Here is a 72,089-nt window from a genome sequence, read left to right as displayed (position 1 = left end):
GCCATCTTTAAATCTTTGTTTATAGTTAGCATATAGAATGATGGGTTTCCTTGTGACATGCTCATGCATATAGTGAAGTCATTATACTTTGTTGTTAACCACCCTAGCTGATGGTGGTTCCATCAGTCCCCAGTCCCCACCTCTTGCTGACTGATGACACTCTGCTCAAGTTTGATTTCTATCATGTACCCATCCTATAAAATGTATACCTCTTCATACTGGCAGATCTAGTAGAACAGAAAAGAGAAAAAGGGGATAGGCTAGTCCAAGAACTACCTCCCTCTTGTGGACCAGCTCAAAGCATCTGTATGGACACAACAGTGGTGTGGAGACCCCCACCCCCGGGAACAACCTTTAGCTGCCCAGAGCTCACTGGGCCCGGCTAAGGATGGCTTGTGCTCCACTTGTCACTGTTACACTTCAGAGCTGTTTGTTCCACCTGCAGCCCTGTCCTGTGAACTTTCATTTTTATCTTTGTCACCAGTCTGTTAGCGAGTTGGCTCCATGGCCTTCACTTAGTCCTCAGCCGAGCACATGGCAGATGATTGCCTGACTTTTACCAAATGGTTAAAGGACGAGAATCCAACTCTGTTCCTACCTTCCCAGCATGGCATTCAGATGAGAGAGTGGGCATTAGGATGCCCTATCTGGGCCTTGTAGGTCAGCTGAATTTCCAGTCCACTGCCAGGTCAGGCGGGCTCTGTGAGTCAGGCAGCAGGAAGACATCACAGATGCCTGCCGCCGACATCTCCATCCTCAGAACACCACTCTCAGCAGCTTCCTATATGCTGGATTCAGCACAAGAGCCACAGGGTGGAGAGCTAGGGAGGCAGATTCTGAGCTGGCACCTCTCGCCCGACAGATGCCTGATGTACTGTTTCTAGCACCAGGGCATTGGTTCTGCACCGTGCCCTGGGAGGGGCTTTTCACTCTGTTTAGAAGCAGAGCTCCCAGACAGATCTGACTGTTGGGAGGGGAAGGCATATTCCTTCCAAACAATGCAGTTTCTTCTCATTTCCAAAGTTGTCTATGCAGCAGTACTGGCCCTTTATAAATCTCATAAATAGCTCTTGCTTAAAAATCTGATACAATTCCAAAATGTCCATAACAATGATTAGAATACAGCACAAGAGTGCTTTGTCACAGAGAAACCCATTTAAAACCAGTCTAAGGCTGGTTTTGAAAAATTTTAGGAAGGGAGAAAATATGTAAAGTAGCAGAAAACATGCTGTGAGGAGAAAAAAAAACTGTGAGAGACAATCAATTCATCAGGGAGCTGCAATCAGATGCCCCAGCTCAGACGGAAGGATGATACTGTCACTTTAAAGTTCTTAAAAATGTCACTGAGCTATGAGCATTAAGGGCTGGGTACCAAATAGATGATAAATATTGTGGGACCAAAATTCTCAAGATCCCCAATATTAGGAACCGCTAAGGAAATTACAGTCCCTCCACAGTACAATAGTCATTAAAATGATATTAAGAGTCTTTAAGGGTGTGAGAAGTACTTATGGAATAATATTAAGCCAAAGAAAATAATGACTATTTCAAAACTGCGAATGGAGAAAGCTCTCAAATGCATAAAACACATAGGAGATAATGGACGCTACCTTGCCAACCACAACTGTTTTCTTTATAAGAAGGGGCCCCCTTCTGCTCCTGAGATCTATCAATCTAATACAATTAAACAAAAAAATCGCTTTTTTTTGAGTGAAACATCCTTTGAGTTGTATAGCATGAATCTTAACAGTTCTTATTAGTAAGATCAAACCCAGGGCCAGTTATTGGGGTGAACACTGGAAGATCAGGGAGACAGAACGAGCCACAGCTACCTCACCTGGCCAACTTCTCAGCTGATCTTGTTTCCTCAGACTGGAAGCCTCTGTGTTCTCATATCCGAATGGCTCTCAGCTGAGCTGTGCTGCTCAAAACCTAAAAGCTTAACCAGCCAAATGCTTAACCAAGCCAAATGCTTAACCAAGCCAAATGCTTAACCAGGCCAAATGCTGCTAGTTTCTGGTCCTCACACCTTATATACCTTTCTGCTTTCTACCATCACTCCCTGTGATTAAAGGCGTGAGTCACCATGCCTGTCTGTATCCTTGAACACATGGATTTCTGCCTTTGGAATGCTAAGATTAAAGGAATGTGCTATCACTGCCTATCCTCTATGTTTAATATTGTGGCTGCTCTGTCTCTGACCCCAGATAAGTTTATTAGCATGCACAATATTTGGGGGAATACAATACCACAGAGTTGTGTTTAGAACAGAAGAGTTGCGGGTATATTCTGATGGGATGGAAGAGGCCTGGGAAGCGGGCAGTCAGAACACAGTAGCATGTAGACCAGCACTGCAGAAGGAACACACTTCTACCACCCCAGATAAGTGTTTGCGGAAGCCAACGGGAAGACATGGAAAACTCCTGGTTTCCTAGTTTCCCACTGGGCATTGTACTGTTTATCTTTCTAGTGCTGTACAAGATACCGAACGAGAGCACTTTAAGGAAGGAAGGGTTTATTCTGGGTCCATTGTTTAAAGTCGTAGTCCATCATGGAGGCAGAGGTATGAGGTGACTGGTCACGAAGTAGTTCATGTGTGTGCCGTCATGAAGCAGAAAGAGATGGATGTGATGACTCTCCTTGCTTCCTCCTATTTAGTCAGCCTGGAACTTCAGCCCATAGAATATCCCAGCCCATAGAATATCCCAGTCTATAGAATACCCCAACCCATAGAGTACTCCAGCATATAGAATTGTACCAGAGAAGGTGTCAGTGGAGAAAACTGTCACACACTCGCCAGGAATCTAACTACATCATAGTCAGACCCTTGTCTTTGACTTGAAAGTTTTAGGTTGAAGCAGATTTTTATCCTAAAAAGTCATTGGCACATATGGTGGTTTGAATGGGAATGGCCCCCATAGGCTCATCGACTAAGAAGGAAGGATTAGAAGCCCATTGCCCCAGCTTATCTCGCAGGCAGGACAGCCTTGTAGATCAAAGAAACTGTGGCTTGGTTGGTGTTTACATCTTCCTTTGGTCACATGCGGAGTATCTTCCTCTACCAAAGACAATGGCATACAGCGGTGAAGGCTCTATCTAGGCACAAGCTCATCTTCTCCACGTTCAATGCATTCTGTAAGTGCTGCCTTCAGCAAAGGGGCCTTGCCATCATTTTGTAGAGAGCAGCCTATAGTCTTCACAACCATCTGGGGTGTTTGGGGATTCCCACAGGACCCCTTTGGCCAATCCTAGCACCAGAAGCTTCATTTGGTAACAAGAGAGATCTGGTAGGGGCTACCTACCCCATCATTTGGTGGTTTCATTTAGACCCCTCATAAGCTTTTGCTGTGTGAAGTTTTCATACTACCTCTCAAATGCCCTTAATTTGTCTCTCCCTGTCTTCTCTTCCTTGTCCCCATCTACCCTCCTCTTCCCTAGTTGACCCTCCTGTTCCAGCCCACCCCCCACTGTCCATCCATAACTATCTATCTGTTTCCCCTTCCTAGGGAGATCTATCTATACCCCCTAGTCCCTTACTCTGTATTTAACCTCTCTGGTTCTAAGGATTGTAGCTTGGTTACCACCTATTTAACAGCTAATATCCACATATAAATGAATACATACCACATCTATTTTTATGGGTCTGGCTTACCTCATTTGGGATGATCTTTTTCTAGTTCCATCAATTTGCCTATGAATTTCATGATTTCATTTAACAGCTGTGTACATAATACTCCATTGTGTAAACACATTTTCTCTATCCATTCTTCTGTTAAGGGACATAGAGGTTGTTTCAACTTTCTAACTATTACGAATAGAGAAGCAATGAACAGGCTTGAGCAAGTGTCTCTGTGGTAGGATGAAGCATCCTTTGTGAATATGCCCAGGAGTGAGAGAGCTGGAACTTGAGGTAGATCAATTCTCTTCTTTATAAGGAGCAGCTACACTGATTTCTATAATGTCTGTACAAGTTTGCCCTCTCAAAAGCAGTAGAGGAGTTTCCCTTACTCCACATGCTTCCCAGCATGAGCTGTCAGTTATTTTATTGATCTTAGCCATTCTGTTGGGTGTAAGATGAAATCTCAAAGTAGTTTTGATTTGCATCTTCCTGATGATGAAGGATATTGAACATTTCTTTGTTTATCAGCCGTTTGAGTTTCCTCTTTTGAGAATTCTGTTTAGATTTGTACCCCATTTTTAAATTGGGTAATTTATTTTCTTGATATCTAGCTTTTTGAGTTTTGTAGATATTTTAAATATTAGCCCTCTGTCAGATGTACAGTTGGTAAAAATCTTTTCCCATTCTGAAGACTGCCATTTTGTCCAAATGATACCATCCTTTGCCATGCAGAAGCTTTTCAATTTCATGAGGTCTTCTTTATTAATTGTTGATCCTAGTGTCTGTGCTATTGGTTTTCTGTTCAGAAAATCTTTTCCTGTGCCAATGAGTTCAAGGTTATTCCCTTCTTCCTCTTCTGTCAGCTTCAGTGTATCTGGTTTCATGTTGAGGTCTTTGATCCATTTGGAGTTGAGTTTTGTGAAGGGTGATAAGTATGGATCTATCTGGATTCTTCTACATGCGGTCCACTCTGACCACACCAAATGTTGAAGATGATGTCTTTTTCCCAGGGTGTATTTCTGCTTCTTTATAAAAAATCAGAGGTCCATAGGTGTGTGGATTTATGTCTGAGTCTCTAATTAAATGCTATTGATCAATGTGTCTGTTTTTATGACAATACCATGTTGTTTGTTGGTTTTTTTTTATTACTACAGCTCTGTAGTTCAAATTGAATTGGGAATGGTGAGATCTTCAGCAGTTCTTTTATTGTTCAGGATGGTTTTAGTCATCCTGGGTATTTTGTTTTTCCATATGAAGTTGAGAATTTTCCTTTCAAGGTCTGTGAAGAATTGTGTTGGAATTTTGGTGGGGCTTGCATTGAATCTGTAGATTGCTTTTGGTAGGATGGCCATTTTTACTATGTTAATTTTACTGATCCATGAGCATGGGAGATCTTTCCATCTTCTGATTTCTTCTTCAATTTCTTTCTCCAGTATCTTAATGTTTTATCATACAAGTCTTTTGATTAGAGTGACCCCCAAGGATTTGGTATTATTTGAGTTTATTGTAAAAGGCATTGTTTCCCTGATTTCTTTCTCAGCTTGTTTGTAGTTTGTATATAGGAGGGCTACTTATCTGTGTGAGTTAACTTTGTATCCAGCTACTTTTCTGAGAGTGTTTATCAGCTATAGGAGTTCCCTAGTCTGATTAATAGGATCACTTATATATACTATCATATCATCTGCAAATAAGAATACTTTTGACTTCTTCTTTTCCAGTATGTACCCGCCCCTTGATCTTCTTTAGTTGTCCTATTGCTCTAGATAAGACTTCAACTTCTCTAATAAATAGGTATGATGAGAGTAGAAAACCTTGTCTTGTTCCTGATTTTATGGAATTGCTTTGACTTTCTCTCCATTTAAATTGATGTGGGCTATAGGCTTGCTGTTAACTGCCTTTACTATATTCAAGTATGTCCCTTGTATCCCTAATCTTTCCAGAACTTTTATGATGAAGGGGTGTTAGATGTTTGTCAAAGGCTTTTTCTGCATCTAATGGAATGATCATGTGGTTTTTGTCTTTCACTTTGTTTATACGGAGGACTATATTGATTTACATATAATGAACCATCCCTGCATCTCTGGGATGAAGCCTACTTGATCATAGTATATGACCGTTTTGATGTGTTCTTTGATTCAGTTTACAAGTATTTTATTGAGAATTTTTGCATATATGTTCATAAGGGAAATTGGTGTTACTTTGTTGGGATTTTATGTGGTTTGAGTATGAGGGTAACTGTGTCCCTATAAAATGAATTGGGCAGTGTTCCTTCTGTTTCTATTTTGTGGCATAATTTGAAGAGTATTAGTATTAATTCTTCTTTGAAAGTCTGGTAGAATCCTGTATTAAAATCACCTGGCCCTGGGCTCTTTTTGGTTGAGAAACTTTCAATGACTACTTCTCTTTCCTAGGGGTTTGTCTTAGTTAGGGTTTTATTATTGTAAAGAGATACCATGACTATTACAACTCTTATAAAGGAAAACATTTAATTGGGACTGGCTTATAGTTCAGAATTTTAGTCCATTGTTGTCATGGCAGGAAGCATGGTGCCACACAGGCCGACACGGTGTTAGAGAGTTAGCTGACAGTTCCACATCAGGATCCTTGGGCAGCAGGAAGAGACACTGGGTCTGGATTGAGCATTTGAAACCTCACTGCCCACCTCCAGTGGCACACTTCCTCCAGCAAGGCCACAACTACTCCAACAAGGCCACACCCACTCCAGCAAAGTCACACCCACTCCAATAAGGCCACACCCACTCCAAAAAGGCCACACATCCCAATAGTGCCTCTCCCCATGAGACCATGGACTCCTTTTCCATTCAAACTATCACAGGGTTATAGGTCTGTTAAACTTACCTTATCTGATCTTGATTTAATTTTGGTAGGTGGCATGTATCGAGAAAATAATTCCTTTTAGATTTTCAAATTTGTTGGAGTACAGGTCTTTTGGTTTGGCTGCTTTTTGTTTGTTTGTTTCTTTTTCTTTTTTTGTTTTTTCAAGAGAGGGTTTCTCTGTGAAACAGCTTTAACTGTCCTAGAACTTGTTCTATAGACCAGGCTGGCCTCAAACTCACAGAGATCCACCTGCCTCTGCCTCCCGCGTGCTGAGATTGAAGGTGAGTGTCACCCCTGCCCGGCCTGGAGCACAGGTTTTTAAAGTATGTCCTATGATTCTCTGAATTTCCTGTGTCAGTTGTTCTGCTGTCCTTTTCATTCAGAATTTAATTTGGATGCCCTCTCTCTGGCTTTTGGTTAGTCTGGATAAGGTTTGTCAATCTCATTGATTTTCTCCGAGAACCAACGCTTTGTTTTATCGATTGTTTGTGCTTTGGTGTTGTTGTTGTTTCTATTTTGTTGGCTTCAGCCCCGTGTTTGGTTATGTCTTGCCATCCACTCCTTTTGGAGTGCATTTCAAGAGCAGACTCACCTGTGCCCGCCAGGCCACTCCTCCTGCTCCGTTTGCTGCTGCTGTGGACATGCTGCCTGCAGGACTTGCCTGCTCCGTTTGCTGCTGCTGTGGACATGCTGCCTGCAGGACTTGCCTGCTCCATTTGCTGCTGCTGTGGACATGCTGCCTGCAGGATCTGCCTACTCTTTGTTGGTGTTCTGTCTCTCAGATCTTCAACTTTTTTTTTTTCCTATCTTCCATTCTGCTGGAACACCAATCTTCGGCTAACCAGTGCCAGATTCTGACATTCATCCCTTCATTTCTCCTTCCCTATTCTGGGAGTGGCCAGACAAACATGAGGTTTCATTACCTCAGGGGCAAACTCCCCCTGTACATCTGTAGGAAGGTGATTGAACATGCAGGTGGTGCACCCTGGACTTTTGATGACCCTGTCATTGCAAAGTGGGAAGATCCATGGTTTTTAAAGTATGAACCATCTCAGGAATCTTTTCCTATTTTTTGGCTCAGTCTGTTTTCTGTATGTGTTACAGTTGGTTGTGAAATATCTCAAACACAGGTTCGTGTGTTTGAACACATGGACCCTGGCTGCAGTGCCCTCAGGAGACTGTGGGACCTTTAGGAAACAGGGCCTAGCTCGGGAAGAAGTAAGTCACTGAGAGGTGGACCTGCATCTGGTCCTGTCTCTCTTACTTACTCCACTTCCTGGTCCACTGAGATGAGAGTACACACCACTGACTCTGTGATTACACTGTGCCTTCCCCAACGTGATAGACCGGACCCTCCCAGACATGAGCCAGGATAATCCCCTTTTCCCTTAAGTGTCTTCTTCATCCATCTTACCCACAAGAATGAGAACTACAACTACCACAGAGTGGCAGCTGCCTTTTATTCCCCTCTCTTTGTGGTAGGCCCCCTTCTGGTCTTTCTGGATCTGATGAGGATAGTTCCCATTGGAGATGGACATGTGACCCAGAGCTGGCTATTCAGGGCCCCTTCATGGGCAAAAGATGGTCTCTTGCTATATCATTGCTAATCTGGGGCTCAAAGTATAGAAATGTTTATGGACGAGCCATGTACTTGATAGACCATAAGGAAGAGGGAAGAATTAGACAAGAGAGAGAAAGGGAGCGATGGAAGGAGGGAGAAGATGAGGGAGGAAGGGGACAGAAACTACTCGAGCAGTCCTGTAAGCTCTTCCATGTCCACGCTAAGTTCAGTCCAGTTCCCATCTTGAGGATGCCCAGGAAAGCAGTGACATCCTGGTACCTGCAGGAGCTGTAGAAGTAACACCAAGTAGTGATGCTTTGAAGCCCCTCAGATGGGAGGCTGGCTGCGGGGGCAGAAGGCCTCTGACAAGTGTTTCCAAATCAATTCAAAGCAACACGTGTGACACAGTCGCAGGCAGCCTCTGCCGGGAATGCCAGCCTCTGCCGGAACGCCAGCCTGTGGAAGGCAGCCTCTGCACACCGAGACAACACTGAGTCAAACTGGGCTGTAGCCTCCCTCTGAATTCTCCCGAGATAGTAAAACCAGTGTTCTTGCTGATCAGAGACAAGCCAACCATTTTCCTCCCTCATAGACAGCTGTGTTTGAGAAGAAAAAGCAGCCTAAGGCATCTCTGGGGTTTGCCGTCAGCTGAAGTGAATGGAGAGCTCCTCTTCCGGAGCTGCTGAGTGTTACCCAGCTGACGCACCGGTTGCCATGGTGCCAGAGTGCACTTTGCCATTGCCAAAATCTCTGCACCTGTACCTGCAAAATGTCACTGACAGGAAGCTTATTGTCATGATTAAAATAGCTAGTCATGCATAAGCTGCACCGGGGAACATTATGCTGGCCAGGAATGTGGTGTCTCTGTAGGTCAAGTAAGAACACTCCATGAGTGCTCTTCAGCTGTAGTTCAAAGTCATTTAGAAGCATTTACTGAGAGGCAGTGATGTGTAAATTTCAGAGAGAGGGCACATGGTGTGTGTGTGTGTGTGTGTGTGTGTGTGTGTGTGTGTGTGAATTGTGCTCTGGGAAGGTCGGACAGTGGGAACAGAAGGGTTGGTGTGTATGCAGTGAAAATCATGCACATGGCCCACCTCATGTTCCAAAGCCGCTGGTGGAAATGGTGAATTGCTCGGCTGTGGTGTCTCAGGCACAGTGGTGAAGGTGGTGACCACACAGAATCCACCGCTGTCTTTCCCTCCCACTTCCTGCCCTGGCCCAGGACCTTCCCCTGCACTCTGGAAGCTGGCTCCTAATTTCTGTTTCTGGAATTAATATTTTTAAAGATTTGTTTTCATTTTTATTTGTGTGTATGTATCTGTATGAATATATGCCACATGTGTGTCCACAGAGGCCAGAAGAGGGCGTCCAATTTCCTGGAGCTAGTTTTAGGTGGTTGTGAGCTGCCCAGTGTGGGTGCTGGAAACTGAATTCAGATCTTCTGTAAGAGCAGGAAGCACCCTTAACCCCTGGGCCTTTTAACTCAGTCCCATCTCCCTGGAGTCGAATGTGTTCTCCACCTAGCAGGGAGAAAATTCGTCTAAGATCTGTGACTCTCTCTGCTCAGGATCTTCAGCATCTCCCTCCTGCCTTCCCCATATTCATCCTGACTTTCAATTTTATCTTCAACTCCTCACCCCACACACTTACATTCTATCAACTAATTTCCCACAATCTCCCCCAGGGCCTTCAACTAGACTCTGCCAAGGCATAAATCATTGAAAATGTCCTTGATGAACCCTGTCTTCTGAGCAGGCACGGTGTCTCCCTTTTAAAATTCCCCCTTGGTGTATGATACATTGTTGCTTTTGTTTGTTTGAGACATGGTCTCACCATGTAGCCAAGGCTGGCTCAAACTCACGACCTTCTGGCTTTAATCTCCCTAGTGCTGGATTGCAGTTGTGTACTTGCAGGTCTGGATTTTTAGTGATCTGGAATTACAATTCTATCTTTTTTGTGAGCCCGTTGATGGCAAGAGCACACTTATTTCTCTTTGAACTGTGCCTACATCTCACAGGCTTCCTTATTTGGGACATCCAGTAGACTCTGATAAATGAAAGAGAAATGGATAGATGAATGTACAATCAGTGTTAAATTAGAGAACAATAATTAAAATAAGATATATATATATATATATACATATATATATGACTTTCATAAAAGGAAAACATGCTAATAATTTGATGTAATTTACTAATAGTGAGGAAATCAGAAAGCTGCTGGATACAACTGGCTCAAGAAGAATTCTGAGAATCACATGTCAATAACAGAAAATAGCATGAATTTATAAATGAGGTGAAAATTGATTTGGGGATGGGGCAGGAGGAAAGGAAGCCCATTGTAGTCCCACTGTTAACCCAATTCATTGCATGTGTCTATGGACAAGAAATACTTGTGGGACATCCTGCAACCCAGAAGGCGGAAAAGGAGCGCATGGGCCTTGAAAGGTGCAGAAGTGAAGTGGGGTCAGGTGACTCAGCTAAGGCCTTCTTTTCCACTTCCGCTTCCACGTCTTTCCTTTCTGTAGTATGTTTGGCCATGATGCCACCACAGAAGGTGGTGAAGGCAGTGGAGGTTGACAACACTGCCCTCGTCCCCAGTGCTCGGCTTTCTCCTTAGTGAATATCGTTCATTTCTTTGCCTAAGATCGCTGTTCATTAAAATAGAGGATAATCGGGTCCGGGAGGTGGCTCCGCTGGTAACGTGTTTGCTGTACAAGCAGAAGGGCCTGAGTCTGGTCCCCAAACCCAAGTAAAGATGTCAAGGATTGTGGTGATTCTGTGTAACCCCAGTGCTGGGGAGGCAAGGACACGCTGATCCTGCTGTCCAGGCAGCGTCGCCTACTCAGTGGGCTACAGGGCAGTGAGTCTGTCTGAAAGAGATGAGGACAGTGACTCCTGAGGAGTGACAGCTAATGATATATTGGTCTCCCATGTGCATGCACACATGTACACACCCATCCAACACGTGTTACCTGCATGTACAGACACAAAAGATAGAGGGTAATATAAGAACAGCAAACACTGCTGTATGCCAAGTACTGTTCTAAGTGCTTTGCTTATTTAACCATGGTGACCCTTTGAAGGGTTTATTAATGCTGCCTCTATTCTGAGATGAGGGTGCTGACACAAAGTTGTGAAGCAGCAGTGGATGGACCTGGGATTTAACTCTAGGTGGTCATACAAAGCACTGTGCTAGAAGGTCATTTAGTGATTTAAAGTGTGGTATGGTAGCTCAAACCAACTGCAGGAGTCAAATTTTAACTATTTCTTGGGTAACCCTCCTATGCAGAGGGTGTAATACAGAGATTTGAATGCATCATCTTTAAGAAGTATTAGATAAACAGGCTTACTTTTAGCCTCCTTCAGAGCACAGTTTTTCCAAATCAAATATGATTTAATATAAACCTTCAATTTGTAGAATTTCTATACACTGCTGTAAGGTACATACTGGATTCTTCGAGACTTTTCTCACCCCCTACAATATAGGGTCACATGGTGTGGTTAACACAAAATAGGGTGCAATTAAGTTTTCATACATAATTGAATGAGTGTACTTTTAAACTTACCTATCCATTTTCTCATTGAACACAATGTGAACATTTTTTTCATGAGTGGTCTGGCCACAGTTCAAAATGATGAACTTAATTGTTCGGTACTTGTAGGCCTTTGGCCCAATATCTGTCCAGGTATGACAGCAAGTGCTTTCAAACTCTAATCTGATGAAGATGCTAGGAAGAAAGGACCTAGGTGTGGCTCTCGGTGATATTTGTAGAGTATTTAAGAGCATCCTGATTCAGCAACGCAAGGCTCTGGATAGAGCAGGAAACTGGATAGGGTGGATGGCAAACTCCGTCCACGTGAGTATGTGCAGACTCCGGTATTGCAGCTTCTGTCCTGGTTTCTCGGACATCTGGAAAGCTTGGAGGAGATACAGGGAAAGACACAAACTTCAAATGTAGTGGTGCAAGAGTCAATCAGGGTTGACTAAGGACTAAGCTGATTCATAAATGAAGAGAAAGTTTGCAGATGCCTCAACATCTGTGAAAAGTAATTACAAAGGAAGATGGGAACTAGCCGTGATGGTGTGCGCCTGCAGTCCAAGGGCTGGGCAGGACTTTACTTGGACCCTGTCCTTTGCCATGGTCTATCTTCTTCACAATGAGCCCCTTCTCACTTGTGGGTTTCAGGTTCTTATTTGTAAAATCAAAAGACCATCTCAGGGAAGCAGTTTGGGAAAACAAAACTGCATTTCATGTTTCTACCACACTTTAATGAGCAGCCAAGTGCTGCCAAACATTTCTGTGCACTCTGCGTAATCACCTGAAGAAAATGCTCTCCCCATGGAAGTGACCACACTCTACTTGATGGGATCTTCCTGCAAATAAGATATTTATAAACATCGCTTCAGTTCTAAAGGGCTCTTCTTTCCACACGTGTGCAGGGACAAATGCAAGCACCAACACACGTGTACACACGTGCACACACACACACACACACACACACACACACACACACACACCGAATATTTGATTGCACTTGTGCACGGAGACTTTCACTTGATTGCTGTTTTACTCGGGTGACTGAGGACTGGCCATCAGCACGCTCCTGCCACTATAGCCAGGACAGGAGAAACCACAAAGGGAAAGGGGGAACGGTTTAGAAAATGAATCAGCGTGGGAGGAAAATTAGTAATGATGGTGCTAAGCCATGCTCCCCCTCTGTCGTTATCATGGTCAAATCTTCATGGCCAACCCTACTAGAGTTGGAATCACCCAGAGACACACTTCTGGGTGTGTCTGTGAGGATATTTCCAGAGAAGTTTAACTGAGGTGGGGAAACCTACTCTGGACGTGGGCGGCACCATCCTGAGGATTGGGGCTGCTTTCTGAGTAGGTGTGGTGTGACCAGTGACCTCCCCCTGCTGACACCACACCTTCTCCTCCACAGTAGACTGCACCCGGAAGCCGTAAGCTCAGACCGCTCTCCCTTCTTCGTGTCTCTGTGTGGTGGAAAGCAACGTCGAATACAACTCTAAGACCTCCTTCGGCCCCTGAGATGGGAAGGCTGGTGGTGGGGACAGGTGGGGAGCACCAGCCAGTGTCTTCCTGTTCCTTGGCCACCAGCTGTTGGGTGTCTGGAGAAGAGCAGGGGACAGATGGAGACATCTGGGGAAATGTTGATTTATAGTTTGAGTAAGATTTTTATAACTTTGCATTTACAATTTTTCTGCCCTTATGGGGCAAGCTACCAGCCTATTTGAATTTTAGAACAGTTATTGGTGCAATCTGAGGTCTGACTCAGTTGGAAACTGGTTAGAGAAGTCTTGACAAGTTGGGGTACACTCATGCCACTCCCTTTCTCAGTTTAATTCTTACAAATCACTTTAGCCCAAAGATATGATTGTACTGGGTAATGTCCTAGGATGACATTGTAGAAGATTCCATAGCTTTTCCTCCACCCGAGGAAGCCACAGACCCTAGACTTGCTACCCGTGGTTATCACCATTGACTACCGGATTTGAGGCAAAGTGCTGGTTAATTCCAGGATGTCTGACTTTCATCTGTCCTGCCCTCTGTGTGCTAGGTGCTGTCCATGTGGCGGGAGCTGTCCTGTCTCTATCACTAACAAGTCGGTTCTCAGGCCGGTTTGTACCTGGAAACTTCAAACTCTCTCACCCCAGGTGATTCCCAAGGATGAGAGAATGATGGCATTTATTTCTTCCTTCTTGGTGTCTTATGTGCAGCTGAGGTTGAGGGGTTGGGGACCTTTGCTGGGAGGTAGTGTGGATAGAAGTGTAGGTGGAGAGTGAGTGGAACACTGCTGGTCCACAAAACATGTTTTCGTCCTTCCAGGGTTTCTGGTGCAAAGGAAGAAGGACCCAGGAAAACGACTTGAACTCAGCTGCAGGGGGTGATGCTTGCTTTCTTGGGTGGCCACTAAAATTTCCCCACTCAGGGCAGGCAGTCATATACTGGTCAGACATACTGGAGAGGGTAAGTCAGTAAGATGGTGGGTCTCTAGGTGTCTTCCCAAGGGAAACTCCAGCCCCACACAATTGTCCCCTCCACACTTCCACATCTAATTTCACTCTAAGCTTCCTATCCCTTGACCATGTTTCATATCATCATATCTACTGGCTGCATAAGTATGTATACTACCTACGGTCTATCTAGAGAACTAGATCCAATTGTAATGGGGGTGGGATTCTATGTAGCACCTGTCATCCATCTACCTATATTTCTATCTATGTATTATCTATCGATTTATCATAAATCACTTACCTATATATATAGAGATATTCATTTTTAAAAATTTTTATTTAAATTCTTTTCATTTTATATACCAACCATAATTCCCTCTCCCTTCCCTTCTCCCACTCCCCTCCATCCATCCACTCCTCAAAGAGGGTAAGGCCTCCCTTACGGAGTCAACAACATCTGGCACATCAAGTTGAGGCAGGACCAAGCCCCTCCCCTCTGTATCAAGGCTGAGTAAGGCATCCCACCACAGGGAATGAGCTCCAAAAAGCCAGTTCATGCACCAGTGATAAATCCTGGTCCCACTGCCAGGGGCCCCACAAACAGACCAAGCCACACAACTGTCACCCACATTCAGAGGGCCTATTCGATCTCATGCAGGCTCCCCAGCTGTCAGTCCAGAGTCTGTGAGCTCTCCCTAGCTCTGGTCAGCTGTCTTTGTGGGTTTCCCCATTGTGATCTTGACCCCCCTTGCTCATAGAATCCCTCCTCCCTCTCCTCGACTGGACTCCAGGAGCTCGGCCCAGTGCTTAGCTGTGGATCTCTGCAGAGAGATATTCATTTTAAGGAATTAGCAATTAGCTTACATGATTGGGGAGCTGGGATTGAGAAAAATCAATCTGCAGGCAGATTTCCCTTTTTTGTTTTTCAAGACCTGTTTTCTGTTTTTTTTTGTTGTTATATATATTTTTTATTTTACAATACCATTCAGTTCTACATATCAGCCATGGGTTCCCCTATTCTCCCCCTCCCACCCCCTCCCCTTACCCCCAGCCCACCCTCCATTCCCACCTCCTCCAGGACAAGTCCTCCCCCGAGGACTATGATCAACTTGGTAGACTCAGTCCAGGGAGGTCCAGTCCCTTCCTCCCAGACTGAGCCAAGTGTCCCTGCATAAGTTCCAGGTTTCAAACAGCCAACTCATGCAATGAGCACAGGACTTGGTCCCACTGCCTAGTTGCCTCCCAAACTGATCAAACCAATCAACCGTCTCACCTATTCAGAGGGCCTAATCCAGCTGGGGGCCCCTCAGCCTTTGGTTCATAGTTCATGTGTTTCCATTCATTTGGCTATTTTTTTTTAATAATTGAGTAAAACTGAAATTTATTATATGCCACAGTTGTCCTAGGGACCTCCATGCTATATATATAGCCTCCATGGTTCTATGGGTTGTGGTCTGATTGTTCTTTATTTTATATCTAGAATCCACCAATGAGTGAGTACATACCATAACTGTCTTTCTGGGTTTGAGTTACCTCACTCAGGATGATTTTTTCTAGTTCCATCCATTTGCCTGCAAATTTCATGCTTTCATTGTTTTTCTCTGCTGAGTAGTACTCCATTGTGTATATGTACCACATTTTTTTCATCCATTCTTCCATTGATGGGCATCTAGGTTGTTTCCAGGTTCTGGCTATTACAAATAGTGCTGCTATGAACATAGCTGAGCATGTATCTTTATGGTATGAATCAGCATTCCTTGGGTATATGCCCAAGAGTGGGATGGCTGGGTCTTGAGGTAGTTCAATTCCTAATTTTATGAGAAACCGCCATACTGATTTCCACAGTGGTTGTACAAGTTTACATTCCCACCAACAGTGGAGGAGTGTTCCCTTTGCTCCACATCCTCTCCAACATTGACTGTCATTGGTGTTTTTGATTGTAGCCATTCTAACAGGTGTAAGGTGGTATCTCAGAGTCGTTTTGATTTGCATTTCTCTGATGATTAAGGATGTTGAGCATTTCTTTAAATGTCAAGACCTGTTTTCTCTGTGAACATTCATGGCTGCCCTGGAATTCACTCTGTAGACCAGGCTGGCCTTAAACTCACAGAGATCTGCCTACCTCTGCCTCCTGAGTGCTGGTATTTAAGGCGTGCACCACCACCACCTGTTGCTGGAGGGCTTCTCTCCAGGTTCCACCAAGCCCCACAGTCCCACAATCCACGTATAAAATAATCACTCAGACGCTTATATTACTTATAAACTGTATGGCTGTGACTGGCTTTTTGTTAACAATTTTTATATCTTAAATTAACCCATTTGTATAAATCTATACCTTGCCACGTCGCTTGTGGCTTACCAGCGTCTTTACATGATGCTTGTCCTAGCGGTGGCTGCAGTGTCTCTCCCCCCTTTCTTCTGTTTTTCCAATTTTCCTCTCTTCTTGTCCTGCCTATACTTCCTGTCTGGTCACTGGCCACTGGTACTCTGCCAAGACAGGGTAAGATGGTCTTTCAAAATTCCTACTTCTGAAAATGGTCTGTCAGATTCTCTAGGCCTGTAGCCAATTTGAGTGCACCAACAATGCTGAGAAACATTAGGTAACTGTCCAGGCTGCCAGCTGTCTTGGTCTACTCTTGCAAGATTCCCGAAAGTTGCTTGCATCCATCTACCATTTCTCAGGTACCATTATGTTCCTTCTCAGGTCTTTGATGTGGTTAAAGACTAGATAGTTATAATTTCCTCAGTTATGATAAAAGATAAGTTAGATATAAAACCTTAAACTCACAAATATAAAATAGATAAGACATCTTTAATATTGTAACTGTAATTCTTGCTCAATAATTGTTGTTATATGTAATTTTACCATGTTAAAGTTAAAACCTTCCTTTAAAAAAAAAAAAGAAAATGTAGCAGGAATCTTAAAACAGTTACTCTTACTCTAATACAGAACTGTAAAGACACCGGTAAGCCACAAGTGATGTGGCAAGGTATAGATTTATACAAATGGGTTAATTTAAGATATAAAAAGGCTAGCTCAGTCAGTAGAGCATGAGACTCTTAATCCAGGGTCGTGAGTTAGAGCCCCATGTTGGGCGCCAGGTATTGGTGAAATTATTTTGGCCACTCCATGTAGTTAAAAGGATATTTATTTAATGGCATAACTCACAAATTAACTGATAGGTAGGTTGCAGGGTCTGGGGAAGGTGTATCGCAGTCCAGTGGTGTTCTCTGGAGCTCTGCTCGGTTCACCTCCAACGTTCAGTGTCCTGGTACAGAGAGAGCGCTGACCCATCCAGATCTCAGGTCTCCAGGTGCCTCCCCTGGCCCCGCCTTGTAGGCATGACAGTTGCCAGAGTCTCAATGGGGGTTTGAACTTCCAGATCCAAGCTGGATCCACTACATCTACAAATGGCGCCCAACGGCTCGAGTTTCCACCTTAAACCTGAGAATATTTAATAACCAATTCTAAACAGAGCCCAAAACAGGTTCCTGCTTCTTGTCTCATATGGGCAGGGAGACACTGCAGCCACCGCCAGGACAAGCAACATATAAAGACGCCGGTAAGCCACGAGTGACATGGCAAGGTGTAGATTTATAAAAATGGGTTAATTTAAGTTATAAGAACAGTTAACAAAAAGCCTGCCATGGCCATACAGTTTATAAGTAATATAAGCATCTGAGTGATTATTTTATACACAGATTGTGGGACTGTGGGGCTTGGTGGAACCTGGAGAGATGTTCTCCAACAACAACCACCCGGCAGAATGCCCTTACTTTTGAAAGACCTCAGATTTTCCCTTTAATCTTCTAACTACCTCCATCCTCTTTACCCCATTGTGAAACCTCTGTTCTTTAAACTACCCAGTCTATAACATTCTGCTCTAGTAACCGGAGATGCCAAAGGTGATGATCCCAGTAACGATCACATCTTTACGGAGATGGGAAAAATTTTCCAAGTACAAAACAGGTGTATGTAAGTGTAAGCATCTGAGTACACACACACACACACACACACACACACACACACACACACACACACACATACACGTAAGGGTAGGCATGCACACGCAAACACACATAGTCATGATTTTCCTTTCTCACATAAACAGCCTTTTATGCATCACCATGTCACCTGTGACTTTCTGTGCCTTCTGCTGCTGTCTTATTTGACTCCTGAACTCTAGTTGGCAGATGTCAATACAATCTTATTAAAGGCAAGCGTTTGGATCAATCCGTACACCCACGGTAACACAAAGTTTTAATTGCTTGGAGTGAGCTGTGTGATCACTCTGTTTGCCCGTGTTCTTCTAGGGGATAAGAGGGTATTTGTTAGGCTTTAATCACAAGCAGAGATGTGAAGCCCACATTTAATATCCGTTGGGTACAATTTATATTTTAAATATCATAATTGCAGCCTTTCCAAATCATTATTTTTTAATACAGTGAAGTGCAATTCATTAGCACAGGGCTGAAAATAGCGATGGCATTTGCACCAGGGCAGATCCATTAACCAGCAGGCTCGGAGCCCACACGGCTCAGTTCAGCGGGGACACGGCACAGTCACGAGCTTTTGCCATGTGTTCGGGCAGGGGGGGCGTGGGAATCCACCTGTGGGGAGCAGTGTGTCACAGTGAATGGGAGGGATAGCCTGCTCTACTTGCCTAGCTCACTCACCCTACACACGGCAGCCATCAGTCTGCTCTGACCCCTGAGAAGGCATGAGTGTGCTTTGGGGCCATTGCAGGCTCTTTGTTGGTGTTTATCTTACGTATAAGATTCTTATTATACACTAAGAAAAAAAAATAGCTATTTTACAGAAAAGAAATGTTAGGCCTTTGGTCCTGCCATGCTGGACTTGGGGGATGGGTGTTGATCATGTGTTTGGAGAACCCTCAGGTGAGGGCTCCGGATGCAGTCCCCGTGGCGGCTCCTCTCATGTTCTCTGCCGCTCTCCTCTCTTCCCCAAGCCTGCTCAGCCCCCACCTCCTTCCACCATCATGGCTTCCTTCTGTCTCTTCTGTCTACACTCCTCTCTCTGTTCTTGCTGCTGCTGGTCCAGCTACACTCACCTTGCTCAGACTGAAATGCCTCACAGTGCCCGTGTGTGATAGGTGTGCGAGACCATGGAGCTGTCCAGTCTAGACACAGGAGTGACAGAGCCCTCTGTGGAGTCCTGGGCTGCCCGTGGGGAGACCTTAGGATCCACTAATGTTTTTCCACATCGGGGAGCACAGAAGGCTCACCTCTTGACTGGGGTCCCACTTACAGCCCCTGCTCCACTGTCACAGACATCTTGTGTTCTTAGCCTCTTTGGGCTCCATGTGAGGCCAGGCCTTGTAAAAGCCCTTCTGTTCTCAGTCACAGGAGCAGAGCAGACCTCCTCCCTGGCCTTTCCTCCACACTTGTCTTTTATTTTTTAGAAGAAATGTAGTGGTTTTTAGAACTCCCAGTTTGGATGCTCAGAGGTGTGGTTTGGAGGGAAGCCTTAGAGGACAGGAAGATGGTCCTTCTCTTTCATCTTTTGGGATTCCTTGAGTTGCTCATCTTCTAAACCATCAGTTACATGAGATATTTCAAAGGGGGCAACAAGACATTAAATGCTTAAGACTATGGCCAGCATCTGACTTCTTATGATTCTAATCCTTGAGACTGATTTCGATGCTTTTATATAACCACCACCATATCATCATCACTACCATTATCATGATCATCACCACCACAACTATTGTCATCATCACCATCATCTTCACCACCACCACCATCATCACCTTCTTCTTCATCATCACCATCACCAGCAGCAGCAACACTGTGGTAGTTAGTTTGAATGTAACTGCTACCATAAGCTCATAGGAAGTGACAGTATTGGGAGGTGTTGGAATAAGAATGGCCTTGTTGGAGGAAATATGTCACTGTGATGTGGGCTTTGAGGTCTATATGCTCAAGCCATGCCCAGTGTCTCAGTTCACTTCCTGTTGCCTGTAGATCAAGATGTAGAATTCTCAGCTCCTTCTCCAATGCCATGTGTGTCCAAACACTGTCATGTCCCACTATGATGATAATGTACTGAACCTCTGAATTGTAAGCCATCCTTTATAAGAGTTACTATGATCATGGTATCTCTTCACAGCAATAGAAACCCTAAGACAGAAGTTGGTTCCAGGAACTGGGATATTGCTTTGATAGGCCTGATCATGCTTTTGTTTGAAGGAATATGGACATTGGGACTGTGGATTAGAAAAGCAGTTGAACTCTTTAAGTGCTGCTTAATGGACTATCCTAGTAAAAGCATGGAAGGCAGAGGTGCTGAGTGTGATTTGATGAACTGTGGGGGCCTGTCCCAAGGGGTTTCAGAGGAGAAGAATATTAGTATGTGGCCTAGAGATCGTTCTTGTGATATCTTGGTGAAGGAAGTGGCTGCTTTTTGCCCTTGTCTGAAAAGTCTGCCTGAGGCCAAAGTGAAGAGTTTTGAATTACTTCCATTGGCAGAGGAAATCTCAAAACAACCTAGTATTGACTCTGTTGTATGGTTATTAGTGTTAACTATAATGAAGATTTATAATGAAAAGGAGCAAACTGAGCAAGGAAAAATATAAAATTTGAGGAGAAAAGGAGAACCAGAAAGTGGAATGGAGCTAAGTCCTGTGTCCAAGGAGATAAACAGATCAAGAAATGAAGGGAAAGGTGACCTCAGGACAAGATCCCACCCAGCTAAGTTTCCAACTTGTGAAAAGGAATTAAAGAAAAAATTAGAGCTGGGTGTGGTGGTGCATGTCTTTAATCCCAGTGCTCCAGAGACAGAGGCTGGCAGCTCTCTGAGTTTGAGGCCAGCCTGGTCTACAGAGCAAGATCCGGAACAGCCAAGTTTAGTTAGTGAAGGTAACCATCAAAAACAGAAAGTTGGTGAAGACATAATTGATTGAGAAGGGCATGTTTCAGCCCCAGTAAGTAGCAGAACTTGGCAACTTTGGCCATGTGATTCTGGCTTTAGAGTTAAGGACAGAAAAAAGAAGCTATGGAATTTGTCTCTGTAACTAAGGAGAGCCACTGCAGTCAGGCATGGGTCAGGGGTGTCCTTGAATGGAAGCCTAGAGAGGCCATTATGTGAAGCTGTGAAAACAAAGTCTGGATTTCCTTGGAGACCCCAAGATGTTAGAGATGCCAGAGTCATGGGATACCTGTAGTGGGTAGCTGTTCTAGCTTTGACCTGGAAGTACCACCCCCATTGAGGCTTCAGTAACTGTCACGCCTATAAGGTGGAGCTGCAACAGGACCCCTGAAGACCCGAGATCCGGATAGGCCAGCTCTCTTGGTCCCTGGATCCTGGACGCTGGAGGTAGACCAAGCAGAGTTCTCCAGAGAACACCACTGTACTGTGCTTCATCTTTCCCAGACCCTATAACTTACCCCTTCACTTGCAAGTTACCCCACAAAATAAACCTCCCTTTCAACTATGTGGAGTTACCTTAATATTTCTACCAATAGATACCTGTCAAGGAGAGCTATTAACAGGGAGTCAAAATAGCCCAAGAGAAAGAAGTATGTTGTAGTCAACGAAGTTGTAAGGAGTTTGAGATGTGAAGAGCGTTTTGATATCAGACATGGCAATGCAGAGTTTGGAGTTTGTGCAGCTAGTTTTTTGTTTTGCTTTGGTTCAGTATTTCCTCACTGTCCTCTCTTCTCTTTGTTTGGAATGGTCATGTACATCCTGTGCCATTATATGTTGGAAGTATATGATCTTTTTATTTTGATTTTATATGTGATTACAGTTAAGAGATTGCATGAATCACAGGAGAGACTTTGAACTTTAGACTTTTAAATAAGTTTGGACTGTTACAGGCTATGGGGACTTTTGAAATTGGACTGAATGCATTTTTGCATTATGAGATGGCTGTAAGCCTTTGGGGACCAGGGAGTGGAATGTGGTGGTTTGAAAGAAAATGGCCCCCCAAAGGGAGTGGCACTATTAGGAGGTGTGGCTTTGCTAGAGTAGGTGTGGTCTTGTTGGAGGAAGCATGTCACTGTGGAGGCGGGCTTTGAGGTCTCATATATGCTCAAGATACTTGTGATTAAAAACAACTGTATCTGGAGCCTGTCCCCAACAGATACATCTATAAGCATCAGGGATCATTGCCAAAGAGGGGAAGAAAGACTGTAATTGTGTTATCTCCAAATATTAGAAGCTACACCCACAAGGTCTCACCCACATGATCCCCTAACATGAGCTGAACAAGGACAACACCAGTAGACATGCTAAGAGGGGAGGGGGGAAGGCCAGGAGGCCTCAACCCTACACCAAGAACTGCAGGCAACTGAGGAAGGCTGAGAGCAGGAGACACAGTCCTCCTCAGGGAAGAGCAGGAGACACAGCCCTCCCCAGGGAAGAGCACTCGAACTGGTCATCCAGTTCCAAAGAGTCAGCCCTGAAAACATGCACACGAGGAACATCGTACCAACTGAGCAGGCTGTGTTTAGGAATATATATTTTTGTTATTACATATACATGTAACAACAATAAATGAAGAAAAAGGCCATGAATTTGAAGGTGAACAGGAAGGGGTATGGTGGGGGGAGTGGGAGGGGGCCCAGAGAAGGGGAAAATGATGTAATTATATTATAATCTCAAAAAGTAAAATAAATAATTAAAAATACCACATACAACAGTAATAGCAAAATAATAGTAACCATGACAATAATAAATAGCTTTTTTGGGTCTGATTCCTCCTTCCCTAGGCTTGGTTTTAGGTATAACAGTGATGTCATTTATTTGCCTCTTGTGAAATATGATCTTTCTGGATTTTGTTTTTTTTTTTTTTTTTTTTTTTTTTTGGTTTTTCGAGACAGGGTTTCTCCGTGTAGCTTTGCGCCTTTCCTGGAACTCACTTGGTAGCCCAGGCTGGCCTCGAACTCACAAAGATCCGCCTGCCTCTGCCTCCCGAGTGCTGGGATTAAAGGCGTGCGCCACCACCGCCCGGCCATCTTTCTGGATTTTGAAAGGAATGTTCCAGAAGATGTGGGTAGAAAAGGGTTTTAACTTTAATTAGAATTGATGCAAGGACCTCGTGTAACCCACATTTACTTGGTTCAGGAAGTGTTCTGATAGAAACTGAAGTGGGACACAGCTAATGGAAGAACATGTTCTCTTTTGAAAAGACCTCTGACTCAGTCAGTAAATGAACTATGAAGTGGCAAAACTCATCTGAAGGCAGAGATGTGGTTGTGCCCAACTCAGGAAGGAGCAGCTCATTCACTACACACTTTCCACGTGTCTCTTATGCACTAAGAGCCCTGTGCTCCTTCACGCTGATGATGAGGCTTAGAGGTCAGCAACATCCAACACAAAACTCCCACGCTGGGGACCAGACAGCCGGCTGGACATTCTATCCATCTATTTTCTCTTTCCAAATGACACATACAAGTGACTGTGAAACTCTCCCCTTAGAAATTTCCCTCAGATCTCTCAATACAGTGTGACCAGTACTAATTGTAACATCTTCTTGTCCAAATTAAAGGACCCCGTTTCACACAGAAGCTCAACCACCCCAGCTCTGGCCTTTCTGTGTGATCTCTCCTTGTGACATCACACACCTCTTACTCGGCAGCTTCTCCCTCTGACCTCCCTCCCATGTCCCTCCTCTCCAGGCCTTTTCGTTTTCTTACTTATGCTCTTTCAGCACCCTTAGAACTGTTCTTGATGTTTCCCGTGTTGTCCATGCCAGGGGAACAGCCACCTCTGTTTGGCCTAGACTGAGCAATTTCTTGGGATGTAGGACTTATAGTTTTAAAACACCATCATGGGCAAACCAAGGCAGTTGTTCACTCTGTTTCCGCCTTTCAAGTCCAAGTTGGAGACGGGTGGGTCATGCAGCAAAGGAAGCTGAGAGTGTGTTTGTTATTTCTCATACCATATAGTACAAGTTGGGTTCAGACTCATAAGGCAGTGCAAGATTTAAATTTAGCAGGGAGTTCAGTATATCTAGGGGGGAGACCCTAGTGACAAATACTACTGCAATTTGGATAAAATTGGAGCATTCTCTAAAGGTTGTTGCACTGGAAACTGGGTTCCTTGTATAATGTATTCAAAGATGGTGAGATCTTCAGAGGGATCTGTGCCTGGCCGTGACTCTGTGAAGGAATGGGTCAGCAGTGGTCTTAGGAAGAGTCAGGTCTTGGAGGAGTGTGATAGTCACTCCAAGAGCAAGTTGTTATGAAAGAGCAAGGCCTCCTCTCCACAGCCTTCTTGACGGTGGCCCCTTTCCTTCATGTATAGTGCAGCCAGAAGGTTCTCGCTAGTGACCGCTCTACTCTGTCAGTCAGTTGACAAATACCGAAGACAATCAGCCTGTGACAAGAAGGCTCTGTTTTGGCTCCTGGTGCTGAGGACCTCAGTCCATGACTGATTAGTCTTGCTGCTTTGGGGTGGTGCTGAGGCAGCGAATTGGGATGGAGCAAAGCCACCCACCTCATGGCCAACAATCAGAAGTGAGGAAGAGGACAGGCTGAGGCCCCACGATCCCTTCCCAGGGCACATACCCAGCGGCCTGACAGCACCCCACTCAGGCCTGCCTCCCGAAGGCCCCACTCCCTCGATTGTTCTAAGGTTGAGGAGTAAACATCAACACAAAGACACTTACCAAAGCCACAACACTTATCTTGGACTTCCAGGCTTTCAAAACCAGAATAACCTCTCTTACTTATAAACAATCTGTCTTTGGCTATTTGTCATAGCGTTGTAACCAAACTAAGAGTAATACCTTCACACAGTATCTAATATCAATACATGGTGTGGTCTACCAGGTCTTTTGTGCATAGTCACACCTACCCAGAAATGATTGTGCACAGCAGTAATGATTGTGCATAACCACACCTACCCATGCCAAATTAGCTGTTTCCTCAGTATTTCCTGGGCTGTGTTTTTCTGTGTCATCAATGCTTCAAATGCCAGACAAGGAAAGACTGCCATCTGTCCTCGAAGAGGTAGAGAGGACGGAAGCCTGACGTGGTGTATTCTTGAGTATACTGTAGTTACTGAAGTGGAGAGAATTACATAAATATGTGGTATATCGTAAGCTGCTTTATGTTTCTTTTCTGTGCTACTCCACTAAGAGAACCTCACAGATTCAATGGGCAATGGATACACAGTGTTCTACTTTCTCCCTTTCATGCTGTTGGAATGTGAACTTGGCAGGAATTAGAGCAGCTATCCTTGACACTGAGGTAATTGGCTAAGGATGGCAGCTTAATGAGAAAAGGAGCACTGACCTCTGATACCTACATCCAGCCAATCACCCCTGCATTGTCTATGCTTGTGCTTCTTGGTGTGAGGGAAATAAGCTTCTCTCTTAGAAATTGCTATTTGTTTGACACTTGTAACACAGTAATTGGAGACAGGAAAGAGGTTAGAAGTAAAATCACCCTTTCGTGCTCAGACTTGGATCAGAGTCTGATGGGAAGATGGTGTGGACAAGCACAGAGGACACACGGCAAAAGAACTCCTCCACTGGTGCAGTGGAGGGATGGCAGCTCTGCATTGCACTCTCTGTGGACCTGTATTTTCCTGTACAGTTGGTTCAGTTCATTCTTGAAGGTATCGTCATGGGGACAGATTAGAAAAGGAACACAATCCGAGTAAGACTTGAAAGCCACCTTTCTCTTTCTTTCATAACTCCTTAGATGTGGCTTCTGAATGATCCAAGAGATCGTTATGATGTCAGAGAGATCTGTGACTGAAAGCCCACATCAGAGACCTGTCAGAAGCAACACTAAGCATGATGAGGTGTCTGACTTCACCCAGATGCTTGCTCCGATAATGGCATCTACAAACAGAAGGCACTGTGAGTGCCGAAGCAGTAGGTAGACCAGTAGGCTAATGTATTGAAGTGGAGTATTGAAATCCACTTAAAAAAATCAATCCAGTGATGGAAAGGCTACTCAGTAGAGGGAGAGGCTATGAGGATCAGTGGCAAAACACAAGCTTTGGGTGACAGATGGGAATAAGTCGCTCACTGCTCATTATCTGTCTAGTTGAGGGGAACGACATGATCTATCTGAGCTTTTCTCTTCGCTTAGAATGGCAGGGACACCCATGTCCTGTGATTAGTGGGGAACCTTGTGTGTTCTTTCTGAAAGGAGTCCTATTGTTGGCTTTTACATGTGTGTATATTCCATGTAGAATTTGGTATATAGGGAGATGAAGACATGTAATTAATCTTCCCAGATGTACCCCCTTTTGTCTCTACATCAACTATTAAAAGTCCTCTGCTCTGTGGCACCGTCTCTGTCACATATAAAGGTACCTTGAGGCAGGGCTCTGTCTCCAGGCTTGTCCCTCTTTTGCTTTGTTGGTCTGTCCCTGCCATGGTTATAGCTTCACATGATGCTTTACATCTGCTGGGGTGCCTCACCCTGCCTTGTGATTGCCTTGCTTGTTTATATTCTTGCCTGAATTTTACAATCAAGACCCATAAGACACAGTAGACTTGAAGTGTGTTGCCCGTCAGAGTCAGTTGGAGGATTACTGAGAGCTTTGTGGTACTGAAGGATGTGGGCTGGAGAGATGGTCCAGTTAGTAAAGTTCTTGCTGTGCAAGCATAAGGATTTGAGTTTGATTCCCAGAAACCATGTCTTGTTTTTTTTTTAAAGGCAGAACGATGGCGTTCTTGTGATCTGAGCCGAACTCTGGGGCTCACTGGCTGGATAGCCTAACCTCCTAAGTGAACTGCAGGTCAGTGAGTGACTTTCTCAAAAACTGAAGTAGATGGTGCTTGAGAAACAACATTTGGGGTTGACTTCTGGCATCTACACTCAGGTGCACACACATCACACGAGTCCACACACATGCTCCTGCATACACATGAACACATGTACATATGCACACACACAAATACAAGGCAATATTTAATAGAAAGAGTAAAGGGGGTTTGTAACAGAAATACCACTCCCTGACAAGAAAGTACAAGGTGTGTTTGGTCTGTGGAATGACCCAATTTGTCTGGCCCATGGTGTTAGAAGAGAAGCACATAATAGGCCTGAAATGCCCGACTTTCAGGTATCACAGGGAGAAGCCTATGCCAACCTTAGGGCTTACAAGGTCCTGTGACAGGTACCTAATGAAAAATGATTTCCCATCAAGCTTTGTGAAATCAAAATGGAGCTTCTTGTGAGACACGAGGAAGAGATGGAAGTTCACCAGATGCCAATCAGACCTCACACTGAGAAAATTCTGCTTCCAAATGGAGACCTTTGTGAGACTGGCATTGCATTACCTGTGGCTGTGAAGTACATTGGTATGTCCTCTGCAGGGGTAAGAGCTAAGACACGTATATTCTCCAACAATTTCTCCACATGTGTGCTTTGTTTGATCAAAACATACTCAGCCAGAAACACATTATCTTCTAAAAGTGGAGCCTATTTTTGCTGACTGACACTGCTGGGGTACACCAGTTGGCTGTTCGTGCATTGTACATTCAGTCTCCAGTTGCTTTTCGGCTGTGATTGTCGAAGCTTGGAACACTGTAGGGCGCTGCCATTGTTGTGTGTAAGTCCTGCTGGCTGAGTCCCTTCGGGAGCTATTTTAAAGGCCAGCAGTATTTGAGGATGTACAAACCAGGGTTTGCAAAAACCTGAGTACCTACAGTACCTGAGGTAAGTGGGCATCAGGGCTGCCTCCCTGACAAGCTGAACCTGTAACACCGCAAGGAAAGGAAGTGCGTCCTGAGAGGCCATCACCTGTTCACACTGCCGATCATTCAAGAGACAGCAGGGCTACTTCATGCTGATTGTGACTTGCTGGTTTACCCAGGCTAATTTTTTCCTTGAGTTATCTTCATAATCTTTAAATATTGTTTGAATTATATTTTCAGATGAGCATACAAAGTGGTGGGTTTCAATGTGGTGTCTTATACAAGTGTTATTGTACTTCTCTATCTTTTCCATTTTGCTGGTTAATTTCCCTTGCTCTCTGAAAATGTGTGTGTGTGTGTGTGTGTGTGTGTGTGTGTGTGTGTGTGTGTGTGTGTGTGGTTTTCTAGTTCATTTCAAAGCTCCAGATGTGAGCTCTGACTGGTTTTATGTGCTTCTTGGTTTAGTGTTACATCAATTGGTAGACACAGCTTGAGAGTAAAAATAGGGTCTCCTGACTGTTCTACTCCAGATTCCAGGCCCATCTGGGTCCCATTGAAATTATCCTAGGAGCCCAACAGCAAAGGTCTTCAGGAGTGTCTGGAGGGAATACTCTGCCACATCCTGATAACACTGTGTGTGGTCCTAACACAGAGATGATGAAACCACCAAATTCCCCAGGAGACACTGACTGGTTGCTGCTTGTCTACTGAGGCTAAACTCCATCAACATCTCCAGACGCACTGTTGAGGGACCATCCAACCAACCTTCCACAGAGGCCAGAATCCAAGGGTGGACACAGCTTAGACTCAAGTCAGAAGCCCAGTCACATTCATTCAGCACTGTGGATTGTCTAAAAAGTAAAGTGGAGCTCTGTAAACACAGTCTGGGGAAGCAGAAAGACACAGAGCCTCAGTGTGTCCAAACCGGGGCTTTTCTACAGCTGTGAGGACCTGCTGTCAGTCAAGCTGTCTAAGTGTTCTCCCCGAGCAGACAGAACAGGTGAGGAAGACAGCACTGCACACGGGAGTGCTGGAAGGAAGCGGTCAGATGGAAAGCCTTGAACGATCAGCTTCTCTGGTGGGATTTCTTTTCTCGATTTTATTCTTCCTTCTCTGTGGTGGTATCGTGTTCCCTGAAATATTGTGCATGCCAATGAACTTATCTGGGGTCAGAGAACAGAACAGCCACAATATTAAACATGAGGATAGGCAGTGGTAGTACACGCCTTTAATCCTAGGATTTCAGAGGCAGAAATCCGTCTGGATCTCTGTGTGTTCAAGGATACAGCCAAGCATGGTGACTCACATCTTTAATCCCAGAAAGTGAGCCTTTAATCCCAGGGAATGATGGCAGAAAGCAGAAAGGTATATAAGGCATGAGGACCAGAAACTAGAAGCATTTTGGCCTGGTTAAGCATTTAGCTCCTTAAGCTTTCAGGCTTCTGAGCAGCAGTTCAGCTGAGACCCATTCTGGATGAGGACTCACAGGCTTCCAGTCTGAGGAACCAGGATCAGTTGAGGAATTGGTGAGGTGAGGAAGCTGTGGCTTGTTCTGCTTCTCTGATCTTCCAGCACTCACCCCAATAACTGGCCTCTGGTTTGTTTTTATTAATAAGACCCCTTAAGATTCTTGCTACACTTCTCTCCCTGCACCTCTTTCTGTTCTTCTCATCTCTCCCCACCCTTTCAGGACTGGAGGTCAGACATAGGACCTTACAAGGCATCAAGACTCCACTGATTTGAACCTTGCCCCCCATTCCTTTAGTACCCTTGGGGACTTTTCCATCGGTGGTAAGTCAATGTTTTTTAGAGATATTGAAATGGGGAAAGTCGGGGAATGTGTACGTCTTAGAACAATTGAATTAAAAGACAAGGTTAAGAGTAAAAGTTTGAATCCTTATCAGAAATTGCCACTAAAAGATTGGAAGATTGGAGAGTCATCCATATTCAGTCCCTGTGGTGGGTTGTTTGTCTAGTTGCCTAGCAATCCAAGCTCAAGCTTAACAGAGAAAAACCCCAGAAGTCACTGACTGTCAGCCTCCCCTCCCCTAGGAGACCCAAAGGGGACAGGATGAAAGACCCTGGAAGTGACAGTCAGCCTCCCCTCCCCCCCAGAGGACCCAAGTCACTTTTCTTTCCCTACCTGGCAGTCTACACATTGTGTCAGGAAGTGCCATGGAGTGGCTCTTCTTTGGGATCTTGATCCTTGAACTGCTATTAAAAGAGAAGCTTAGGATATATTTATATGAAGGCAACCAGCAGCGGAGCCAGTGGGATCTACAGCAGTGTTAGAGGTGTCCTGAAAAGGTGACCTTTTCCCAGAGCAGAAGGGACAAAAGTTCTCCGATGACTTCTGTGAACCCACACCTGTGTCAGGAGCTAACGGGAATCCCAGCTCTCTGCCTGATGCTGGTTCAGGCCGTTTCCAGAGCCTCATTCTCCATCCTTCCTTTATGGTACTCACATGACTACACTCTTTCACGCTAGTCTCCGGCCCTCTAAGCGGCAGATCCAGAAACCCCAGTTGAGGAGAAGGGATGTGGGACCAAGAAGGGAAGACAGAGACTGAAGGGTGTGTCACCAAGAAGTGGTGAGTGTGGGAACCGGGATTTATCCCGCTGGGGAGCTCCGCAAGTGCAGGGACGTGCACCCTGTGGCCAGACTTGGTAATTCTTCCTCAGTGTCACAGGCTTCAGGCAGGGAGAAAGGGACTGCATATGCTAACATGTTTAGATGGGGGTAGATGAGCCAGTGGCTGCTGTCATACCTTCCAAGATGCTCCATTCAGGTAGGTTGACCAGATGGCTTTTATACTTCATGGTGGTGTTGTAAACATGCTACTGTTTCATATTTCTAGACTTTTTTACTTTAGCTCAAAGTATCAACTTGAGAGTTGCCTCTCTCTCTCTCTCTCTCTCTCTCTCTCTCTCTCTCTCTCTCTCTTCCTCTCTCTCTCTCTCTCTCTCTCTCTCTCTCTCTCTCTCTCTCTCTCTCTCTGTGTGTGTGTGTGTCCTTTAGGAAAACATTGTCAACACACCCTTTCATTTGAACTTCACTTTCTACAGCATCGGTGCCTTTAAGGGGATTTGCATCCTAAGCAGGAATTCTCCAAATTGGACTCCTTCAAGTCATTCCACTGAGTAGCCTGAACTGTGAAAGTGATGGCAGGTAAAACAAATACAATAGCTATAAATAGCAGGATGCCATTTCATCTTTCATCCTTCAGAGCATCTGTCTGGCAAGTCATAAGATCTGCAGCAAATCGACAGCTTGATTTAGTGGCGGTGGCTGATTGGCAGAGGTAAGCATTTTCTGACTGGATCCCAGATGAACTTGAGGGAGGATAAAGTGTCTGGGTTGTTGAGAGCTGAGTGGTCTCTGGGAATGGCTACTGTTCGTTTAATGCCTGCCACATTTTTTATTACTTGAGAATTTTATACATAAGTATGATGTGTTTTGATCAAATCTGTCCATCCCATTCACGTTCCTTTAATTCTTCCCCAACCCCACCACTATTCTCTTTCAATTTTACGTGCTCTCTTTCTCTCTATTTCACTGAGTTCACTTAGTGCTTTCTATGTGTTAATGGATGGAGGGCCATCTACTGGACCATGAGTATCTGCTTAGGGTCAACAGCCCTATGGAAAACTGACCCATAGAAGGCTTCCAGAGAAGCCCTCAGTTGCCAGACTAGGGGAGCTAGACCCTGGTGGGACTTCGTGAGAGCTCTCCTATCCACGCTGAGGCTTTGACTGGTTTATTCTTGTGTGAATCTTGTACACGCAGTCCCAGCCACCTTGAGCTCATGTCTCGCTGCAGATGTCCACTACCTCTGGCTCTTAAAATGCTGTGTGCAAACAGTGGAAGCTTCTTAAAATACATTCATGTACATTTATGAATGGAGTTACCTTATCAGAGGGGTGTGAGTAAGGGGAGAAATGAGTCTCCCAAACACCATAAGCTATCAGATAAGAAGTCCAGTGCCAGGCATTTGTTACCTCTTTCTGAGTTGTGGGTCAGTGGGGTCACATAGATCCTAGTCCCCCATACAAACTGTAGGCAATCGCCATTGTTCTCAGATGTCCTCCAGAACCTCCTGGCAAATCCTGTTGTACAGAACACCATTAGTAAGCATCCTAGCTGCACTGGCAAGTTTTTGTCAACTTGATATAAGCTAGAGTCATCACAGAGGAGGGAGCCTCTACTGAGAAAAGGCCTCCATAAATGTTGGGCTCTAGGCAAGCCTGTAGAGCATTTTCTTAGTGATTGGTTGGCAAGGGCCAACCCATTGTGGGTGGTGCCATCCCTGGGCTGGTGGTCCTGGGTTCTATAAGAAAGCAGGCTGAGCAAGCCATGGGGAACAAGCCAGTAAGCAGCTCCCCTCCATGGCCTCTGCATCAGCTCGTTTCTCCAGGTTCCTGTCCTATTTGAGTTCCTGTCCTGACTTCCTTATGCAGAAGTTGCTTCTTTGGTCACAGTGTTTCATCACAGAAAATAGCTGTGACGAAGACATTGGCTGTGTGGTTTTCTCCTGACTTATGACCTGGGCAGAGACAAGGCTGCTGACTTCTCCTTCAGCCACAGGGGAATACAGTGGGAAGGAGGCTGTAAACCTGAAGATCTCCTCACCCTAAATCACAGGTACTTTATCTTAGATTTCCCAGACCGCACACATGTGAATAGTGAATTTCTGTCATTTTTATCTAAGACTCCCTGTGTGTGCGTGTGGTCTGACAAACTGTGACCAAGGCCTGACAGAAGCAGCTTGCTAGTCTCTGTCTTCAGCTGTAACCAGACAATCACATGAAGAGAAGTGAAGTTAGAGTCAGAGGAGGGTCTCTAGAAGAGTGGTCACATGACCCAAGTTATCCTAAGCACACTTCTAACTCCTCAGAGTGCTGCTACAAAGTCTGTTTACCAAGGCGGGGAGGCGAGGTCTTCTGTGGGCACAGAGCTAGCAAATGAGGTAGATTTTAGCACAGAAAACATGCTTTCAGGCATGTCATATAAGCAATAAATTCCGGTATATTCATCCCATGGGTTCCCTTCCTCTAGAGAGCCCTGATGAACACAGATGCCAAGTTTATAGACCAGAAGACACTTGTGGACAATGACGTCTACATTTCTGAAATCCCAATGCTTAATACTTCATGAGTTACACTTGCTGTTTGGAAAATTAATGAATGATTTAATTCATTTTAGTTCTTCCTTAGTCACAGGTAATTCCTTTTGTTTGATGTGCAGCTTCCTTGTGTCTTTATTTTTTATTTTTATTTTTGTAAATGTCTAGCTAGAATCAGCAAGCACAATGCCCAGCATTATATAAATGTAGCTCCTTTGTTAACTGCCCCACCCACAATGGAATGGCTGGTTCTGAGCTGCGACCTTGAGTACCACAAATAAACATAACAGGACTTTCATGCCTCCTAATCTGCTTTTTACAGTGTAACTTCTGGAAGCTGGAGTGGACTAATCAGCTCCCCAGGCTCCCCTGGAACCAAAAGCACAGTCTGGGCAGGTGATTGAAGCTGAAAGCAAAGGCACCCCAGGCCTGGGCTAATCTGTTGCTATTTTCTTCCTTTCTGGGAATGTGCCCAGTCATCGCTTTAGGAGGCAGAGGCTCAGTTACTCAAAAAACAAATAAGGAAGTTGAGGCCCTCACTCATTTTTATGGACCGCTTGAACACAAGCCACTGAGCATCAAGGCTTTGCTTTCATATGTCTCCAGGGGCATGCTAACATGCTTCAAGAAACTGAGGCAATGTGGGTGAGGTGAGCGGCCCTCTTTGAGTGAGGTCTGTTGATCAAGGAAGGGTTCCCTGTCCTTGTGGCTTAATCTTTACTCTCCTAAGGGGAACCAGGTATCAGTTCATTGGCGGGCCTTTTCTGGAAGAAGAGTGCCTGTCCATGCTGCTGGAAGGGGCTTCCTGCCTGCCTTACCTGACCTGATGAGGGCAAGGCATCCATTCTGTTAGTGTCTAGGGCTGGTTTAGTGTTCCCAGCCACCCATTCCATTTCATAAACCCCAGAGAAGCTGCAAAGATTGGGAAGGCAATGCTGTGTTCCGAAATGAGCTTCAGCTGTCAGCAAAGGAAATGTAGAATAAAGCAAACATCTTGTCCCTGCCATCCCCCTACAAAAGTGAAGCCAAGGAGTTTGACGATTTCAGATAATAGATCCTGCAAATGGAACCCCAGAGCAACTTGTCGGATGCTTACAAGTTGCCCACTGGGATTTTAGTGTGAAAGGCAGCTCTGCCTTAAATAATTGGCTCAGATGAAAAAGACAAACAACAGCAACAAAATCAGACCAGAAACCACCCTGATAGCACTCCTCTGTAAACAGCAATAGGGGGCTGCTTCTGGGAGTGTCGCCCTGGTTGTGTGCTTTGGCAGATGGCTCAAACTGAGACCTCTCAGACCTTTCCCTGTAGCATACCTAACCCCCCCCCCCCCCCCCGAAAGAATAAGATCAGGGACATTTACCAGGTGTGCTGGCTCATTTTACATCAACTTGACACAAGCTAGAGTTATCTGAGAGGAAAGAACCTCATATGAGAAAACACCTCTGTAAGACCTGCTTTAAGGCATTTTCTTAATTAGTGATAGATGGGCAAGGGCCAACCCATTGTGGGTGGTGCCATCCCTGGCTGGTGGTCCTGGGTTCTACTGAGCAAGACTGAGCAAGCCCCGGGGAAGAAGTGAGTAAGCAGCACCCCTCCATGGCCTCTGCATCAGCTTCTGCCTCCAGGTTCCTGCTCCAACTTCTCTAAGTGATGAACTACAATGTGGAAGTGTGAGACAAACAAACCCTTTCCTCCCAACTGGCTTTGGTCATGGTGTGTCATCACAGCAATAGTAACCCTGACTAGGATACCAGGTTCAATGTGGACTGCATCATCTTCGTGCCTTTTCTTTTTAATTAAAGAATATTTTAGGAAAAGTTCCTAGCTTGTTGTGCAGGCACTGGTGTGAGGGCACTGGTGTGAGGGCACTGGTGTGAGGGCACTGGTGTGTGGGCACTGGTGTGTGAGCACTGGTGTGTGAGCACTGGTGTGTGAGCACTCCACCACAGGCCCCCTGTTTCCACTGAGATTTGTGGAGGTTGGACATGGCACTTCCATTTATCCTTTAACAAGTCCTCCCATCATGGAGTTGCTAACACTTGTTTCTAAGAAAACAACCAATGGCTGCGGCGCGCTCCTCGGCCAGCGAGGAAGAACGACCACCACGTGAGGATTCTTCTCAGATCACACTTTATTGGAGCGCCTCTTGGTTAAGGGAGAGCGGGAGGTGAGGGGCCCCGAGGACTAAACTGCAGCTGCTTATATAGGGAATCAGGCAAACGTGCCGTACTATGATTGGGTCCCGCCAGACTGCGAACACGGGGAGCCACGGGATAGGCTGAGGACATAAGGCCAATTACCATACTCGTGCATCATAGCCAAATATGGAGTTGTTTACAGCTAGGCTACCAGGAAGCCAGCGCCATCTTTGAATAGCGGCTCCCTACAAATGGCCAATGGTGCACCCTCTTGTATTTCTTGTGTCTGCAGATGCTTTCCCATCCAAAGTGCTGCATCAACACCAAATGCTCTATAAGAGGCAGAGTATACAAAAAGATGGACCATACATGAACAGAATTCTGATCCACGACCCACAGCAGCCTGCTGAGGACAATAAGCCACTCTCTACAACATTACACACCGGTACGAGCTAACTACTAAATCTTGGGACAATCCAATCTTACCAGCTGGTTCAAAATGGCCAAGGGTAGGTATGGTGATATATTGTGTACCTTAATAAACTTGCCTGAGGATCAGAGGACAGAGCCAGACACTAACTTTGACATAGAGGTCAGGCAGTGGTGGCACACACCTTTAATCCCAACATTGAGATCTCATGCCTTTGCTTGGGAAGCACACACAACTTTAATCCCAGGAAGTAACATGGCAGGGCAGAGAAAGATATATAAGGTGTGAGGAAACAGGAACTCGTTCTCTTTAGGCTGAGGATTTCGTAGAGGTAAGAACTAGTGGCTGGCTGTTCTGCTTCTCTGATCTTTCAGCTTCAACCCTGATATCTGACTCTGGGTTTTTTTTTTATTAAAAGACCATCCAAGATTCGAACAACAGGTAGGTTAATAATTGACAGTTTTCTTAGTTTTTTTTTTTTATCATTGAATTCCCAGACTTATTGACACACTAGTCACAACAGCCCAGAAGTGAGAACAATCTAAGTGCCCACCCACTGGTGAATGGATAGAGAAAGCAGAACACTGTTCAGCCATAGTAAGGTGGCATGCTGTCATTTATGACAACCTGGGCAGAAATGAGGTTATCGTATTATGTGAAATAGTCAAAGCAAAGAAAGATGAAATGTGATCTCTCTCATCATGGAACTTAAGGGTTGATCTCAAAGAAGTTGCGAGTTGAATGCTAGTTACCAGAGGCTGGGGTGCTTTTCAGAGTGGGGAGGGAATGGACAGGGGAAGTGATCATAGCAATTGCCCTAATTTTCTTGTTCCTGTTTCCAGTTTAAGCTCATCTAGAGCAGTGGTTCTCAACCTTCCTAAAGCTGTGGCCCTTTAATAGTTCCTCATGTTGTGGTGACCCCCAACTGTGGTGATATATTATGTCCCCTCCAATATATTGTATAACCTAATAAAACTTATCTAGGGTCAGAGAACAGAACAGCCATGAGATTAGACATAAAGGCGAGACAGTAGTTGCACACTCCCTTAATCCTATCACTCAGGAGGCAGGGATCCATCTGGCTCTCTGTGAGTTCAAGGCCACACTAGGAACACAGCCAGGCATGGTGACACACACCTTTAATCCCAGCATTTGAGATCTCATGTCTTGCTTGGGAAAAATACATGCCTTTAATCACAGGAAGTGATGGCAGGAAGCAGGAAGGTACATGACACATGAGGACCAGGAACTAGAGGATTTTAAGCTTTTAGGCTTTTAGCAGCAGTTCAGCTGAGATCCATTCTGGTGAGGACTTAGAAGCTTTCAGGCCAAAATTTGTGGAAACAGTATCCGGTCCGGTGAGTTGGCAAGGTGAGGTTAGCTGTGACTTGTTCTGCTTCTCTGATCTTTCAGAATTCACCCCAGTGCCTAGCTCTGGGTTTTTTTTTTTTTTTTATTAACAAGACCATTTAAGATTCGTGTTACACCCAACCATAAGATTATTTTCATTGCTACTTCATAACTATAATATTGCTACTGTTATGAATCATAATGTAAATATCTGTTTTCTGATGGTGTTAGATGACTCCTATGAAAGGATTGTTCAACCCCCAAAGGAGTCATGACCCACAGGTTAAGATGCACTGATTTAGAGACAGCCACATGAGAGGATCTGTGGCTTGTGGGATAAGAGGCAGAGCCAATTGGGAGAGGTAGATAATCCGGGCCAGGGCAGAAGGGACCATCTCTTTGGTTTTTTGAAACAGGGTCTCGTGTGTAGCTCAAGCTGGCCTTGAACTTGCTATGTAAGTGACACTGGCCTTGAATTCCTGATCCTCCTCCCTCTTCTTGCTCCTGAGTGCAGGGACTGTAGGTATGAACTTCCACACCACACTAATGTGGTGCTGGGAAGGGAACCTAGTGCCCCCTGCACACTAGGCAAGCGTCGGTTTTGCTGTACCCCCAGCCCTGTGTCTAATTTCCATATTTGTAATTTTATGTCCTTTTTTAGAGACTCCCCTTCCCACTCCACATGCTGGCCACCATCCTTTGTGCTGGGGAGGTTGCAGAAAATCAACAATTGTGTCTGGCCTCAGAGCTGACTCTAGCAAGAAACAAGTATCCTCGGGTGACCACTGTCAGCAAAAGAGACAGGAAAGAGGATGGGAAAACGATACAGACTAGAGATGCCATATCCAGAAGCCTAGCTGGGTAAGCACAGCTATATGTGGTTGTTTTACCTTTTAGTGAATAAATGTCACTGTGGGGCGCAAATTTTACCCCAAGGCTTTTTGGTCAGCCTGTACTGTGGGAACATTTGTGTTTCTAAGGGGAGGCTTTGGTCTAACACGAGACTCAGTGTGGACATCACCAGAAGAGTGCTTCTGTCTTACACAGCAGATCTGACTAAAATAGGATTTTTGCCCAAGGCTACGACATTAACAGGAAGGTCTGTATTAATGTGTAATTTAACCCCAGGAACCACTTACTCTCTGCAAGCTACGGTGTCTTGGGAGCCAATTGTTAAGGCATTTGAATATAATGAGGTGCCAAACTCAGAGCCAATCTCAGTAAGTGAAAGATAGAGAAAGCAGCTGCATGTGTAGATTAGAAAGGGGGCAGGCATGAGCTCTGCCTGATGATAAATCATTTCAGTCTTAGCCATGGGTAGAGACGCGGCCTCACGGGCACTGAGCTGAGTAAGTTACCTGTGGCAGAGAAATTCTGCATGCTGGGGTGGCCTTGGTGGGTGATGTGGGAGCTGAAGAAAGGCACTCAGCTTCATTTTTCTTCTTTTTTCAAATTGTATCCAGCTCTATTAAAAACACCTTTCATAAAACAATCATAACATTTCACGTTGGACATGGACAGCCAATCATTAACCGTAAATAAGAACTTCAAAACTCCCTTCTTGTGTGGACTACTCAGACCAGAAAGCCTCTGTAAAGCCTGGTGAAGTCTTCATTTGATGCTTCGAAACAGGGGTGTTCAGAGTGAGGCCACACCTTCCACATTAAAGATGCTTTTAATATTTCACAAGCCAATCCTGACTTTCAAGAAATGAAATGAAAAGGAACCACTGGCTCTTTTGAGGGACACTCAATGAAGTCACTGCAAAGCCAGATCTCCTAATAGGTCGGCAGGGGCTCAGATCCCAACAGGTCTCTCATCTTAGGGTAGTTAAGTCTGTGTTGACGATAGATGGGGAGGAGGATATAAAAATGAATTTAGAGATTTTCCACACCACAAGGTATTTTATGCCATTGGTGGTCATACATGTCAACACCAGGAAGTTCCTCTTGGTACCAAGAATTGTTCAAAATTAGCAGGGAAAGGTGTTTTATCCCCATCAATCTAATTTGGGAGACATTTTGTTATTGACACATGTTCCTTCCCCCCCAACAATCAAGTGTTCTGTGCGCTAATTTTTTTAAAAAGTAAAACAAAATTCTACATTTTTATAAAACTTGATAAAGACTAGTATTTCAAATTATATAGTCTCCAGAAGCACACAGTTTTCAGAAATGCACACATAAGATTGGCATTTCCAGTGCCTGGTCTGTTTTGACATCTCTGCTTTCTGAAGGATGTTTACACCCTTCATCAGCTCTTCCTTTCCCCTTGGGTGCCTTCTCTCTTGGGCTCTGGCTGTGACGGAGCAGGGTTAACAGACAAAGCTGCGATGGTCTCTGTGTCTCCTCCTTCACATTGGCTTTGTCTCCCTTACCATCCCCTTCAGCATGGAGCAATGGCAGGAGGATGTAGATACTGAACACGGGAATGCAGTCAGACCTGTCTTTGGCCAGTCCTGGGTCATTCTCTCAGCTTTAGCACACTGCTGGGCACTCAGCATTTAAGTGACCAAGGCAGATGATATACCCAAGCTCTTGTTGGATGTGTTTTCTGTGATCTTAGGCCAATCATTGTTTCCCTTTCTCCTTTTATCATATTAGCTGTAAAAACAGGATGGTGTTCTCAAGACTACATATATCACAGGACTATAGCATCATTGTTAGGACCTAGCACAAAAGTGTGTTTTTCTAAATGATCCTACAAACTGGAAGCTAACACACAACTATAGATTCCCATGACAGATGTATCAGAAAGAGCTTTGTTTTTTATTATGGCTTATTTGTCTATGATTTGATTTAAGAGATTTTGGCAAACACTAGGACTCTTCTGGAACCCTTACTAAGTTATGAACAAAATGTCACACTAATGGTTTTGGTCAGTGGAGTGGTTATGCAGGCCAGAACAGGGCACCAGATCTCATTACAGTTGGTTGTGAGCCACAATGTGGTTGTTGGGAATTGAACTCAGAACCTCTGGAAGAGCAGTCAGTGCTCTTAACCACTGAGGTAGATCCCTCCAATCTCTTAACTTAATTATTATCCAGTCTCAAAGACTACTTGAATAAGGACTTGAGATAAACCCTGAACTTTGGCATTATACACAGACTGGATAATAATGAAGGATATAGTTACCTTTCCTAGAATTTGACAATTAACCTAAAATTTTTCTTTCAGGATAAAGATAATTTCGCCCATACCCAGCAGGAAGCAATTTTAAGAATACGAACCCCCCCCCCATTCCCAAAGAGGTGTTGTGGGGTGGGTGGTTTTTTGGTCTTTTTAATGGGTTTTGGGTCTGGGATAATTTTCATTGTTTAGGGGGGTTGGTTACAAGTTGTTGTCAAGGGTTAGGAAAAAGGCTAAGCAAAGGAGATTAGATTTAAGGTTCTTGTTAAAAAAAAGGAAAGAAAGAAAAGAAGAAAAAGACAATTACTAATTTTAAATACTTTACATTGGATTGGATTGTTTTATATTATATACAAATTATATATAGTGAAATTGATATTGTAGACAGAGCTAGGTAAGTCTCTGTGTGTTCAGGGATACAGCCAGCATTGGAGACACACGCCTTTAAGACCTGGAGGGCTGTACTTACAGGCAGTGACGAGGCAGTCACGTATTTGGGTTTACAGCCAATGAGAAGGCAGAACAGAAAGACTTTATCAAGACAAACACACAGGAAGTAGGTCTCTTTCAGAGAGGTAGGAACACCGCAGGAGGAAGGGTAAGGTTTTAGCTCTGAGCTCTGACCGCTTGGCTTTCTTCTTTACATTGGTTCTGTGTTTCTTATTTAATAAGACGGTTGGTTACATCTACATGGTTATTACATTAATGTTGACTACAAGTCTTAAGGTGCATGACTGATGTCTATTAAGTGGTATTAATTAACAAAAGGTGAATATCCAGGAATGGTGAAGTGGAGGGTTTTAATGACTTAGCCTTTTTAGTTTTCAAAAGCATTTTTTTTTTAAGTACATCCTTCTGATTCTAGGCTCTGGGGGGTCGGCTACAGGGCCAGACTCACACTTTGTATCTCACACTGAAAGATGTTATCTGTAGATTTCATTTTTTTATTAAGAATTTTTTTTTCATTTTACATACCAATCATAGGTCCCCCTCTTCCCTCCTCCCACCCCTCCAGCCTCCCCCTCCCAACCCACCCTCCATTTCCTCCTACAAGAAGGTAAGGCCTCCCATGGGGAGTCAGCAGAGCCTGGTACATTCAGTTGAGGCAGGTCCAAGTGTCTTGTCTCCCCCTCCCCCGACAGCCTGTGGGAGGTGTCCCATCATAGGTAGTGGGCTCCAAAAATCCTGCTCATGCACCAGGGATGGATTCTGATCCTACTGCCAGGGGGCCCCTTAAGCAGATCAAGCTACACAACTGTCTCGCTATGCAGAGGGCCTAGTCCAGTCCCATGCAGGCTCCACAGCTGTTGATCTAAAGTTCATGAGTTCCCACTAGTTTGGTTTGGTCGTCTCTGTAGGTTTCCCCATCATGATCTTGATGTCCTTGCTCATAGAACCTCTTCTCTCTCTTTGACTGGACTCCTGGAGCTCGGCCTGGTGCTTGGCTGTGGGTCTCTGCATCTAGATCTCATTCTTGCCAACCACACAAGACAAAACTGCAGTGCAGCTAAGGCATTGGTGTTGACACAAGCCATTTTGAATTGCTTTCTTTCTGGTTTTCATTTCTGATACGGGATCCTATGTGCTATGATGTAGAAAAGTGAGTGCAGCCAATCAGAAGCTAGCCTGCTCCTTAAACACCAGGAAATATTGATTCTAGTCATATGCTCTCTAAAAACAAGATTGATTTACTTGTGTGTGTGTGTGTGTGTGTGTGTGTGTGAGTGTGTGTGTGTGTGTGAGTGTGTGTGTGTGAGTGTGTGTGTGTGTGTGAGTGTGTGTGTGTGTGTGTGTGAGTGTGTGTGTGTGTGTGTGTGAGTGTGTGTGTGTGTGTGTGTCTTCAGGTGGCCGAAGCTCTGCCCGCAGAGGCCAGAAAAGGGCACCAGATCCTTTGAGCTGGAGTTGTGGTAACATCTGACCTGTTGGGTGGCTGCTATGATCAGACTCTGGTCCTCATTCTTACACAACAGGCCCTTCTAACCACTGAACCGTCTCTCTAACCCTGTTACATATGTTACATACTTACAATACCATCCTTATCTCAACTCTTTCTAGACCCTGAACTAGAATTTGGCTCTCTGTAATGGTGACTTAACTTAGCCACTGACTGTGACATTCCTCTGGAGGTCTCTGGACCATCGTTAGGGAAGTGGCACAGCAGGCAGAGCTGTCCGTCCAGAATGCCGAGATGTGAGCTATTTGCTGGGAGGGAGGAAGCGGCAAGGCAACAGGATATACTTGCAGAACCTTAGACAGAGCACACTTCAGGCAAGGCTTGACCCAGTGTCTCAGGGATGAGCCACAGGCTCTCACCTCTCCTCCCCTTCTTCTTCCTGTATGTTTCATCCTGACCGAGTCCTCTCATGTTTATTGGCTTCAGGGAAGACAAAGAAGCCTGGTGTGGCTGGAGTGTGTGCATGATTGGGGAGATTCAGGGAAGGCAGGCAGAAGGTGAGGGGAAGCAGGTCACACGTGGCCCTGTACACCTGGCAAAGAGTGACAGGCGGAGGCTTGGTGAGCCTTAACCAGGGGAGGTATGTGATTCCGAATTTGAAGGACCCCGTGGATGGGAACTATAGGACGGCTCGGTGAAGAGTTCGGGAGAAGGGAAGCAGGGATGAAGTAACGAGGGGCTGCCAACCACAGGTCCTCTGCTGGATAAGACTTAGGTGTGTGGCGAGAAAAAGAGAACCCGTGGCCATTTGTTGAATACAAAATTTAACCTGTTGTTTCCAATCTTATTTTTGCCAGAAACCCCAGAGATACATACTCGTTTTTATGTTAAATTGTTTGGGTTTGCTTGTATGAAAACTCTCAGCTTTCTGAAGAAAAAAGGGAGTGACTAATATGAGAAACAATGTGGAATTTGACCCCTCAAAGAATTCAGATGCCAGAATTAGTGGCAAAACATGAATTATGAATGTTTAAGACAAATGCGGCACTAGAGAGAGACTGAGTCACCCCAAAAGAACATGAAAACGTCAGAAAAGCAGATCTGTGAGAACCAAGGAAAACTTTCTTAAATGTTTTTATTAACGTATACGAATTATACACAATAATGGGTCTCAGTGTGTCATTGCCTACGTGTACATAACATATTTATTGTCCTTTCTTGTTCCCCTGGCTTGCTAAGCAGGAAACGCATGTGGTCAATGCAATATGAAAAGCTGCTCAACTTCCTGCTAGTCAGGTGAATGGACATCTAATGATCGGGTTTCAGTTTCTGCCCTTCAGATCAGCCAACCTCTAGACAATTCACATGCTGTGTTGATGAGGGGTGGGAAATGGACACACCATTTGGTGCCAATGGAGGTTAAGCTTGTTACAGTCCTTTTGGGAGGTAATCTAGCTAATGTACCTATTAAATGTAATATATGTCTACCCTTTGACCCAGCAATTCCATTTAGGGGAACATAATTTATGTAGAAATTAGACCATATAAAGATAGTATAAGGTTGGTATTCCAATATTATTTGTGATGAAAGAAAAAAGATTATCTGAAGAAAATCAAATGGTTGAGTGAATTCCTTCCTACTGTTTACAACTATGTGACTTTTTAAAAAAGGGCACACTGCTTCTGCATCTGTGGCTTGGGGAACACTGGGGAAGAGTGGGTGGAAAGATCGTAAGAGGCAGACTACCAGGAAGTCTGCTGTGAGACAGTCTCTTCTAGAAACAGCTGCATCAACAGAACAATGCCAACATCAATAGATACATTAATGTGTAAGTGGCAACTTTTGTGGGGTCCCACCCTGAGACAAAGAACTGTAAACAGGTAGTGAATGGCGGGAGAAGGAGAATTACTTTCTCCCAGGGAGGAGCCCCCTTATTGGTCATCCAGTACGAAGTGGACAGCCCTGAAGCCATATACACACCATCACCGGAAGTGGACTCATCAGGTTGCATTTATATGTTTACACACACACACACACACACACACACACACACACACACACACACACACACACCAATAATAAAAAAGAATCTATCAATGTGAAGGAGGCATTGGAGGAATTGAAGGGAGGGTACCTATGAAGAGCTGGAGGGAAGCGCAAGGGGAACCTTGTAATATCTTCGCTACATAAATGAAAATAAGCTGTTAGATAATGGTTATAGTAGTTTAGCAACTCATGACCTATCCAATGATCTATATCATTATTATATAGATCCCTTAAAGCTTATCCTATATATTGCTAAATACACTAGCTATCATTGTATAGCTTTGTCAACCATGACATGTTATGTTTATCTATCATCCATCTATCCATCTATCTATCATCTATCTATCCATCTATCTATCATCTATCCATCCATCCATCCATCCATCCATCTGTTGCAGTTGTACATAAAGAATTTGGTAAACAATATGAAAGAACAAGAGCTTGGTACCTTCTTAAACTTTTCTTCTCTTTAAAGCTGTCTTTGCTTGCACTTTCTTTTCCCTCTTAATCTACTGTGGTCTTTGTAATTCGATATTCTTTATGACTTGAGTGCTGATCATAGTGGTTTCCACAACAGAAGTCCTTTGAGTTGGAAGTAAACCAACCTGGATGCCAGGCCATCAACCTGTACTACATACAAGATCTATACCACATGTTTGCAGATGATAGCATGCACCACCGTGGTATGTGTTGTATATTCAAGCAGATGATCTCTAGGGAGCAGCTTAGCAGTTTGGGGACATTAAGCCTCAAATAGTCCTTGGAACCAAGGACATTCTTTTTATGTAGTAATTTAGCAAACTCCAGACAAATTTCAGCTTTAGTCCTTTGTTCATGATGTCAGGTAATAGACTTTTTTTTTGCTAAGGGAACATGGATCATGTGTAATAAATATGGACATGTACAGCCCATCAGTAGAACATTTGGTTAAGAAATAGAGTGGGAACTGCTTTGTCTCAAGATTATTTGATGCAGACTCTTGTGTAGTGGATGGACAAATTGAAAAATCGGAGAAATTCCTCATAAGAATTGCTGTGAGATGCTGGTAGGCATCCCTTGACATGTTCTTCCTCTCCTCCCTCAGAGTCCATGGACTTGCTTGGAGCTCTTGAAATCCATAATGGGAACTCTCTAGGTTACAGTGGTTTGAATAAGAATGGCCACCATATTTGGCCCCAATATTTGAATGCTTGGTCATTTGGGAGTGGTGCTACTTGAGGAATATTAGAAGGTGTGACCTTCTTGGAGAAAGTGTGTCACTGGGGGTGGGCTTTGGGGTTTCAAATGCTCAGGCTAAGCCTAATGTCTCCCTTTCTTCCTGCTGCCTACAGATCCTGATGTAGAACTCTCTGCTTCCTCTCCAACACCATATCTGCCTGAATGCTGCCTTGCTTCCCACCATGACAATAATGAACTACACCTCTGAACTGAAAGTTAAACCCAATTACATGCTTTCCTTTATAAAAACTTGCTGTGAACATGGTGTCTCTTCAGAATACTGTCTAATACTTAACTTAATACAGGTTAAGTTTTGTTCTTGCTAAGATTTTTTTCTCCAATGAATATGACTAAAGTTAATCCTTTGGAGCATTGCTAGGAGACATTGAAGAAAAACAAAATCTCACAGAATACCCTCTCATCCATTCTGAAATTTACAATACTGGTAAGATTCCCATGTTATAACATTTATCATGGCTGTCATTTCAAGTACCTGGTTCAGAATATGTCCATATGGTTGTGTGACAAACACACCCAATCTTCTTTTTTTTTTTTTTTTTTTTTTTTGGTTTTTCGAGACAGGGTTTCTCTGTGTAGCTTTGCGCCTTTCCTGGAACTCACTTGGTAGCCCAGGCTGGCCTTGAACTCACAGAGATCCGCCTGGCTCTGCCTCCCGAGTGCTGGGATTAAAGGCGTGCGCCACCACCGCCCGGCTTACACCCAATCTTCTTAACCTTCCAAAACTGAAATTCTCCATTCATTAAACACCCACTCACTACTTCCTTCACAGGCCTCTGGTACCCACCATTCCACTTTCAATGTCTACTCATTCAGCTACTCTGCCTAACTCATAAAAGTGGCATCATATACATTTTTTTTGTGACTAGCTTGTTGACTTAGGACCACATCCTCAAGGTTCATCCATGTTCTTGCATGTATCAAGATTTCTTTCCTTTTCAACATTGAATAATCTTCCATTGATTTTTTTAAAGAAAAAATATATATTATGTATTCAAATGGCTTAGTTATAAAATAAAAGGTGCCAGTATTTAAACTCTTAAATGACTTATATTAATCCATAAATTCATTGATTAATACTATATGACTCTACTACTGGGTGCTAAAATCAGTAATGACAAGGATGTAGACACTGTCCTAGAAGGTCTCAAGTGGAGACTGGCTACAACCCAGGGCCAGATGGCTTACCTGAGCCATGTACTAGAGCAACACAGAAAGACTTTGATCTCACTTCAGGACCTCCTATTTCCAGACAGCCCTCAGCACTCTCTTGAAAACCCTTTCTCTTACTCCTAGAAGATCAAAATGGGCAAACAGCAGGTGTTGGATCATTTAGGACTAATCTTGATTTGCTGTTTTGAGCTGTAGCTCCTGCTTCTTCCACAAAGACGTCCTTCCTCCTTGGGCTGTAGACAAGAGTTATGTGTTGCATAGTGATGTGATGTGTTCCGAGAAGTGCACCCTTGTCTTAGTCTTTATTTAAAGCAACCTAAGGGAGAAACGGTTTATTTTGGGTTAACTCGGGACCAAGAGTTCAAACTCATGAGCCATTGTTGCCAACGTCAGAGAGTGTACTTACTAAGAGGGTGATGAGTCCTTAGAGGATATGGTCTTACAGGACCGCTGCTCCGTACTGTACATCTGCTCAATCACTGACCAGACTGTCATTATGTAGCATGAGTGGTTTGCATTTTGGTCATTAGAAGCAGAAGGCAGAAGTCCCTGGTGCCTCCATTGTTCTATTGAGACAGGTAGACATTTGAATACTCAGCAAAAAGCACAAGTCCACATAATCAAAGGACCTGAATGTCAGAATATACACTAAAAACATGGACCAGATCTGCGTCTTTAGTGTGAGCACTCAGCGTCGGAGCCTGCTTCACCTTATGGAATTCTATGTATTTACTCAGCTGTGCTCCTCAGGCACTGGCTCTGAGCTGATAAACATGCAAATTTGACCTCTACATGGGCAACAGGACAGGAAGGTAGGATCAGCTCCTGTCACACTGTGCACTTCATTTTCTATCAATAGCCTTGTTAGTGCGCACAGACTCTTGGGTTTCCTGAGGAATGGAGTCATTTGTAAACAAAACACTGTCATTTTGAGCCATTAGAATGCATTATGTGAGGCGTAATGGCCAAAAGAGAGCTGTCGGGAGTCAGATGAGGCAGAGTGAAGTCTTCAATGTTCTGGGTCTCTTGGGTTTACCCGCCATGATGAACTCAGCCTTCCCATTATCTGAAACAAAAGTAACATAAGCATTCTTTCTCTGAGCAGGAGAAAGAAATTTGTGTTAAATTTCTTGAGATTGAGCAATTTGGACTTCTGTTTGTGAATGTGATAGAATCTAGTTATTTTAAATTTTCTTCTATCAAATGTTATGTTAAATGGAGCCTACCCTTGACATTTCCATTGTAAGGAAGGGGCAAGCACTTTAGCCAGAGAAGAACATCACCTCTCCAAGTCCTCCTCGGAGGACAGCAGTTACCACAGAGACTCACAGCTGGTCAAAGTGCAGAGTACAACAGCTGTGGAGTGCTCAGCCACTCATGGGACATCTACCTCACAGCCCTCCTTTCCAAGGCCCATGACGTAAGTGGGAGTGGACAGATGCCGGAGCCAGGGATTGGTGAGGACTGGGGCAAAGCAGTGTGTCCTAGACAGGACAGGAACTTTGGTTGTACTTGGGAACCTGTAGCTGAGGCTGTTGGCATGGGATCAAGTCAGTCAACCGTCCAGCATGGATGGAGAAGGGACCACAAGCCCCACCCCAGATGAGGAGCTATGGACAGTTGATGGACATTGGGAAGGGTGTGGCTTCTGGTGGGATGACCATGCTCCAGTGGGAAGCCCTGTACCCATGTGTACATGGGCAGCACAAACTAGACTCAGTGACTTGGATGAAAACAGAAAGAAAACAGGACGTGAGGTTGCAGGGAGAGGCTCGATAAGGGAGTCTGGGATGAGCTGGAGTGGGAATTAAGAGCAAATGTGATGCAAATACATCATATACACGTGTGAGGTTCTCAAAAAGTAAAAAAAAAAAAATTAAATGATAAAGAAAGGGCCTTGAGAGATTGCTTAGCAGCTAAGAGCATACATTGCTCTTACAGAGTTCCCAGATGCAAATGTGATGGTTTCATCAGGGGACTTGCCTGTGTAAGAGAAAATGGACAGAGCACCAGAGAAGGCTGGGAGAGTTTCTGTTCACTCAAGCATGATTCCAGAGGAGAGAAGGTCTCATGGTTCGTAGCAGCATCAAGGACTGCTGCATGGTTTAATAAAGGTTTGTTAAGGTCATTTGCAAGTCTTTGGTCCAAAGCCGATGGTCAGAGGAGTCCTACATCTCCCAGGAATCTGGTAGCTGATTGCTTTAGCACCTCTGAAAGCTCATTCACTGGCCAGAGCTGTGGTGGGAAGGTGGCCCAGTCTTGGTTAATTACATGCTTGTCACAGGAAGTCTTTGTTCACTGTCATGGTTCCCAGAATCTTCATCTGTCATTTCAAGTTTTGGAGAACTTAGGGGTACCTGGTTCTGGCATCATCAATATTGGATGCTGTGTTTTGTACCTACTTGTTTCCACTGAGTACTGTGTTTTTATCATTCATTGAACCGGTGGCCATCTCAGATCCTTTCATTGCCTGGATGGTCCCAACACATAATCTTAAGCAAGTAAAATAAATTTCATTATGTATAAAAATAACATTAATTCCCATGAAGCAGAACTGTTGTGCGTTAGAATAACTTGTGCAGTAGGTCCTCAGTTGGAAGGCTAGATGTAGCTAAGTTTCATGAGGAGTTTACTCTGTGCCTCATGCATGGGATGCACTCACTGTCCTGTGCCGGATCATTTGGTGAAGAACCTAACAGTAATGTCCACATGGTACTGCCCACTTGACCTCTGCTCTACAGGCTCTCTGCTCTCACCCTGTACAGAGACCACAGGATGTGGCTGCATCTGCATATGCTCCGATCCATAGATCATCAGTTTCCAGGAAGCCACCATGAACACTGACTGTTTCTGAGACCTATCAGTCCTCCAGATCTTCTGAGGTCTGGTTGAAAATGCAAGGTCATGAGATGCTAATGTCTTTCAAATTTCCTCCTTGCCTTGGGGACACAGAGGAATGCATCACCACAGAATCCTAGCTTCTCTGGTCCTTAAGAAGCCACATTTCTTTTCGTTGTTTTTTTTTTTTTTTTTAAGGCCACATTTCTTATGAACAGGACAAGGTCATTTTACATTGACTTCACTGAATCTTACCCCAAGGACTTATTCAGCTCCCCTGGGGCTGTTCAGCCTCCCAGGAATCCTTCCTGCTTTGCCCGTCCCTTGCTCTGAGTCATGGCTTTTCCTTGGTCTCACACTCACTTCTCCAGGTGACTAGTCTTTTTACACATTTTCCTCTTAAAAACAATCTAAAAATCATATTTTAAATTTATTCTTTGAAAGTTTCTTCCATGTATACAATGTATTGATCTTATCTATTCTCCACCACCTCCTTCCATGTCCTCAACCACTAGGACTCACCAGCCCATCCCCCCCTGACTTCATGTCCTCTTTTTATTAGTTATTATTGCTAATAGCCCCTATAACCAATTTGTGCTGAGCCTATACATGTGGGTATGGGACCTTTCTCTGGGGCATGGGTAACCTATCACAGGCCATACGTTCAATGACAAATGGCCCTCACTTTTCTTAGTATCAATCAGCTGCTTCACAACTAGGACTGGGGCCTAGGTTTCCTTCCTCTATCCATGCTGGAATTTTGATTGGCTTGATCTTATACTTATCTTGCAGATAAACATAACTGCTGTGAGCCGATGTATCAGCTATGTCATCTTTTTAAATGCCGTTGTATTTATTATTATTATTATTTTATGTGTGCATGATGTGTGTGCATCAGAGAACAGTTTTTCAGGAGTTGGTTCTCTCCTTGCACCATGAGCTTTGGGGATCAAATTCAGGCCATCAGACTCACTTTTACTGATGAGCCAACTTGCTAGCTCTCTTCTAGACATCTTGAATTTAGGTGAGAGTGGCCCTGTCACCTTAAACACCCAAAGTACACAAAGACACTTTCTCCAATCTTCAGAGACTAAGGAAGACTGTTACTCACAAAACAAAGGCCTAAGTGGCAACTGGTGGCATTTCTCCCAGGTAACTAAATGCAATTCTCTGCAGAGGGTCTGTGTGAGCTGCCTCTTGCCTTATCCTCAGGCAGCTCCCATGTCACCTGCTGGTCACTAACCCTGTCACAATCCTACAGGACCCAAAGACTCACTGGCCCCTCCATGATGCTCAGGGACAATGGAAACACCTGAGATGCTCCTGTGAGATTGGCAGGGGAAATACGAAGGGATGAAAAGGTTCCTTTCTTCTCCCTGAAACTTCTCAGGAGAAACCAACAAACACTGATTAGTAAGAGAGAAAAACCTCCAGATTGGATACATGACCATGGATTACACATCTTAAAAAGTGCTAAACCTGGTCTTCAAACAGCAACAATAATAGTTGATATTATCATTATTTTTTAAGATGGAGTCCCATCATGTAGCACAGGTTAGCCCAATACTTGCTGTATAGTCCAGGCTGGCTTCAAACTCATGGTTCTTTTGCCCTGTCCTCCCAAGTTCTGAGATTATAGGTATGAGCCAATACACCCAGCTTCCGATTCTTCCAGTGAGAATTCTAGCCTTTCTTTTAATGTGTTCCAGTCTCTCTCCTTCCACTGCCTGTCAGATGTTGGTAAACTGTGATCCTTGGGTGGGAGAGTGGGGAAGGTTGAGATCTATAACTGGATGCTCTAGATGGCAGCCAGGGAAGACAGGAAAGCAGTGAGTGGGATGTGTGTCCGTCCCCCCCCCCCCCGGCCTGTCGTTACTCTTGCTGTTAGTCCAGTCTTACGGCGAGCAGAAGGCAAATGGCATGTACAGACTTGGATAACGCCAGTAATCACAGCCATCTCACGGGCATGCAGGGAGCAGCCAGCCTTTGTTCGGGAAATCAGCAGAGCCCAGCAGCCAGTGAGTGGCATTTTTTTTGCAAAATCACAGCATGTCTACACGAGGTGTGGGGTACACTGTGTCTGAAGATCTCTGGGTTTTTATGTGTCTCCAGAAAAAGGTTGTTGGACCCTTTCTCGCTGATTAAAGTTGGTATCTTTTCAGAAGAAAAGCCCGCAGGTGTAGTTAAGAATGCTAGCAGAGCATCTGGGATGGGAGAAGGAATTGATTGGGTATCCTGGCTGCCCCAGGCCTCAGCACGAAGGGCCAGGGATTTCTTAAAACTTGATTTGGACACCAGACTGTCCTGGGGACAATATGAAGAAGATATTCTGTCAACTCTCTGATTTAAGCCTGATCTGACTGGGGATGGAGAGAATACACGTTCTTCAAAGGAGGTCACACGCCTGCATTTTCAATGGACTGGGACCACTGGCTGGGCCTTAGGTACTAGATCATTTTTAATCCAGAAAAATCCCTTTCCTTTTGTGGTCTACCCTTCTCTGTTTCAGGGATGTAACCGAAACATATGGGATTTGTAAATTGTACACGGGCCATATGTAGCCTACAGAGCTGGTCTGTCGGTTGAGCACCAAGCAAAAATCCATTTTTAAAATAACAGAGGTAGTCATTCCTGAAGGGCCAGACATCAGATGAGCCTCCTGAGACAGAAACACTTCCCAGTAGACCAGGCTTCTCAGAATAGACCTTTGCTGGGATCAAATCACTAAGTGAACATCGTGTCATGGTCTCAAAATGTTTCCAAATTGTTAGGTATTCGCTCATGATCCTGTGGTTTGTGTTCACTGGGAATTCAACCCATGTTAGAGAATACATTTTTCAAGATGTGTATATGGGTGTTTTAGTGTGTATATGTGTGGTGATATTGTGTCCCCCAATATATTGTGCACCCTAATAAACATATCTGGGTCAGAGAACAGAACAGCCTCTAGATATAGAGGCCAGAAAATGGTGGCACTCACACTTTTAATCCTAGCATTCTGGAGGCAGAAATCCATTCAGATCTCTGTGAGTTCAAAGCCGCAATGGAAACAGCCAGGCATGGTGACACACGCCTTTAATCCCAGGAAATGATGGCAGGAAGCAGAAAGATATATAAGGCGTGAGAACCAGGAACTAGAGCTGGTTAATCTTTTAGCAGCAGTTCAGCTGAGATCCATTCGGATGAGGACTCAGAGGCTTTCAGTCTGAGGAACCAGGATTGGCTGAGAAGTTGATGAGGTGAGGTGGCTGTGGCTTGTTCTGTCTCTCTGATCTTTCAGCATTCACCCCAATACCTGGCTCCAGGTTTGTTTTTATTAATAAGACCTTTTAAGATTCGTGTTAGATATATGCATCTATGTCTATGCCCTATGTGCATGCCTGGTGCTCACAGGGGTCAGAAGGCATTGGATTCCCTGGAACTGGAGTCACAGATGATTGTGAGCTGCCATGTGGGTCCTGGGAACCAAACCTGGTTTCTCTGGAAAAGCAGTGAATACTCTTAACTGCTGAGTTATCTCTCTAATCCTAACAATACCTTTTTATTTTGTTGGAAAATGATCTCACTATTTTAATAGTATAATGAAATATTTAACATAAAACATGCTTCATGATATATGAATGGAGGATTCACTCTAGAGAATAGAATGGAAGGGAATTTTACTGCAATTGTCTATCAGGTGCATACATTTTTGGTATGGTTTCAGTGATGTATGTTCGTAGGAAAATGTGCAGTATAGTTAATGGAAGCTGATAATGCCTGTTCTTTTCATTACATAGTAAGGAGGAGAGAGAGGCGGTCACAAGAAGCTCTTGAATAGACATCATGGTATATTTTTATGTTCATGTTTTCATTTAGTTTTCTGAAACAATATCTTATGGGTAGGTGTTATTAATTGTGATGTATTTGTTTTTTAAACTTGTTTTGTATTAGGGATAAGTGGACTCAGGACCTTGTACATGCTAGCAAGTGCTCTGCTGCTGAATGACATCCCCAGTCCCTGATTTATATATTACCCAGAAAGAGTTAGTATGCAAAATGATCCCTTTTCAGAAAGTCTTGTAAGATTAATAGGCTCACTGAGGATATGAGTTGCTTACAGAATTTTGGAAAGCCTAAAGAAATGAGTCCTGGGATTATCCATTACTCTCAGAATAATCTAGAAGCAGCTATTAAGGAAGTTAGAATTTGTTTATCTGCTTCTGGAACTCCTGAGTGCAAGGGCGTTATCACCATAACCACAATCCAAGGGTCAGGAAGATAGGTCTGTGAGTTTCCTCATGTCCTTGTCTCTGTGCCCACAGAGCTGGTGGCTGGCCAGTGGAATATGGAGCGCCATGGTTGCCATCATCTCAAGAACCAGAATAAGTGATGCAGATGACCTACTGGCCCTGGGCCTCCCAAGGCAGCAGGGAGGCAGCTGGCCTCCATATCACGCTGGCCTCTGGATTTAAATGAGCTTCCCTGTGCTGTAGCCTCAGATGCAGAACCCTCCTGCACGGCCGTCTTCAGGTGGAGTGTTAGGTCCTCAGGCCTCTGAACCATACAAGACTTCCCAGAAACCCCTGCTCATATGGTTTTTTTTCTTTTGCTCATCGCACAAAGAGCTCTTTTGGGGCTCAAATCCCTGCCTCATAACTGAATCCTTGTTTGGCCTTAGCAAGGCCCAGGAATGGGGGTTAACATTCAGACTTACTACCTGTTTCATAACTCTGATAACAGGGCTACCAATTCCTGGGCTCTTTCAAGCCTGGGAAAACTGTCCCACTTCTCCCACATCACAGACCTCTTCTCGTTGTCACCCAGCTCGATGGAGCTGAGACACAAACACACGTTAATGTTATTTGTGTTCATCATTTTTGTGTCACTGTGACCGTAGTATCTGACAGAGCCTAGGGAGGGAAGGCTCAGAAATGTCCCCCATAGGCTCAGGTATTTGATCATGTGGTCCCCAGTGGGTGGTGCCATTTAGGGATGTTATGGAACCTTTAGGAGGTGCTGTGGGGTGGTCTTTCTGTAGGCTGTGAATATGGGTTGCTATGATTGGTTAATAAAGAAGCTGCTCTGGCCTAGGGCAGAGTCAGGTTACAGCTAGGCAGGAAATGCAAGAGAGAGGCGGCTGGAAGAACAGCAGAGGCGGGAAAGAGGCCAGCCACCATGCAGGGAGCAATGTGCCAGCAGACCGGTAATGCCACAGCCATATGGCAAAACATAGATGAGCAGAAATGGGTTAACTGAAGATGAAAGAGCTAGCTAGCAAGAAGCTGAAGCCATTGGCCATACAGTCTGTAGTTAATATAAGCCTCTGAGTGATTATTTTATAAGCAGCTGTGGGACCGCAGGGTTGGGTGAGACCAGAGGAACTTCCAGCTACAAGGTGACTCCTTGCTGGAGGAAGTCTGCCTTGGGCAGTGGGCTTTGAAAGTGTATAGCTTTTTCCCACTTGCAGTTTACGCTCTGCTTCCCATGTGTGTGGTGAGATGTCATCTCCCAGCTTCCTGCCCTGGCCCCCGGCTGCCAAGCCCCCCTCGCCATGAAGGACTCTAGCCCTCTCAAACTGTAAGTCCTGATACACTCTTTCCTCCTTAAGTTGCTTCTGGTCATGGCGTTTGATCACAGCAACAGAGAAGTCACTAATGCAGAGCTTCAGGCCGCAGCTGATTGTGGCAGGGTAGGCTCAGAGCAGAGTTTGGACGCTGGGGTTAGGAATGTGTAGAAGAGACTCTTCCCATTGTAGCAAACCGTGAAAACAGACAGCAGGGGAAGAATGAAGGGCCAGGAAAACCCTTCAGTGGCCTGTTTCTAATGACCCACTTCCTCCAGGTAGGCCCCGCATCCTGAAGCTTTTACAAGCTACCAAAATAGTACTGCAGCCAGGCAACATGTTCTTGAAACATGAAACAGTGGGGGAATTTCAAATTCAAAATAGAGTATCATGATGCTTTGAATACATCCCATTATTAAAACTAATTAAAGTGAAGATAAGTTGATTCTATTAGGCTTGTATTAAATTTTTGTTTGACTAAAGCAAATTTTCAGATGGAATTGTGGCTCCCTTAAGGAGATATTCAAATCCTAATATCTGGTACCTGTGATTAAGACCTCCTTTGAAGTTAGAGTCTTTACGGATGGAATCAAGTCAAGATATCATACTAAACCCAGTGACTGTGGGGTGTAAGTGCATATGCATACATGCATGCCCATGTGTGTTTGTGTGCATGTTCATGTGTGTGCTCACGCACATATGACAGCCAAAGGACAACCTCGGTTGCTATTTCTCATTGTTTTGAGACAGGTCTCTCATTGGCTCACCAGGCTAAGCTAGCAGACCAGTGAGCTGAGGGAATCTGCTTGTCTCCACACCCCCATGCTCGGGTTACACACATGCACCACCACAGCCAGAGGGTTTCCTTTAAACATGGGTTCTGGCAAGCACTTTACTGATTGAATAATCACCCAGCCTCTTTCAGAAGCATGTCTTTACTTCCACATTGAATGTATTTGGTGGTGGCTCAGGAAACTCTCTTTCCCTGGTTTTTCTCTCATCTCTCTGTCAAGTACTCAGTAGTACATAAATAGACTCCTAACCATTATTAGTAGATATCTCTTTCAGTGCTCCTGCAATAGGCCCTTATTTTATTGGTGATATTTTATTTTGTACTAAAATGTTATTTGTATGGTAATAAATAAAGTTGCCCGGGGGGTCAGAGCTATTAGCAAGCCATAGGAAAGCTGGGCAGTGGTGGTGCACACCTTTAATCCCAGCACTTGGTAGGCAGAGCTAGGTAGATCTCTGTGTGTTCAGGGACACAGCCAGCATTGGAGACACATGCCTTTAATCTCAATACCATAGAAGACCTAGAGGTCTGTACAGACGGGCAGTGATGAGTAGGTCATGTGGTTGGGTTTACAACCAATGAGAAGGCAGAACCAAAAGTCTTTATAAAGACTTTAACACAGGAAGTAGCTCTCTTTCAGAGAGGTAGGACCACCACAGGAGGAAGGGTAAGGTTTTAGCTCTGAGCTCTGACCTCTTGGCTTTCTTCTTTGCATTGGTTCTGTGTTTCTTATTTAATAAGACGGTTGGTTACATCTACAGGCCCTTTCACAAACTGATCACTCATTTACTGTCATCATTTCTAAGTTACACCATAAAGTAGAAAGAGCAATGGAGAGCAGTGAGGTTCAGGAGCAGAGCGTGGAGGTCACAGCCACAAGCAATGACTGCAAATGATTGCATTCAAGATGTTTTACACAGCACGCATCGTTAGTGTTTTAAGGGACCACAGGCCAACATATCAAATAAAGATAACACAGTTCCAATAGGCAGAGGAATTGCCCAGTCCAGATCATTGCTGGTAGAGATGGAGACAGCATCCATTCCCAGGGCATCAGATTCCAAGGCCTGTGTTCTTTGGCGATATAACTGTTGCTAACCTCATCTCTCTAATTCCTTCCTTATCATCTGCAAATTGAATGAGCTGATCTAGATCAGTGGTTCTCAACCTTCCTAATGCTGCGACCCTTTAATACAGTTCCTCATGTTGTGGTGACCCCCAACCATAAAATTACTTTTGTTGCTACTTCATAATTTTAATTTTGCCATTGTAATGAATTATAATGTAAATATCTGATGTGTGACCCCCGTGAAAAGGTCATTCAACCCCAAAGGAGTCCCAACACACAGGTTGAAAAACACTGATCTAGGCCGGGCGGTGGTGGTGCACGCCTTTAATCCCAGCACTCGGGAGGCAGAGCCAGGTGGATCTCTGTGAGTTCGAGGCCAGCCTGGACTACCAAGTGAGTCCCAGGAAAGGCGCAAAGCTACACAGAGAAACCCTGTCTCGAAAAAACCAAAAAAAAAAAAAAAAAAAAAGAAAAACACTGATCTAGAGAAACATTTCTTGAACAAGAGTGCTACCAAAAGTGTAGAGATGTGTTTCTCTCTCGGGAACATGACTGTCATTCATACAGTTGTCTGAAGCATGGAGAATAGTGGAGGATCTGTGGACAGTTGATCAACCAGGGAACATTCTGAACGTTAGCTGTAAAGGGCCATAGTATGTTTAATATGCTGCACAAGGGCATTTACTTTTCTGTTGCTGTAATAAATTCCAAGGCCAAAAGCAACTTAAAGATAAAGAGTTTATTTTGACTTATTGTCCCAGAGGGATGGAGTCCATCATGGAGGGAAAGGCATGGCTGGCAGCAGGAATAATAGGGAGCTGACTCATCACAGTTTTCACCCACACACAGAAAGTGCACAAGTGAGAGAAAGGAGAGAGAGAGAGAGAGAGAGAGAGAGAGAGAGAGAGAGAGAGAGAGAGAACAAGCAAAGAAACGAGGCTAGAGATCCTGAAAACCTGCTCTAGAGACAGTTCCTCTGTGAGACTCTACTTTCCAAAGGTTCCATAACCTCTCCAAACAGGCTACCCGATTGGAGACCAAATGTTCAAACCCATGAGCCTACGGGGACATTTCTCTTTCCAACCACCACACCAGGAATGAAGAGATCAGCTGGTCTGATATTTCCAACATGGATTCTCTTCTCTGCCGTTGTTTCCAAGACACTCTTCTCTCACACATTCCTCTCACCAAGCTTACTTTATAATTTTTTTCAACTCCACCTTCTCTTCTTGGTTTCATTTTCTGTCTTCATTACTTGCTTGCTTGAAATCCGACATTTAATCATGGAAGCAAATTTAGAGTTTGTGAAATGTGGCTATGAAATCACCCAGGGCTTGAGATTTATCCATTGTTGTGACCTGGCTTACAAAGAGGGGAATATTAAGAATATCGGAGAAAATTGCTAGAAATAAATACTTTCCATCCATATCCCGTTACTCATGATGTCTGTACATTAAAACACTCAGGGTAATTGTGAAAGTTGTGTCAGAATGTGTGAGCAAGATATGTGTTACTTTCTATATAATGTGATAATTTATAACAGAGTGACATTTTAGTTGCTAAGAACATCTTTTCTTCAATATGACATCTTTCCTAGAAAGACTCTGAAGCTGCACGTGACAGCTTCATAACCATTCTGGTACTGATGGTGACTTGATACTGCATTTTCACACTTAACTAGGATGCTCCCCCACTGAAACCTCGTGACCACGATAATTATTCTAGTACAAAGAGACCAAGAGAGAACTGAATGGAGCTTTGCAGCACATTCTTCACACTGACATGGCGTGCACAGGACATCATTTTGACCCTAGGATATGATTAGAGAAAAATGTGCTTTCCAGTCAAACAAATAATCCATTACATTGCTGCCTGTGTTCATTCCAATTAATAGGAACCCTGTGAGGTTATTGATTTCCAGTGTTGTCTACATTCACCAACATAAGCCACAAGAGTGTCGACTGTCTGCTCTGTGGCAGGATGTGAATATTTAAGATGCTCAAGACTAAAAATGACAGAAAACTCTAATTAGAACTTTCATTTTAGAGGAGTGAAAATACCATTCTGAGAAAGTGCCAGGGCTTAAGCAGTGCAGTGATTCCCTGGTTGTTGGCCATGGCCAATCATCAGTTACACTGCTCATTACTTCCCTTCAATACTCTGTTTCAGCTGAATTCCCTGCAGAAGTTGCAGAAACATCAGTTAACAAAATATCACTCATAAAATCACCTCTTATGGAGGGTTAGCTAGCTCACTGGCCAGATGTTTAGGTTCCCCTGGTATCCACAGCTGCCATCTCTGCTGTTGAGTCCACATGGACATCCTCTCTCTGCCTTTATAGACAAGTGGAGTAGAAACCCAAGCTGATTCTGCCTCTGCTAGGCAGGCCTGTCCTACAGTGAGGTGCATACCTTCATCTTACAGATAACTTAATTCAATAATGACCTGCTTTGCCAGATATCACTGATATGATATAGGGGTGTAAATTTTGTTTTGTTTGTAGATTTTGTTTGATTTCAAGTTGCTTAAGGCCCAAAAGACTTACGAATGTCTTTCATTTTAAAGGAAAAATGTCTTTTTATTCACCTTTGCAAGTATCTTAAGGAGGACCAATGTGGCAATCCACAATGCACAGCACAAATTATGGTACAAAACACTCCGAGACCAATTTCATAATTTTAAAGAAACATGAACTTTTTGTCGCTTGGGGCTACATGCTGTTTTTAAGTTATTTCCAGTTAATTTTACAAACCCTGGAAGCCAGAAAATGAGCTTAAGAATTTAAAAGGGAAAGAATGAGTTCCTTTTCCATCTTCTAGCAAAGGCTAAATGTTGATAGTGCTTCCAAACCTGAGGTCAGCATTGTCTCAAATGTGCAATGGCGAGGACTGGAGTTCTTCCCACTCTGTTCCATCTGACCCAGATGCCTTGTTGGGAAAGCTTGGCATTGGCAAATTGAGAAGCATGACAGTCACCGGAAGGGATGCTCTTGTGTGGGGATGATCTAAGGCAGTTGAGACTATGGCAAGTTAGTCATTACTCAGGCAACACAGAAACTTACAGAGAGATAAAAAGTGGATAAGGGTGAGTTAGAGGCAACCAAAGGTCAGAGCCTCTTATTTGGTTTTGTGCAAAGACGTTCCCATGTCCTCTGGCAGGAGCGTAGAGGAAATACAATACAAACCCAGAACTTCAGAGTGTGGTGGTCTGGTCTGTTATCCCAGTGTAGGAAAATCTGATGCTTAGACACAGGAAGATGTCCTCAAGAGGAGAATAATAAGGAAGACTCCTTCGAGCTTTTGGGCATGTGGAGAAAGGGAAATGGGGTGAATCTCATTGATACATGCAGGTGGGGATACAGTCGGAGGAGAGAAAAACTTCCACTATTCTGCAGCACAGTACAATAACTGTGGTTGACAATATCTGCACATTTCAAAATAGCAGCGACTGTCAATATTCTCATCAAAAAGAAATGACAAACATTTGAGGCAGTGCTCACACCAGGTGCCTAACCTGATTTTTATACGTTACATGCATAAATTCAAATATTGTATTTCCCCTTAAAATTAGTAACTGAAATATTTACTCAGTTTCTAAACTTGGTGTTTACATTCACATTATTTATACTCATTTATAACAACAACACCAATTATTAATATGGTACAGTGCATTTGAGGGATCATCTTAGAATTCTAAAGTATACTTGCTTACACGTGCAAATTCCCCCCTGCCTAGAACTTGAGATTTTTCATGAACATGATCTCTGTAGTTTTTATCCTTATGTCTCTAAGGTCTAGCATGACTGCTTGATATGTCCTACCTGTCCAACCTAATTAAACTTGGTAATGAACTGACTGAAGATGTGATGAAGAAATCCTCCCCAAATCCTTGACGATGGTAGAGGACAAAATCCTTTCACTCACAGAAAAACATAAAAAACCCTCAAATGTTGTCCAGAGTAGCGTGGCCTTGTAACTCCCTCACAGCACGCTCTGTATACACCAAGACCCCTGGTTTTCTATGACTGATGCAAACTCCGTACTGCAGTTCTGACGCATGCTGGCAGTGTGCTCTTAAAACACTGCTCCATCAGAGCCCCCAGTTCCCTGTCGGAGTGAGGAAGGGAGCTTGTCTAAGGGTAGAGCTGGAAACCACTTTCTCTTGAAGCTGCCAATGCAGCCTCGCGCATCTGCTTTGAAGTCTTGAGAAGAGGAGTAAACAGTTCAGCTAAGCTGGCACTTGCTAGAGAGTAGCGCAGCCTCCTCCTTTAAGATGGGCGTGGAGCACTGTGAGCTCCACACACGGGGCTTCGGACGCGTTTGTTTGCCTCGACACATTAAGTTTTACTCCTCAGCTCTTCAAACGCAGTTTCCTATTGTCCCAAATCGAGGGCTTTTCACTTTCTCTTCAGACCAGATGGCAGTGCTCAAATCATTTTCGAACTGAATATTTTAGCCCTCATAAAATAAAACATGAAATGGCATGTATGGGAACCAGGCCCGCTCCACTTCTTTCACTATTTTGTGAAACTTATTTTTAGGATATATCATCAATCTGGACATTTTCACAGATATTTTTATCGGTTCAGCCTGTTCTGGATCACTTACCAGTCCGGTTGCTGTGGCATGGCAATGTTTTAAAAACTATTTTCTTTCTAAACAGCAACAGCCACTTCTTGATAACAGCACACTAAGATTTAAGTGTGTGTGTGTGTGTGTGTGTGTGTGTGTGTGTGTGTGTGTGTGTGTGTTGTTGTTGTTGTTGTTGTGACCTGGCTTACAAAGAGGGGAATATTAAGATTCCCTTGGGGCATTCTCAATGGTGCACACAACTATGTTTTAGCTTCTAACTTTAGTCTTTATTCTTTAGTGTCGTTACAACAGGATTTGGTCCCTGGGAACAGCAGGCTTATCGATGACCAACTCTCAGAGCACTGATGAAATGTTTGTGTGATACAGCAACTGCAAGGCTTTGTCAAAGATCGGAGCAGAATGTTGATTCATTCCATGAAAATCAGTACGCCCTCACCCCCTCAGAGATGGAAAACTGGAAGAAAGTAACATAACAAAAACAGTCATTTAAAAGGAATATAGGTGTCCACACTGTGTGTCAGGTCAGGTGTTCTAATGCCTCGGAATCCTCATAACCTCACATGAGGTGACGTCATGATTGCCGTTCCGCACACGGGAAAGGATGAGGACTAGAGCAGTTGAGTGGCTTGTCTACAGTGACAGCAATCGCAAACAGTGAGGAGATTTTTGGGCTCCTGTGGTTAGGTACCAGTGTTGAAACAAGGCCATTGACTCCACGGGTATGAGAGCACACAGGCTGGGTTGGCACTGGGTTGCTAACGCCATTCTTCATGCTGAAGCTTTAGGATGGGTTTTATTCTCTCTTCTGAAGCATCCACTCCATTCTCCCTCTGGTTTGACACCTGATCACTGCCCTCACTACTTCCTTCAGCTAGGTTCTAGCGCTCTGAGGGCAGGACTCCCAAGAGGTCTTAGGTCTTTTTTGTGCCTGGGGAGCTGAGCTTAGCCTGGGAGATAGTATGTGTGTCTTGAGGGGCTGTCCCCAGCTGGCTGACTAGGTCTGCAACAACAAACACGCCAAAGGCTTCCCTTAGCCCTCTCCTCCCAGTCACTCCAACTTCTCCACCGTGTAAAATCAGAGTATGAGCCACGTCCCAGGAGGAAAGCCCGGAGCACACAAGACCAAGAGTCGTGGGTCTTCCTGTATCCCTCTGTCATTGACATCATCACTGTAGGGAAGTCATGTAGGGCGGGTAACGAGGCACACCACAAGGTGCCTTCATCTGTCGTGGGTTCTAAAGCTTCCCCTCCAAGCACCTAGATCAGAGCTCCTTCAAGCTGATGGTTTTCCAACTTTCCTCATCTTCCTATTCATATCCCACTCAGGTGGAGAGAGCTCACGCTGTCTGTCTGTCTCATCGAAGCCGAGGCAGGGGCAAAGCCATTAAAGACCAGAACAGGCCAGGCAATGAGATAAGAACATGGTTTCCACAGCCACATCTAAGTGGAAGATGTGTTCATCTATGCCTTATGTGGCCTCGGGCTTGCACTGTGACTTTGGTAGACCACAGACACTTTTGTCATTGTGTACCCCTCCCCCCCCATTATAAGACTGATATCTGTACTTCATGACTGTGGGTTTAAAGACAATATAATCAAATCTGGACTACATGGATTTTTTCCCTTCTGATCTTAGGAAAAATTGAAGTGCTTTTATGAGGAAAAATGGCCACTGGGGATGGTGGGTCCTGACTTCCCTCTGTCAACAGGAAAGTCAACACCCTGTGTTATGACTGACATGTGACTCACAGGATACTCACATCTTAAGAATGTAGCCTAAGGGGTTTTTATTTGAAGGTATCCGTGTAACCAAGACTCACAGGAAATAAGGGACAATTACAGCATCCCCACTGAGTTCTCTCCCAGTCAGTCCTGCATCTACCACATCAATTAGCTTTACTGTTTGTGGCTTTCTTATATGGAACTAGATGGCGTGTACTGTTGTATCTGGCTTTGGCTTATTTGTCTGTTGTTTTTCTCGTTACAGAATTTGAAAGTTTCACCCATGTTGTTCCATATGACCAGAGCTTTTTTCTTTTTTAAATTTGTGGATCATATTCCAGTGTCTGTATGTGTCTCATTTTGTGCATTTATTTTCTCCCGTTAATAGACATTCACACTGCTGGTAGTTTGGGGTGTTTGTTGTGAAAGCACTGGCGTGAGCTGTCTGTCTCGTGCATGCATTTGGGGGGCAGATGTCCTCATTTTTCTCGGGCATGCCTTGGAAACCTATAATATCTAAGTCACCGATCCTTAAGCATCAGTCTATCTGGACTGGCAGGACAGACAGTGAGCTCAAGAAATCCGCTCATCTCTGCTCCTTCCCTCATCCCAGCATAAGGGCTGCAGACATGCACCGTTACTCCCAGCCTTTGCATCCGTTCTGGGGATTCAAACTCAGGTCCTCATGCTTTCCTGAAAGCACTTTATTGTTGACCAAGCCGTCTCCCCAGCCCTGTGGATCTGTGTTTGAGCAGCCTCATGGTACGTTGAAGTGTAGGAAAGCCAGAAAACCCTGTTTCAGATGTTCAAACCTAAGGGTGGCTCCCACTCACGATTCAGCAGATGGGCCCAGGGTTTGCCAGGCAACTGGCATGACACTGAATTTTCTCTCAGCTGTTGGGTGCTATTTTGATGGGATGAAGGATGGCAATAAATACTGGAGGTGAGAACCAGAAACTTCTTGACTTTGAAAATGAAAACGGAGGACTTAAGTTGATCCATCAGGGTTCAATCAGATAAACAGAACCATAGAGAGGCAGGCACACAGGCACAACCCCATACACATGCACATATGAGTGATAGTTAATTTTATGTGTCATCTTGCTCTGGTACATTGTTGTGTGTCCCAACATCCATATAGATTTGCAGTTAAGGCATTATTTGGATTTGATTCATGCTCAAATAGGTAGACTCTGAGTGAAGCCTATTGCCATTCTCAGTGTGTGGAGGCCTCTCTGATAGATCCTCCGAGAATCTTGAGAGAAAAGCCTGAGGTCTCTTGAAGAGGAAGGACAGTGGCCTCAAGTCACTTTCAAAAGCAAGGCTGCAGTGTCCACTGATGTCAGAATTCTCCACTTGCTGTCTTCAGACTGGTCAGGGCACCAGCCCCACCAACCATGTTTAGTTAACTCCTTAAATCTTTCTCTACGCGTGTGTATACAGCACACACACTATTACATGTGTATATAATACATACACATATTCTATTTGATGTAGAGAACCCCAATATACATACATGTAATCTGTCTGTTTGCCAGGTTACCGTAAAAAAAATGTCCCACACTGGACAACTTAAACAGACCAATTTGCTTTATTACGGTGCTGGAGACTTGAAATCCAAGATCAAGGCATCAGCACATTTATTTTCTCCTGAGGTCTCTCTCCTTGCAGATGGCCGCCTTCTTGCTGTCTCTCTCTGTCTTAACACCCTTTTCTTTTAAGAGCATCTGACAGATTAACATATACCCCAGTGCCTCATTCTTAATATATGCAGCTCTTCTAAGGTCCTAGCTCTGAATACACTCACCTAATATTTTTATTACTATTGTAAGACATAAGACCAAGCTGCCACAGAACCTCTGCAGGCCACAGCACCTCTGTAGGCTCACAGATGCAGGCCAGACCCAGCAGATGCGTGCTGGAAGTGTCCCCACCCTTGGAACCCAGTCAGTCCAGACATCTTAGGTAGTTTCGGAGAGAGTGGTGGGCACACCAGCTCAAAATGTATGAACTTCTGCAAACACATCTGAAGGTCATGGGATTTGGAGTCAGAGGACCTGGCTGGCTGTATGCTTTATTCTTTTTTTTTTTTTTTTGAAGAGACAATTTATTTATTTATTTTTATTTTATTTGCATTGGTGTTTTGCTGCATGTATGACTGTGTGAGGGTAGCAGATCTTGAAGTTCCAGACAATTGTGAGCTGCCATGTGGGGGCTAGGACTTGAACCCAGGTCCTCTGGAAGAGCAGTCAGTGCTCTTAACCACTGAGCCATCTCTGTTTGCTTTATTCTCACCCAGAGTTCCCTGGAAAGTATTTATCAAGTGCCTGAACATCCCTAGCATTCAGCACTGGCATCTGTAAAATAAGAATACAGTTGTTGGGGGAGGGCTGGCAGGCTCACATACACCAGAGCCTTCTGCTGTTTTTCTGTTGCCCTTAAAACTGAAGACACCAAAATCAAGTCCACTCTGATTTGTTTTGTTTTCTGCTGACGGCGTGTTCGTGGTAGCCCGCAGACTTTGGCGATCTTTGAGATGGGCCGCTTTCATAAACTCCCCCTTTCCTCCTTGCTGACTCATTGACAGAAATAGAAAATTCATGGGCTGCTTTTGAGCAGAGAGAAGAAGAGGTATGGGAAAGAGGAGCCCTTCATGGACCACTTCATAAAGTCCAAAGCGGTGCTTGAACGCCGTACCCAGCACTCCCACTGCACCAAAGCAACGGCAGTTTGTATTTTACTGGTTGTCCAGGTTTTACTGCACAGCTCTATAGGGACAGGAACTCACATACGGAGGACTTCCCCTAGCATGAAACAGTGCCTGGAAATATTTATATTGGAGCGAGAATCTGTTTATTTACAGCTGTCTTTGTTTGCAATCTCTAAGGTATATATTCCTATTCTGTCTGGAGAGACAACTTTGATAGGGGAGTTGGAAGGGAGGAAACGGGTATGTGTGTGGCTGTGTTCTAAACACATTATATTCATGTACGAAATTATCAATAATAATAATGGTAAAAAGTAGGTGCTAGAGAGATGATTCAGTGGTAAAGAGCACTTGGTGCTCTTCCAGGGGACCCAAGTTTGTTACTGAGCAGCCATACCAGGCAACTCACAACCACCTGTAATGCCAGCTCCAAGACTCAGTGCTCCTTTCTGTCCTCTGTGGGCACCTGAACACATATGGTGTGCGTGCCCCAAAATACACACACACACACACACACACACACACACACACACACACACACACACACACACACACACACAATACCCTCCTTAAAAAACCTAAGAGCATATTTAGTAATGGTTGGCTATCTCAGCGTGTGTCTGATATCTTCTCCATGTTTCTGGCCTTGAGTACCACAGCAGGCTGCAGACTGGACAAGCTGAAGCCAGCCAGCAGCTCCTTGAACATGGAGTTGCTGTCCCAACCATGAGATATAGGTGTGTGCTGTTGAAGCCACCAGGTCCCTGGTGTTTTGTTCTAGTAGCCAGAGCAAAAACACTGGCCATTGAGGGTGAATTAACTAGTCACTATTTGCCACCTAAGTTTCTGAACCTCAGTTTCCTTAGGGGTCCAATGAAGATAGAAGTCTGGCGCATCCTTATTCCACAGAGCACAGGGCTGCCAAAGCCAGTGTTTGCCATGGTGGTGGAAGTGCCATGTTTATTAAGTGCCTTTCCTCAAGAAATCACTAATGCAGAACAGACTCACTCTGCTTTATTTTCTGATCCATTTCCCCATGATGTGAGGATCAAATCATTTTTTAAAAGTGTTCTCACATAGGGAAAGCAAAAGACACCCCAGTTAAGTTTCAAGCTGCCCCAAGACTTTCCTAAGAGGTGTACAGATGGGGCGTAGAGATGCTTCTCATTGTTTTCCGTCTTCTCGTGGCCCCTCTCCTGCCTTTGAGCTTGACTGCAGTCGGGTTGGAAGTCGGTTTATGACCCAAACTACCTGAGCCCTTCATGTGACCTTGCATTCTCGAGAAGTGTGACTCTGAAATCCAACAAATAAATAATGAACACACAGTGTTTAGAGCACAAGACTCCTGGCTTCCCTTGGGGAGAACATAAGAAGCTTTGTAGGGATGAGGTACGGGTCTAAATTTTGAGAGAAGAGCTGCCTTTTATTGGTTCTACTCAATAGTTTATATATGAATTAAAATGAATCCACAGGGCTGTGTTAGAAAATTGATGTCATAATAAAATAGATATACATGAAGTCTATACCTATAGATATGTAGATACACTTACATATATAATGCTTTGTGATTTCCTACACTTTGTTGCTTATGCTGTAACTTCTAAGTGTTGTCTAAGAGTCATTCTTTAGACCTCGTGAGCAACTGTCCCTTTAAACCTAGACCTTAGTCCTAATCCTCCTGTAGCCTTAGTATGTGTGTTGTTTAGGTTTCCTTGTGGTAGGCAACAAAAAGTGGTGCTGGTTGATTTTTATAAACAGAGAAATTACGTTTAGTTCATGGAAAATAGAACACAGCCCAACATACAGTACTCAGGCTCAGTCCTTAGGAATGGGAGGCTATCTTGTGCTTTGTCCTTAGGGTGCCTGGGCTGACAGTGTGCCATGACTGCACAGGATGGAGTAGACTTCAGGTTTTATTCTGGAATGCAAGTGAAGTGTGCTGTTACCAGAAGGGGCACTGGGGACACTAGCATCAAAGACATCTTCCAGGGGTGTAACCTCATTTTGTTCACCTCTGTGTTGTCCCTCGGCTTGGGCTCAGTCTCTTTTCTTTGCTCCTCCACTGCAGGTGACCATCCCAATGCAAATAACTAGGTTGATAATTCAGCCAGACTGGGCTCGGATGTGCTGGGGTACACTGAGCCAAGAAGTCAACAAGCAGAGAATATTGGGTCTACTTCAGTGCTCCCTGAGGGTGCAGGGATGGCCTGTGCCTCTCCCTTCTCCTCCTCTTTTCCTCTCCCTCTCCTCTTCCCTTCAGCTCCACCCTTCTGTCCCCTGTCCTCCATCTCTATCTCTGCTGTTTTTCTCCTCTCTGCTCTGGCTGTTGTTCTGTCTTTGATAATAATAGTCTCAAATAATACAGCTTTAGGTAGTGCCACCAACCAGAAACACCCAAGGCTAGCTAAGCAGAGAGAGCAAAGTATAATTTTGAATTTAAAATTAGCAATCTGGACCTATTTCAGGAGTTCATAGCTGTGGGGTGGTGACCAAACACTCAGGCTGAAGCTGATTTCGTACCATGTAGCAGTCAGAGATGTGTGCCGTGGCTTCGTGAGTTTTAAAAAAATGTTCCTGGACTCATGACTCAAGAGAAAAATGCCATTGTTCCTAAAATAAGCATGTTCTACATACGTTTACACAACGCAAACAATTTCTGGCTAACAAAGTAATTTAAATATGATTTAATTTTATTTTAAAATTACTCAAAGAACTTCTTTGAGCTTAGTGGCTAGTTGGTCAAAAAGAGCAGAGTTTGAGGGAGGGCTTTCTTCTCTATCGTTAGAGGAGATGATGTTTACCAGGGAGGCAGCTGCTGCAAGGACTGGCAAACCCACAAACAAGGCCAGCCAGTATGTGAAACGGGGTAAGCCAGTTGATCAGAGTTCAGAGACTCATACGCTTTACAGTTCTCACATAACATTGCTCCAATCTCTTCCAGGGGACATCACTCACCTGGTCCATCTGTGGCCATCTCATGCCTTGCTACTCCATATGCGTAGCTCATGGATGAGCATTAGCAACATCACCCCAGAATTCATCAGAGCAAGTGGTGCTCAGGTCCCAGCCCAGATCCCCTTAAACAGAATCAGAGCCCAAAGCAGACTCCAGCTTGGCTCTTGGCCACCGAGATCTTGTTTGTGACTCCCTTCAATGCCTGCTGCTTTTGTGGGATTACGTGGAAATGTGGCAAATGTATGTGTCTGTGCTATTTATTCTCTTTGCTTGGGTTCTAGTTCTGCTTCCCATGTAATGCCTGCGCTTTCTCTAAGATGGGCACACATGCACCTGTCCACATACTCCTTTTCCACTCATGTATGAATGTATGTATGTACATATGTATGTATGTATATTTGATGGTACCTAAAATATGCCAAGTGTTATAACTCTAATAAGTGCCCCATTGAGACAGATGGTCATAGCTTCTCTCTATGTCCCAGACATAACTATGTCATTGATTTTTAAGACCTGTTGATAATGCTATTGATATTGACCATAGGAGGCAGGGGACCCACTGTGGTGGCTCTTTGTATCCACCTACCCCTTCTCACTTGTGCAGACTTCCAGGTCTCCAGGCAATGCCCAGGAAGTGATGTGTTGGATGAAACTGTTGCACTCAGAGGATTGGTGATTGGGCCAGCACCATTAATTGGTCATCTCTGAAGTTACTCAGGACCCAGCAGAAGGATTATCTTTTCATTGGTTGTTGCATTCAGACACTCTTACCCACCCATGTGCCTGAACGGGGGTCCTCTCTCTAATGCAATCAATGGTCTTACATGGGCCAGTGGCAGTAGTGATGTAAGCCCATACTTACATACTTAGAAGCCCATGTGTCACCCTGCAGCACAGAGCATGGAGAAGATGCTCACAGCAGGGTGCACAAAGTGTGATCTCTTTGCCAAGCCTCCCCCAGCTGCCACTGTGTGTCTTTCATCTGAGCTGTGTGTCTTATGTGAGTTTTTGACCAAAGCTTGTTTCTTGCTGGATGCCCTGCCCCAGGGTGAGGGGCACTGTGGATAGTTTCAGCAGCAATGACCAGTTAGTGGTCCGGTGATGGCAGGAGGTTGTCACTGTGGTGATGAAGGCAAGGGCTGGCAGGAGCACTGGGGACAGTCCATACATGACTAGGAATAATGAAAGAAAGGGAGACACTGGCAGATGGAGGGACCTATGAAAACACAGACCGTCAAGCCGGTCTGCCTGAGTGCAGCCACAGCCTTGCTCATTAGGAGTTACACAATCTTCTGCAAGTCGCTGCATTTTCCATGCCTCAGTGTTTATTTGTGAAGTGGGGATCATAGTGATACCTGCTTAACAATGTTTAAATAACCTATTTATCAAATCCTTAGCATCATGCCTGACATGTCATAAACACCATATTGCTTTGCACCTAGAAACTCCTTAGATGTCCAGAAATGAAACTGAAGGCCTCATTCTCCTTTGCTATACCAGAAGCCTTGGTGGTAGCATCCATGGTACTTCCTTGGGTTACGATAGGAGTGTGTACGTCTTTAAGCCTTGGAGAAAATCCTTTACAAATGGAGCCAAAGAGAAACAGCTGCTTTGCTTTTGAAAAGATTCGCCGAGCTCACGAAGTTAGTGCTGGGTGTTCTCGGCTCTGGAGAACGCTGTAATTTGTGTCATTACTGCTACGAAGGGCGACTCCTCAGTGAGTGGTTCATTTCAGTCGCCTAAAACCCCAGCTCGAACAAAGGAAGTGAAAACAAACACAGTACAGGGTTGGAAAAGCTCTAATGAGAGGGTGGGGCAGACTGTTCCGTCTCACAACAGGCAACACAACACTGGGAAAGTGCCTTTTGCTTCAGCAAGTATTTTAATTTTGTAAGTAATATTTTGTGGGTGGTGGTTTATGATTCTTGAAAATGGCCGAGTGGTCAGAGGACAGAAAGGGAACCACACCCTGATCTCTTGTGTGCTTCCTTTAAATGTCTGTCACTCTTCCTCACACTGTGAAGGAGGTATCTGCTGTGGGATGGTCTATATGTCAAATTACTTTGATTGGTCAGTAAATAAAACACTGATTGGCCAGTGGCTAGGCAGGAAGTATAGGCGGGACTAACAGAGAGGAGAAAAGAACAGGAAGGTAGAAGGAGTCACTGCCAGCCACCGCCATGACAAGCAGCATGTGAAGATGCCGGTAAGCCATGAGCCACGTGGCAAGGTATAGATTTATGGAAATGGATTAATTTAAGCTATAAGAACAGTTAGCAAGAAGCCTGCCATGGCCATACAGTTTGTAAGCAATATAAGTCTCTGTGTTTACTTGGTTGGGTCTGAGCAGCTGTGGGACTGGCTGGTGACAAAGATTTGTCCTGACTGTGGGCAAGGCAGGAAAACTCTAGCTACAGGTATCTTCCCATTTTACAGGAGAATGCTGAGGTTCCAAGAGGTACAAAGTAACATGACCAAGTTCATCCGATCAGCATATCAGAGGGATAGAATTTGTCTGTCTGAACCTAAAACTTGTGTTCAAGTCCTGGGTGTTCTCCCCCCATGGAACTGAATTTTTAAAAAACATTTTTATTGAGCTATAATCATATAATTTACCCCTTTATGTATAAGATTTAATGATTTTAGTATATTCACCATTGTGGAATTATGACCAAAATCATTTTAGAAGATTTTCATAACTGTTCTAAGAACTCCTACATCTTTTAGCTGTCACTTCCCTTTTTGTGAATATTTACAGCTTCATAGTTTCATGGAAATTTTTTATTTGGCAATTTTTATAGGTATCTAATGTATCTGCTTGCTTTCCCTTCCCCCCTTTATCTCCTTCTGCAGGAAACAGACAGCCACAGGGCCAGGTCATGTTTAGACAGAATGGCACTGATATGGATATCCAAAATGGGCCAAGATGGCTAACGCTAGACACCTGGGGAGCTCTGATTCAGCACAAATGGCTGACACCTGGTGTCCGGGCAACCCAAAAATAAAGAGTTGATGTCATCTGTTACATCTGCCTCCTCCTGGATGAGTGTCAGTTTAATGAGGGTTTTGTGTAACTGGCCTTGAGATCAGAGGAGAAACCTTGAGCCTGTGCCTTCACCAGGCTGGTGTGTGTGTGTGTGTGTGTGTGTGTGTGTGTGTGTGTGTGTGTGTGTGTGTGTGCTTCTATGTCTACTCATATGCAGCCTGTACTGGTTGGAGTATGTGCCTATGCCTGTCTGTGTGAGGTCCATGTTGGCCTAGTGGTCAGTGTGACAGCCTTCACCCAGAGTGAATACAGTATGTCCCTGTGGTGGTTTGAATAAGAATGTCCCCCATAGGCTCGTGTATTTGAATGCTTTGTCATTAGGGAGTGTCACTTCTTAGCAGGGATTAGGGTGTGTGGCCTTGTTGGAGGAAGTGTATCACTAGGGGTGGGTTTGGAGATTTCAAATGCTCAAACCAGGCACAGTGTCTCTCTCTTCCTGATGATCCAAATGTAGATCTCTCAGCTATTTCTCCATCACCATGTCTGCCTGTGTGCCACCATGCTTCCCACCATGATGATAAACTAAACCTCTGAACTGTGAGCAAGCCCCAATTAAATACTTTCCTTTATAAGAGTTGTCACAGTCATGGTGTCTCTTCGCTGTAGTAGGACACTGACCGAGCCAGTCCCATCTGCCTATGGCTCCTTGAATCTTCTTTAATTTCCCAGTTCCCTGCAA

General features: G+C 44.4%; 3 long non-coding RNA genes across 3 annotated transcripts; all 3 read left to right on the top strand.

Annotated features, from left to right (window-relative positions):
- Positions 1 to 26,639: 26,639 nt before the first annotated feature.
- Positions 26,640 to 28,889, top strand: LOC143267211 (uncharacterized). Its single transcript, XR_013042131.1, has 3 exons — positions 26,640 to 26,724; positions 27,133 to 27,303; positions 28,153 to 28,889. It is a non-coding gene; the product is annotated as an uncharacterized LOC143267211 (long non-coding RNA).
- Positions 28,890 to 29,006: 117 nt separating this feature from the next.
- LOC121832136 (uncharacterized) lies at positions 29,007 to 35,533 on the top strand. The gene is made up of 3 exons (XR_013042130.1): positions 29,007 to 29,413; positions 30,688 to 30,923; positions 35,178 to 35,533. It is a non-coding gene; the product is annotated as an uncharacterized LOC121832136 (long non-coding RNA).
- Positions 35,534 to 37,331: 1,798 nt separating this feature from the next.
- On the top strand, positions 37,332 to 53,564 carry LOC143267210 (uncharacterized). Its single transcript, XR_013042129.1, has 3 exons — positions 37,332 to 37,526; positions 52,761 to 52,809; positions 53,286 to 53,564. It is a non-coding gene; the product is annotated as an uncharacterized LOC143267210 (long non-coding RNA).
- Positions 53,565 to 72,089: the final 18,525 nt, after the last annotated feature.

The sequence above is a fragment of the Peromyscus maniculatus genome, chromosome 9 (assembly GCF_049852395.1).
Source record: "Peromyscus maniculatus bairdii isolate BWxNUB_F1_BW_parent chromosome 9, HU_Pman_BW_mat_3.1, whole genome shotgun sequence".
Taxonomy (NCBI): domain Eukaryota; kingdom Metazoa; phylum Chordata; class Mammalia; order Rodentia; family Cricetidae; genus Peromyscus; species Peromyscus maniculatus.
The sequence above is the reverse complement of the archived record's forward strand: the minus strand, read 5'-3'. Positions and strand labels throughout refer to the sequence as shown.